Source organism: Oncorhynchus mykiss, chromosome 21, assembly GCF_013265735.2.
Source record: "Oncorhynchus mykiss isolate Arlee chromosome 21, USDA_OmykA_1.1, whole genome shotgun sequence".
NCBI lineage: Eukaryota > Metazoa > Chordata > Actinopteri > Salmoniformes > Salmonidae > Oncorhynchus > Oncorhynchus mykiss.
In genome coordinates, this window is record NC_048585.1 from 54923420 (window position 1) to 54987217 (window position 63798).

The 63798-nt window shown below is 43.5% G+C and overlaps 6 protein-coding genes across 10 annotated transcripts in view; 3 read left to right on the forward strand and 3 right to left on the reverse strand.

Moving 5' to 3' along the window:
- Nucleotides 1-2074, reverse strand: part of sorcs2 (sortilin-related VPS10 domain containing receptor 2) — a 407416-nt gene extending 405342 nt beyond the window's left edge. For all 3 annotated transcript variants that reach the window (XM_036958238.1, XM_036958237.1, XM_036958236.1), the window contains exon 1: nucleotides 1632-2074. In XM_036958238.1, the coding sequence (XP_036814133.1) occupies nucleotides 1632-1982 (351 nt within the window). In that variant the 5' untranslated portion in view covers nucleotides 1983-2074. The remainder of the gene's footprint in view (nucleotides 1-1631) is intronic.
- Nucleotides 2075-32127: 30053 nt separating this feature from the next.
- LOC110500744 (GrpE-like 1, mitochondrial) lies at nucleotides 32128-36583 on the forward strand. Its single transcript, XM_021578271.2, has 4 exons — nucleotides 32128-32274; nucleotides 33320-33464; nucleotides 34746-34827; nucleotides 35688-36583. Exons 1-4 carry the CDS (start codon nucleotides 32207-32209, stop codon nucleotides 36038-36040), a joined length of 648 nt encoding a protein of 215 aa, XP_021433946.2. The 5' UTR covers nucleotides 32128-32206; the 3' UTR covers nucleotides 36041-36583.
- A 1823-nt stretch (nucleotides 36584-38406) lies between these two features.
- LOC110500893 (transcriptional adapter 2-beta) lies at nucleotides 38407-42738 on the reverse strand. Of its 2 annotated transcripts, XM_036958239.1 has the most exons (3): nucleotides 42403-42738; nucleotides 40706-41880; nucleotides 38407-40667 (listed from the first exon to the last, which is right to left on the reverse strand). In XM_036958239.1, exons 1-2 carry the CDS (start codon nucleotides 42670-42672, stop codon nucleotides 40717-40719), a joined length of 1434 nt encoding a protein of 477 aa, XP_036814134.1. In that variant the 5' UTR covers nucleotides 42673-42738; the 3' UTR covers nucleotides 38407-40667; nucleotides 40706-40716. The 2 variants fall into 2 exon arrangements, with proteins under 2 accessions (XP_036814134.1, XP_021434087.2); XM_021578412.2 differs by having other exon boundaries at nucleotides 38407-41880.
- Nucleotides 42739-42814: 76 nt separating this feature from the next.
- ccdc96 (coiled-coil domain containing 96) lies at nucleotides 42815-44649 on the forward strand. Its single transcript, XM_021578264.2, has one exon. It carries the CDS (start codon nucleotides 43015-43017, stop codon nucleotides 44539-44541), a length of 1527 nt encoding a protein of 508 aa, XP_021433939.2. The 5' UTR covers nucleotides 42815-43014; the 3' UTR covers nucleotides 44542-44649.
- Nucleotides 44650-44704: 55 nt separating this feature from the next.
- On the reverse strand, nucleotides 44705-53199 carry LOC110500742. 2 transcript variants are annotated; one of them, XM_036958241.1, is made up of 8 exons: nucleotides 52775-53199; nucleotides 49247-49420; nucleotides 48702-48761; nucleotides 47855-48002; nucleotides 47638-47709; nucleotides 47129-47344; nucleotides 46487-46600; nucleotides 44705-46032 (listed from the first exon to the last, which is right to left on the reverse strand). In XM_036958241.1, exons 1-8 carry the CDS (start codon nucleotides 52842-52844, stop codon nucleotides 45807-45809), a joined length of 1080 nt encoding a protein of 359 aa, XP_036814136.1. In that variant the 5' UTR covers nucleotides 52845-53199; the 3' UTR covers nucleotides 44705-45806. The 2 variants fall into 2 exon arrangements, with proteins under 2 accessions (XP_036814136.1, XP_036814137.1); XM_036958242.1 differs by lacking the exon at nucleotides 46487-46600.
- A 6173-nt stretch (nucleotides 53200-59372) lies between these two features.
- LOC110500741 (pepsin A) lies at nucleotides 59373-63576 on the forward strand. The gene is made up of 9 exons (XM_021578265.2): nucleotides 59373-59504; nucleotides 59644-59785; nucleotides 60647-60764; nucleotides 61134-61252; nucleotides 61582-61778; nucleotides 61900-62016; nucleotides 62287-62431; nucleotides 62764-62862; nucleotides 63100-63576. Exons 1-9 carry the CDS (start codon nucleotides 59446-59448, stop codon nucleotides 63235-63237), a joined length of 1134 nt encoding a protein of 377 aa, XP_021433940.1. The 5' UTR covers nucleotides 59373-59445; the 3' UTR covers nucleotides 63238-63576.
- The last annotated feature ends 222 nt before the right edge of the window (nucleotides 63577-63798 follow it).

Sequence of the window (63798 nt, forward strand, 5' to 3'; positions counted from 1 at the left end):
GTTAGTATTCCGGCAATGTTGGAGGCCGGAGGGGAGGAGCAGGAGAAGACATGACAGAGGCTATATACAGGGGTCTGGATGTCTACCAATAAATGTGCAACATTAGGGGTTAAAGGTCAACTGCTTGTTTACAAATGATTAAAAGTTCAAAGTCAAATAGTGTAATACCATTGCTTCTGACCAGATATACCACAGACATGATGCATCTTGGGTCCTTGGTATATATTTATTGACAATCGTCTATATCCTTTGTCTGGGCACAGCCACCTCTGAAGGCCCTGTAAACTGGGGGAGGGGGGGGGGGCAGAGATTCTTAAATTTTCATGCCTATCAATCTGTGCTGGAATCGTAAATGTCCGACCTAGTGAAATTAAATGGCAGCATTTGTCTTATTTTATTAGGCTGTGCAATATAGGGGGAGACCTCAATACGTCGACCTTACCAAAGTAAGGCAATGCCAAGTGAATTGAGGATAACTCAAACATGGCGTCCCAGGCTGTCAGTGTTTGGCTGACTGACAGATGATTCACACTTGTCTCAGTATTGAATTAGTCTGTCTGTCAGAAGTTCTTCATGAATAGAAAATGGGCCCTTATAATACAAAACATATATATATTTTTTTGTGATTTCATTCCAATTCTATGCCAAGTCTAAATGTTATTTCAACATTATAGGTTGAGCATTGGCATAGTATTTGTTACTGTCTGTGGCTGCTATATAGACAGTATGTAACCTGGTTGAGCTAGTCATCTAGTTCATGACATGTTAGATAGAGAGCAGTCTGGATGATGTTTCTCATATGAAAGAGGATGCAGGCAGGCCAGTAGCAGTGGGAAACGTTTCCTTCTAACTGTACGTGTTCTGTCGTGACAATAGCACATATTCAACTGATGTCCTTGATAGACACTGCACGGTCCCGGACAGCTGACAATATTCTACCCAATCACAAAGCCCTCACTCGATCTATTTTTTCCCCCTCTCTCTTGCTGTTTACATTGCGCTGCTAATTACAATTAATTACATGTCAATTAAACTAGGTCATAAACCTCGAATTATGTGCAATTAATTATTTGGACAAATAAATACGCTTTAAACTGAAACATTCAAGGTGGATATTAATACACATTATTTAAACACTTTAGTATCATCATATGACAATGTCAACACCAACCAAGTGGCACTGAGTGGGACAGAAAAAAAACAGCTTGCCTCCACGGTGCGCACCTCCAAACAGACTGACATCATCATAACCAGCTAAACTAAAGATAGGTGGGTGGGTTGGATGCACTTCTCCGCAACCAGCCATGTCCTCTCTCATCAGTCAGGGCTTGACACACAATAATAAATGTAGCTGTTGTAAACACAGACCATGGGCATAAATATGTTTGTTAGAAGCGCACTTGAAGACATATTGATGCGTTTCAGAGTAGCCAAACAACAAAACGGGATTCAATGGCATGAGCAATGAAAGCCACGAAGGAAAAATAATTTACGCATGTGTAGCTATTACCTGGACAATAACTTATGTCAATTGTGATGGGCTGTTATGGTGACTGGCGGGTTGTGTAGGCTACAAGCGGGGAACCCACTACATCACAACGGAGTGTTACCGGGACGGGACGGGTACTTACGCTGCTGTTCTCCCCCGTCCAGTGAACCATCGCCTGGTTGTGAGTGGCATCCCCTTTGAGCACGAACGAGCTGCTGAGCAGGGACACTTTCTCTTGGGATAGAGCTCTCCTGAAGCGCCGGGATTCCATGTCCATATCATTATCACCCAAGTCCTGTCCGAACATTCCGTCTCTCCTGTCTATGCCTATACCGCTGTCAAGCATACGATGCGCGTCGCTCCGGCTGTCACATCGCACGGGTCCCATCAGTGACATCCAAGCCGAGGCGATAAACACAGCCCGGCACAGGTGCGCTGAAACTGTTCCTTTCGGACGCAGAGGTACCATGTTTCGCGCCATTATAGCGCTCATATCGTGGATACTGACAGAGAGACTGCGATTCGAGTGGAAGATAGATAGCACTACTGTAAGCGGAGAGAGAGGGAGGGAGGCTCGGAGGGATGGAGTGGAACTGGAGCGAGGCCATACAATGGAAACAACGTGGTCGTGTCTGTGTGTCTGTCAACTGGAAGACGCGCGGTGCAAATAGCATGTGCGCCATCTGGTGACACATACCCTACATTGCTGTTTCTGAAAGCCTTAATCGTTGAAGACTTAACCCCTTCCCACGAACTGATTTCTAAACTTTTTATTTCACCTTTATTTAACCAGGTAGGCTAGTTGAGAACAAGTTCTCATTTACAACTGCGACCTGGCCAAGATAAAGGAAAGCAGTGCGACACAAACAACAACACAGTTACACAAGGAATAAACAACAGTCAATAACATAATATAAAATAAATAAAGTCTATATACAGTGTGCGCAAATTGCGTGAGGAGGTAAGGCAATAAATAGCCATAATAGCGAAGTAATTAAAATTTAGCAAATTAACACTGGAGTGATAGATGTGCAGATGATGATTTGCAAGTAGAGATACTGGTGTGCAAAAGAGCAGAAAAGTCATTTAAAACAATATGGGGATGTGGTAGGTAGATTGGATGGGTTATTTACAGATGGGCTATGTACAGCTGCAGCGATTGGTTAGCTCCTCAGATAGCTGATGTTTAAAGTTAGCGAGGGAAATATAAGTCTCCAGCTTCAGCAATTTTTGCAATTCGTTCCAGTCATTGGCAGCAGAAAACTGGAAGGAAAGGCAGCCAAAGGAGGTGTTGGCTTTGGGGATGACCAGTGAGATATACCTGCTGGAGCACGTGCTACCGGTGGGTGTTATCGTGACCAGTGAGCTGAGATAAGGCGGAGCTTTACCTAGCATAGACTTATAGATGACCAGGAGCCAGTGGGTCTGGCGACGAATATGTAGCTATGGTCAGCCGACTAGAGCATACAGGTCGCAGTGGTGGGTGGTATATGGGGCTTTGGTGACAAAACGGATGGCACTGTGATAGACTGCATCCAGTTTGCTGAGTAGAGTGTTGGAGGCTAATTTGTAAATTACATCGCCAAAGTCAAGGATCGGTAGGATAGTCAGTTTTACGAGGGTATGTTTGGCGGCGTGAATGAAGGAGGCTTTGTTGCGAAATAGGAAGCCGATTCTAGATTTTATTTTGGATTGGAGATGTTTAATATGAATCTGGAAGGAGAGTTTACAGTCTAGCCAGACACCTAGGTATGTGTAGTTGTCCACATATTCTAATTCAGAACCGTCCAGAGTAGTGATACTAGTCGTGCGGGCAGTGAACGGTTGAAAAGCATGCATTTAGTTTTAATAGCATTTAAGAGCAGTTGGAGGCCATGGAAGTGTAACCGATGTGAAACGGCTAGCTAGTTAACAGGGTGCGCGCTAATAGCGTTTCAATCGGTGACGTCCCTGCTCTGAGACCTGAAGTAGTTGTTCCCCTTGCTCTGCAAGGGCCTTGGCTTTTGTGGCGCGATGGGTAACAATGCTTCGTGGGTGTTGATGTGTGCAGAGGGTCCCTAGTTCGAGCCCAGTCAGGGGCGAGGAGAGGGAAGGAAGCCATACTGTTACAGAAGGAGTGTAGTATGGCATGTTTGGAGGTTTGTTAATACAGGATATAACATCCTGTCGGAGATGTTGCTGACAGTGGCTTTTTTTCCCAAGACTCCATTTGATGTCAGCTGTGTAGTAGGCCTATGTACGCCATTTTAAGGACCACACACTGCTGTCAGGTCATATTTGCTCTTATCCAATAGGGTTATCCAAATGGGTGCAACATTTCAGAACCTCCAGATAGAAATTGCTATTGTGTGTAGAACATGACTCTCCCTGCGATGTAGAATAGCCCATACCGACTCTCTACATGACATTTCTATCTGCAAGGTTCCTGAACGATGCACCTGACCCCCAAAAGAGAGGAAGAGGCGAAGCAAAATGTTTCACTCTCACCAATTATCTGTCCAAAATAAATCCAATGTGTTTCTATGAGCTTAGCTTGTCACCTGGCTTCCCGCCTTTGGGACGATGACTTCTACTGTTATGGTGGAGACATGAGCATCTCGTCATTATATACAGATCTCCACCCCCACTGATTAAGCCCCCAGTGTTGACTGTGGACAGCTGTCCAAGAGGTCAAAGTTCAGGGTTTAATTCCACTCTACTTGCCATCCTTCCACATAGATCTAATTAGACCCTTGGTTTTAACCAGGCCAGGAATCTCCACTGTTGTTACTTGATGTCCTATTTTATTTCCTTCAACATTTTGATCATTTAGCAGACGCTCTTATCCAGAGCAATTAGGGTTAAGTCATTTGCTCAAGGGCACATCAACAGATTTTTCACCTAGTCGGCTCTGGGATTTTGAACCAGCGACTTTTCGGTTACTGGCCCAACGCTCTTAACCGCTAGGCTACCTGTCACACAACAAATCCACATTTAATGAATTGCTTCTATCAGTATCTCTTGAGTGTTTTAATTTCTTACCATCAGACAAGCGACCAGTAGTGAATCACAAATCTCTGTGGTTGACAAATTTTGCCCCTCAGTCTGTGACACTAATGACATTGGCTGTCAATCACTGAGTTACTCAATATGTAGGTTAGACCGTCCATTCACAAACCCACCCATAACAACACTGTAGAGTCCCTGTACATGTATACAGGAAAACAACTGTTAGGTGTAGTAGGAGTCTCTGGGCCCTAGTCGAAAGAACTGCATTATGTAGGGAATTGGGTGCCATTTCGGACGCAATCTCTGAGTCTCAGGGTAGGTTAACTATCTGTGTAGAAAAAGTCATCTCTGTAAAATATGGTTCACTGCCAGGCAGCCCTGGTCCTCCATTTTGTCTTTTGGCTAGTTTGTTTTTGTTGGTTTACAATAAATGGGGAACCACAGGCTGTTTACTGTTCATGGATTTGTTGTTTCAGTTGTCCAGAGAATGAGGAGGAGCTGCAGTTTGAATATTTGATGGAGTAGGACCTACAGGAGGAGAGGAGAGGAGAGGAGAGGAGAGGAGAGGAGAGGAGAGGAGAGGAGAGGAGAGGTCCTCCTATTCATTCTCTGTATTATTGGGGTTTCTCTATTTTTGTCTCTTCCTGCCTAGTCCTTTACCTCCACATCTACCCCCTCTCCTCCTTTACCTCCACATCTACCCCCTCTCCCCCCTCTAGTCCTTTACCTCCACATCTACCCCTCTCCCCCTCCCCCTCACTCTAGTCCTTTACCTCCACATCTAACCCCTCTCCCCCCTCCCCCTCTAGTCCTTTACCTTCACATCTACCCCCTCTCCTCCTTTACCTCCACATTTCCCCCCTCTCCCCCTCCCCCTCTAGTCCTTTACCTCCACATCTACCCCTCTCCCCCTCCCCCTCACTCCAGTCCTTTACCTCCACATTTACCCCCTCTCCCCTAGTCCTTTACCTCCACATCTACCCTCCCCTCCCTCCCCCCTCCCTCTACGCTTTTACCTCCCCCTCTCCCCCTCTCTCCTAGTCATTTATCTCCACAACCCCACTTCCCTCTCTCCCCTAGACCTTTACCTCCCTCCTCTCCCCTAGTCCTTTACCTCCACATCAACCACCTCCTCCCCTCCCTCTAGGCCTTTACCTCCCCCTCTTCCCCACTCCCCTAGTCCTTTACCTCCAAATCTACCCCTGCCCCCTCCCTCTAATCCTTTATCTCCCCCTCTCGCCTAGTCCTTTACCTCCACATCTACCCTCTCTCCCCCGATCCCCCCTCTAGTCCTTTACCTCCCCCTCCCTCTAGTCCTTTATCTCCCCCTCTCCCCTAGTCTTTTACCTTCACATCTACCCCAGATCCCCCCCTCTAGTCCCTTACCTCTCCCTCTCCCCCTCTCCCCCCTCTCCCCTAGTCCTTTACCTCCCCCTCTCCCCTAGGCCTTTACCTCCCTCTCTCCCCTAGTCATTTACTTCCCCCTGTCCCCCCTCTCCCCTAGTCCTTTACCTCCCCCTGTCCCCCCTCTCCTCTAGTCCTTTACCTCCCCTGTCCCCCCTCTCCCCTAGTCATTTACCTCCCCCCTCTCCCCTAGTCCTTTACCTCCCCCTCTCCCCCCTCTCCCCTAGTCCTTTACCTCCCCCTCCTCTAGTCCTTTACCTCCCCCTCTCCCCTAGTCCTTTACCTCTCCCCTAGTCCTTTACCTCCCCCTCTCCCCCAGTCCTTTACCTCCCCCTCTCCCCCAGTCCTTTACCTCCCCTTCTCCCCCAGTCTTTTACCCCCCCCTCCCCCAGTCCTTTACCTCCCCCTCTCCTCCAGTCCTTTACCTCCCCCTTCTCCCCTAGTCCTTTATCTCTCCCCCCTCTCCTCTAGTCCTTTACCTCCCCCTCTCCCTCTAGTCCTTTACCTCCCCCCTCTCCCTCTAGTGCTTTACCTCCCCCTCTCCCCCCTCTCCCCTAGTCCTTTATCTCCCCTCTCCCTCTAGTCCTCCCCCTCTCCCCTAGTCCTTTACCTCCCCCTCCCTCTAGTCCTTTATCTCCCCCTCTCCCCTAGTCTTTTACCTTCACATCTACCCCCGATCCCCCCCTCTAGTCCTTTACCTCTCCCTCTCCCCCCTCTCCCCTAGTCCTTTACCTCCCCCTCTCCCCTAGGCCTTTACCACCCCCTCTCACCTAGTCATTTACCTCCCCCTCTCCCCTAGTCCTTTACCTCCCCGTCCCCCCTCTCCCCTAGTCCTTTACCTCCCCCTGTCCCCCCTCTCCTCTAATCCTTTACCTCCCCCTGTCCCCCCTCTCCTCTAGTCCTTTACCTCCCCCTCTCCCTCTAGTCCTTTACCTCCCCCTCTCCCCCCTCTCCCCTAGTCCTTTACCTCCCCTCTCCCCTAGTCCTTTACCTCCCCCTCTCCCCCAGTCCTTTACCTCCCCCTCTCCCCCAGTCCTTTACCTCCCCCTGTCCCCCCTCTCCTCTAGTCCTTTACCTCCCCCCTCTCCCTCTAGTCCTTTACCTCCCCCTCTCCCCCCTCTCCCCTAGTCCTTTACCTCCCCTCTCCCCTAGTTCTTTACCTCCCCCTCTCCCCCCTCTCCACTAGTCCTTTACCTCCCCTCTCCCCTAGTCCTTTACCTCCCCCTCTCCCCCAGTCCTTTACCTCCCCTTCTCCCCCAGTTCTTTACCCCCCCTCCCCCAGTCCTTTACCTCCCCCTCTCCCCCAGTCATTTACCTCCCCCCTCTCCCCTAGTAATTTACCTCCCCCTTCCCCTAGTCCTTTACCTCCCCCCTCTCCCGCAGTCATTTACCTCCCCCCTCTCCCCTAGTCCTTTACCTCCACCCTCTCCCCCAGTTATTTACCTCCCCCTCGCCCCCAGTCCTTTACCTCCCCCTCGCCCCCAGTCCTTTACCTCCCCCCTCTCCCCCAGTCCTTTACCTCCCCCCTCTCCCCCAGTCCTTTACCTCCCCCTTCCCCCAGACCTTTACCTCCCCTCTCTCCCCTAGTCATTTACCTCCCTCTCTCCCCCTTGTACCTCTCTGTTTGGTTAACTCATGAAAAGAACAGACAACACACACATGGCATTGGGCATTGGGAGCAGAGTGGGAGAATACAGATGATGGTATATACAGTGCCTTGCGAAAGTATTCGGCCCCCTTGAACTTTGCGACCTTTTGCCACATTTCAGGCTTCAAACATAAAGATATAAAACTGTATTTTTTTGTGAAGAATCAACAACAAGTGGGACACAATCATGAAGTGGAACGATATTTATTGGATATTTCAAACTTTTTTAACAAATCAAAAACTGAAAAATTGGGCGTGCAAAATTATTCAGCCCCCATAAGTTAATACTTTGTAGCGCCACCTTTTGCTGCGATTACAGCTGTAAGTCGCTTTGGGTATGTCTCTATCAGTTTTGCACATCGAGAGACTGACATTTTTTCCCATTCCTCCTTGCAAAACAGCTCGAGCTCAGTGAGGTTGGATGGAGAGCATTTGTGAACAGCAGTTTTCAGTTCTTTCCACAGATTCTCGATTGGATTCAGATCTGGACTTTGACTTGGCCATTCTAACACCTGGATATGTTTATTTTTGAGCCATTCCATTGTAGATTTTGCTTTATGTTTTGTTGTCATTGTCTTGTTGGAAGACAAATCTCCGTCCCAGTCTCAGGTCTTTTGCAGACTCCATCAGGTTTTCTTCCAGAATGGTCCTGTATTTGGCTCCATCCATCTTCCCATCAATTTTAACCATCTTCCCTGTCCCTGCTGAAGAAAAGCAGGCCCAAACCATGATGCTGCCACCACCATGTTTGACAGTGGGGATGGTGTGTTCAGCTGTGTTGCTTTTACGCCAAACATAACGTTTTGCATTGTTGCCAAAAAGTTCAATTTTGGTTTCATCTGACCAGAGCACCTTCTTCCACATGTTTGGTGTGTCTCCCAGGTGGCTTGTGGCAAACTTTAAACAACACTTTTTATGGATATCTTTAAGAAATGGCTTTCTTCTTGCCACTCTTCCATAAAGGCCAGATTTGTGCAATATACGACTGATTGTTGTCCTATGGACAGAGTCTCCCACCTCAGCTGTAGATCTCTGCAGTTCATCCAGAGTGATCATGGGCCTCTTGGCTGCATCTCTGATCAGTCTTCTCCTTGTATGAGCTGAAAGTTTAGAGGGACGGCCAATTCTTGGTAGATTTGCAGTGGTCTGATACTCCTTCCATTTCAATATTATCGCTTGCACAGTGCTCCTTGGGATGTTTAAAGCTTGGGAAATCTTTTTGTATCCAAATCCGGCTTTAAACTTCTTCACAACAGTATCTCGGACCTGCCTGGTGTGTTCCTTGTTCTTCATGATGCTCTCTGCGCTTTTAACGGACCTCTGAGACTATCACAGTGCAGGTGCATTTATACGGAGACTTGATTACACACAGGTGGATTGTATTTATCATCATTAGTCATTTAGGTCAACATTGGATCATTCAGAGATCCTCACTGAACTTCTGGAGAGAGTTTGCTGCACTGAAAGTAAAGGGGCTGAATAATTTTGCACGCCCAATTTTTCAGTTTTTGATTTGTTAAAAAAGTTCGAAATATCCAATAAATGTCGTTCCACTTCATGATTGTGTCCCACTTGTTGTTGATTCTTCACAAAAAAATACAGTTTTATATCTTTATGTTTGAAGCCTGAAATGTGGCAAAAGGTCGCAAAGTTCAAGGGGGCCGAATACTTTCGCAAGGCACTGTATATATACACACACACATAGTGTGTGGGTGTGTGTGTATTCAGTACCAGACAAAAGTTTGGACACACCTACTCATTCAAGGGTTTTTCATTATTAAAAAATAAAAAATAAAATACATTGTAGAATAATAGTTAATATAGTAACCAAAAAAGTGTTAAACAAATTCTTTGAGATTCTTCAAAGTAGACACCCTTTGCCTTGATGACAACTTTGCACACTCTTCACATTCTCTCAACCAGCTTCATGAGGTAGTCACCTGGAATGCATTTCAATTAACAGTGCTGTGCCACTACAGATTCTGGATTCGAGTCCAGGCTCTGTTGCAGCCGGCTGCGACCGGGATACCCATGGGGTGGCGCACAATTGGCCCAGCGTTTCCGCTTTAGGGAAGGGTTTGGACACCTTGTCCCATCTCGCACTAACAATTCCTGTGGCAGGCGCGGTCGTCAGGTGCACGGTATTTCCTCCGACACATTGGTGCGGCTGGCTTATATGTATTTCTTTCCTTCTTAAATCAGTTTCAGCCAATCAGTTGTGTTGTGACAAGTGTACAGAAAATAGCCCTATTTGGTAAAAGACCAAGTCCATGTTATGGCAAGAACAAATCAAATCAAATTTTATTTGTCACATACACATGGTTAGCAGATGTTAATGCGAGTGTAGCGAAATGTAATAATAACCAGTAATAACCAACAAGTAATCTAGCTAACAATTCCAAAACTACTACGTTATAGACACAAGTGTAAGGGGATAAAGAATATGTACATAAAGATATATGGCTTACTTACTGGCTTACTGGGGCTCTCTCATGCCGTCCCTGGAGGGGGTGCGTCACCTGAGTGGGTTGATTCACTGATGTGGTCATCCTGTCTGGGTTGCCCCCCCCCCCCTCCCCTTGGGTTGTGCCGTGGCGGAGGTCTTTGTGGGCTATACTCAGCCTTGTCTCAGGATGGTAAGTTGGTGGTTGAAGATATCCCTGTAGTGGTGTGGGGGCTGTGCTTTGGCAAAGTGGGTGGGGTTGTATCCTTCCTCTTTGGCCCTGTCCGGAGGTGTCCTCGGATGGGGCCACAGTGTCTCCTGACCCCTCCTGTCTCAGCCTCCAGTATTTATGCTGCAGTAGTTTATGTGTCGGGGGGCTATGGTCAGTTTGTTATATCTGGAGTACTTCTCCTGTCCTATTCGGTGTCCTGTGTGAATCTAAGTGTGCATTCTCTAATTCTCTCCTTCTCTCTTTCTTTCTCTCTCTCGGAGGACCTGAGCCCTAGGACCATGCCACAGGACTACCTGACATGATGACTCCTTGCTGTCCCCAGTCCACCTGGCCGTGCTGCTGCTCCAGTTTCAACTGTTCTGCATTATCATTATTCGACCATGCTGGTCATTTATAAACATTTGAACATCTTGGCCATGTTCTGTTATAATCTCCACCCGGCACAGCCAGAAGAGGACTGGCCACCCCACATAGCCTGGTTACTCTCTAGGTTTCTTCCTAGGTTTTGGCCTTTCTAGGGAGTTTTTCCTAGCCACCGTGCTTCTACACCTGCATTGCTTGCTGTTTGGGGTTTTAGGCTGGGTTTCTGTACAGCACTTTGAGATATCAGCTGATGTACGAAGGGCTATGTAAATAATTTTGATTTGATTTGATATGAATGAGTGATGGTACAGAGCGGCATAGGCAAGATACAGTAGATGGTATTGAGTGCAGTATATACATATGAGATGAGTATGTAAACAAAGTGGCATAGTTAAAGTGGCTAGTGATACATGTATTACATAAAGATGCAGTAGATGATATAGAGTACAGTATATACATATACATATGAGATGAATAATGTAGGGTATGTAAACATTATATTAGGTAGCATTGTTTAAAGTGGCTAGTGATATATTTTACTCAAATAAGCAAAGAGAAATGACAGTCCAACATTACTTTAAGACATGAAGGTCAGTCAATACAGAACATTTCAAGAACTTGCAGTCGCAAAAACCATCAAGCGCTATGATAATTAACTGTCTCTCATGAGGACCGCCACAGGAAAGGAAGACCCAGAGTTACCTCTGCTGCAGAGGATAAGTTCATTAGAGTTGCCAGCCTCAGAAATTGGCAATTAACTGCACCTCAGATTACAGCCAAAATAAATGCTTCACAGAGTTCAACAGACACATCTCAACATCAACTGTTCAGAAGAGACTGCGTGAATCAGGCCTTCATGGTCGAATTGCTACAAAGAAACGAATACTAAAGGACACCAATATGAAGAAGAGACTTGCTTGGGCCAAGAAACACAAGCAATGGATATTAGACTGGTGGAAATCTGTCCTTTGGTCTGATGAGTCCAAATGTGAGATTTTTGGTTCCAACTGCCGTGTCTTTGTGAGACGCAGAGTAGGTGAACGGGTGATCTCAGCTTGTGTGGTTCCCACCGTGAAGCATAGAGGAGGAGGTTTGATGATGTGGGGGTGCTTTGCTGGTGACACTGTCAGGGATTTATTTAGAATTCAAGGCACACTTAACAAGCATGGCTACCACAGCATTCTGCAGCGATACGCCATCCCATCTGGTTTGTGCTTAGTGGGACTACCATTTGTTTTTCAACAGGACAATGACTCCAATCACACTTCCAGGCTGTGTAAGGGCTACACTTTTTTTGCAAACTACATGATTCCATATGTGTTATTTTATAGTTTTGACGTCTTCACTATTGTTCTATTATTCTACAGAAATAGTAAAAATAAAGAAAAAACCTTTGAATGAGTAGGTGTGTCCAAACTTTTGACTGGTACTGTATGTGATGGTGTAATGCAGGGTTTCATACAGTAGGGCCATGTAGGTGGTCTGTAGTTATCTATGTGATGGTGTAATGCAGGGTTTCATACAGTAGGGCTGTAGTTATCTATCTGATGGTGTAATGCAGGGGGTCATGTAGGTGGTCTGTAGTTATCTATGTGATGGTGTAATGCAGGGGGTCATGTAGGTGGTCTGTAGTTATCTATGTGATGGTGTAATGCAGGGGGTCATATAGTAGGTCTGTAGTTATCTATGTGATGGTGTAATGCAGGGGGTCATATAGTAGGTCTGTAGTGATCTATGTGATGGTGTAATGCAGGGGGTCATGTAAGTGGTCTGTAGTTATCTATGTGATGGTGTAATGCAGGGGGTCATGTAGGTGGTCTGTAGTTATCTATGTGATGGTGTAATGCAGGGGGTCATACAGTAGGGCTGTAGTTATCTATGTGATGGTGTAATGCAGGGGGTCATATAGTAGGACTGTAGTTATCTATGTGATGGTGTAATGCAGGGAGTCATACAGTAGGGCTGTATTTATCTATGTGATGGTGTAATGCAGGTGGTCTGTAGTTATCTATGTGATGGTGTAATGCAGGTGGTCTGTAGTTATCTATGTGATGGTGTAATGCACCATAATGCTAGCCTGGATTTCTAGCCTGAATGCTATCCTGGGTTTCTAGCCTGAATGCTAGCCTGGGTTTCTAGCCTGAATGCCAGCCTGGGTTTGTAGCCTGAATGCTAGCCCGGGTTTCTATCCTGGGTTTCTATCCTGAATGCTAGCCTGGGATTCTAGCCTGAATGCTAGCCTGGGTTTCTAGCCTGAATGCTAGCCTGGTTTCTATTCTGGGTTTCTATCCTGAATGCTAGCCTGGGATTCTAGCCTGAATGCTAGCCTGGGTTTCTATCCTGGGTTTCTAGCCTGAATGCTAGCCTGGGTTTCTAGCCTGAATGCTAGCCTGGTTTCTATCCTGGGTTTCTAGCCTGAATGCTAGCCTGGTTTCTATCCTGGGTTTCTAGCCTGAATGCTAGCCTGGTTTCTATCCTGGGTTTCTAGCCTGAATGCTAGCCTGGTTTCTATCCTGGGTTTCTAGCCTGAATGCTAGCCTGGTTTATATCCTGGGTTTCTAGCCTGAATGCTAGCCTGGGTTTCTAACCTGAATGCTAGCCTTGGTTTCTAGCCCGAATGGTAGCCTGAATGCTAGCCTGGGTTTCTAGCCTGAATGCCAGCCTGGGTTTGTAGCCTGAATGCTAGCCTGGGTTTCTAGTCTGAATGCTAGCCTGGTTTCTATCCTGTGTTTTTAGCCTGAATGCTAGCCTGGTTTCTATCCTGGGATTCTAGCCTGAATGCTAGCCTGGTTTCTATCTTGGGTTTCTAGCCTGAATGCTAGCCTGGGTTTCTAGCCTGAATGCTAGCCTGGGTTTCTATCCTGGGTTTCTAGCCTGAATGCCAGCCTGGTTTCTATCCTGGGTTCTAGCCTGAATGCCAGCCTGGTTTCTATCCTGGGTTTCTAGCCTGAATGCCAGCCTGGTTTCTAGCCTGAATGCTAGCCTGGGTTTCTAGCCTGAATGCTAGCCTGGGTTTCTAGCCTGAATGCTAGTCTGGGTTTCACTCCTGTTTGGCATTTGACCAACTCCTTTTCCATCGCCTTTGCAAACAGGTTGTCTACAACCTATCTAAGTGTTTGTCAGTTAAAGTCATGTTTTGTCATTTGCTTTGTGGGCAATGTATACTGTGTGACACTTAACTGTATAACGTTAGTTCATTGATGGCCTATAACCAAGAGTAAAACCAAGACCACCCTTTTATATTGGTGGTGAAGTCATACATGGCCAAGATCACGTCATCTTCAATCTTGGAACACCATATACTACCTCAAATCATGGCATAGTCATACAATCCCATTCACTAGGAGGACCCACACACCTTGATGGGGTGCTAATAGTGTATCAAGCCTGTTTTAATAGGATGTTCCAGTGAAGTAATGAGGTAGCCAGCGATTAGACCTGTGTAACCCCAGGAGTAATTACTTCAGTGGGCTAGTCTAAAACCAATCACCTCCTCACCCTCCCCTCCCTGAGGCTCACTGGATCTCATCTAGACTGTATCCCAGTCAGTACCGCAACCATCCATTAAGCAACACACACTCTGTGTGTGTGTGTGTGTGTGTGTGTGTGGTAGTCAGCATGTGTGTGGTAGTCAGTGTGTGTGTGGTAGTCAGCATGTGTATGTGGTAGTCAGTGTGTGTGTGTGTGTGTGTGTGTGTGTGTGTGTGTGTGTGGTAGTCAGTGTGTGTGTGTGTGTGTGTGTGTGTGGTAGTCAGTGTGTGTGTGGTAGTCAGTGTGTGTGTGGTAGTCAGCGTGTGTGTGTGTGGTAGTCAGCATGTGTGTGGTAGTCAGTGTGTGTGTGGTAGTCAGCATGTGTGTGGTAGTCAGTGTGTGTGTGGTAGCCAGTGTGTATGTGTGGTAGTCAGCATGCGTGTGGTAGTCAGTGTGTGTGTGGTAGTCAGCATGTGTGTGGTAGTCAGTGTGTGTGTGGTAGTCAGTGTGTGCGTGGTAGTCAGTGTGTGTATGTGTGGTAGTCAGCATGCGTGTGGTAGTCAGTGTGTTTGTGGTAGTCAGTGTGTGTATGTGTGGTAGTCAGCATGTGTGTGGTAGTCAGTGTGTGTGGGGTAGTCAGTGTGTGTGTATGTGGTAGTCAGTGTGTGTGTATGTGGTAGTCAGTGTGTGTGTGGTAGTCAGTGTGTGTGTGTGTGTGTGTGTGTGTGTGTGTGCGTGTGTGTGTGTGTGTGTGTTAGTCAGTGTGTGTGTGTGTGTGTGTGTGTGTGTGTGTGTGTGTGTGTGTGTGTGTGTGTTAGTCAGTGTGTGTGTGTGTGTGTGTGTGTGTGTGTGTGTGTGTGTGTGTGGTAGTCAGTGTGTGTGTATCCCCGTTAGGACTGTAACCGTCCATAAAGCGACACACATGGGGGTCGTTCTCTTCATGGCCTCCCTCCTCGGGAGACCTACTGTCACGCTCTGTCGTCTGAGATTAAACACCACCTGTCTGATAACTCACCCTGGCTCCACACACAAACAGCATAACGGGTGCAAATTAGTGAAGGACCTTGGGAAGTGCTATGCTCACCCATGAAAGAGATTCTGGAGCGACTGTTTTCATGTTCCCTGTAGGTGTACTGGCACTGACCGGGAAGAAATAGTGCCCTCTGCTTCACACAAAGCAACCATTTAACTGTAACTAACAACGTTATGATTGATCTTGCATTAACCTTCTGTGGAGCTACGAAAACCCACATGGCACAATGTGATGGATACTTCTCAACCATGCTTGATTCAGAAGGATAGGACTTCTTATTGTTTAGTCAATACACATTTACAATGTCTCATCATTGTATTTGGGGGGAAAAAAATGCTCATTGAGAGCAATGGCATGGAAGTGCTGCACCCACATGAAAAAGTACTACTAAATTACTACTACACAAAACCTACTGGTTTTACTACTTGATTGCTATTGAGATGTAGTGAAAATAAGTGATTTATGTAGTAGTTTAAGTAGTAATGAGTTATAAATTGGGACGTTTCACTAGTGGTGAACACTACATAGTTCCTATTCAAATCACTGCGTACTGTAATTCTTCCTTGAGACTACTGAGCTTTTGCTATCTACTACTTAAAACCTACATGTTCATTTCTTGAATTACTACACAATACCGACACATACATACATTACTGCTGTACATAACGATGTGCGCTGAGAGTCGGGAAGCAAGTTCAGGGAGTGGGTATTTTAAATGCAACATAATACAAAACAGGAAACACTAACAGCACACAGACATGAAACAGAAACAATGACGCCTGGGGAAAGAACCAAAGGGAGTGACATACATAGGGAACCAATCAGGGAAGTGATGGACTCCAGGTGAGTCTGATGACGCACAGGTGCGCGTAACGATGGTGACCGGTGTGCACCATAAGGAGCAGCTGGAGAGGGAGCACAAGTGGCACTGTATGCCTCCTAAATCCCTATTGAATTACTACACACTACCTACACATTACCACTGTATGCCTCCTAAATCCCTATTGAATTACTACACACTACCTACACATTATCACTGTATGCCTACTAAATAGTATCCGTAAAACACCAGTCTCAACGTCAACAGTGAAGAGGTGACTCCAGGATGCTGGCCTTCTAGGCAGAGCTGCAAAGAAAAATCCACATCTCAGACTGGCCAATAAAAATAAAAGATTAAGATGGGAAAAAGAACACAGACACTGGACAGAGTAACTGTCTAGAAGGCCAGCATCCTGGAGTCGCCTCTTCACTGTTGACATTGAGACTGGACAGAGAACTCTGCCTAGAAGGCCAGCATCCCGGAGTCGCCTCTTCACTGTTGACATTGAGACTGGACAGAGAACTCTGCCTAGAAGGCCAACATCCTGGAGTCGCCTCTTCACTGTTGACGTTGAGACGGGTGTTTTGCGGGTAATATTTAAGTAAGCTGCCAGTTGAGGACTTGTGAGGAGTCTGTTTCTCAAACTAGACACTCTAATGTACTTGTCCTCTTGCTCAGTTGTGCACCGGGGCCTCCCACTCCTCTTTCTATTCTGGTTAGAGGCCGTTTGCGCTGTTCTGTGAAGGGAGTAGTACACAACGTTGTACGAGATCTTCAGTTTCTTGGCAATTTCTCTCAATGGTGGTGTATATTTTTTGAAATGTACATTGTGGCATTTTTTACCCCGCATTTTTTCATTTTCGGATCTTTATTATCCACCTGTACACCTGTACAGTAGAATGCACATACAATTGCTGCGAACGACATTATACCAAAGAAGAAGAAGAAAAATAAGAAGAGCGCTCAGCATGTAAGACCCAAACAATGATGGGGAAGAGGAAAACAACAACAGTAACAGCAACAACAACAACAACAACAACCACAACAAGCACCGTTGAGGACCAAGGTGATGGGAGACAGATCGGTGGAGCTGTGGAGAGAACACAGCTGCCTTCTCCACGACAGAAACCAATAAGACAATGGAAAGACAAGCACCCTGGTGAGCACAGTGGATATTAGAACAGATTAGAAAGGTCATATTGTCCACGTCTGCCCAACCATCCATATTCTACACCTCCATCTCTTTGTCAAATATTTCTGGACATAATAATGTGCACACTATTTGTTAAAGCAGCAGCTTCCGTGCTTCTATTCTCAAGGGGGGGTATTTTCCACACACCTTCCCATCCATAACTCCCACTCAATCCAGCTCCCCCCTAAGGTTACCGCCCATCTCCCGTCCACTAAGGGACCCTCCCATCATCCCACCCCTAGTGGTCCGTGCCATTTCTCCACATCAAGATAGAGTAGGAACGAAGGAATGCCACGCTTCCCTAACATCTCTAATTGTGACAGATCTGTTTACGCCCAGCTACGCAAACATCTTAATCATAATCAAGGGAGAGGGGGGCTTTCATGCTTTTCTCTGGGCCCAGGGAGATTATGCGATCACACCGAGACATTTACCAGCTAATTAAGCCACAAAGTTATTCCACGCAGAAGGTTAGATGGAGGACACATGATCGAGACAAAACTTCATGGCAGAAATTCTATGAGAAGTTTTTTCAATCAATCCAATGTGTTTATTAAGCCCTTTTTACAACAGCAGATGTCACAAAGTGCTTTTACAGAAACCCTGCCTAAAATCCCTAACAGTAAGCAATGCCAAAGAGTTCAAGTACACTTCCTTGGAGGATGGGCTTGTGGTTGGGGTTGAGGGAGATAGGGAGGGAAATGTGATCCTTTGCCAATGTCTTACACTGGTTAATGCCCTGCAGTAAGCACCATGCACAAGGTGAATCCGTTCTGTGTCTGTAGGAGACTGAGAGGCCCAATAAGGGAACGAAAGCCAACAAATATGAAGGATTTAATGAGAGGGAATCCATCTTTATTCGCACCACTGAGACGGATTAACATCTAATGGTCCCGCCGCTCGGAATGCAAAGCAAAACTTGCACGGTCCCGAATGGAGACAGAGAGGGCCTCTCACAAACAATACACCCAGCTCACACACACACACACTGATGAACTCTGAAGTGATGACAGATGCAGATCCCTATTCCTCTATATGTATGACAGGGAATTCAGTCACCAAAAGGACAAGATGGATGAATGTCTGGCTGTCATGAACATTCATCCATACTGGACAGAAAGAAACTGTCCTATACATTTCTAATGTATAGAATACACTCTCTTCTCTTGGGCCTTAGACAAAATGTTTTGGGGTTTATATTCTGGATTAGAACAGAAGCCTGCCCATTACATGGCTTTCCGGGACCAGGCTATAGGCAGGTAGACTCTACTTCAATGCCCTCTATGGACCATTAATGATATAGCACGTGGGGTTGTCTGTCAATCACAGACATGTATTTTTGTAACACCAAGCAACAGTATCTATTTGATATGTATAAAGACAAGTGACAGCTCCTCTGTGATGTAACAACCTTGTTAGTCTCGTTGTATAACCTGGCCAATAGGAAACTTGGCACAAATAACCTGGCCAATCGGAAAACTTGGCATAAATAATCTGGCCAATAGGAAACTTGTCTCGTATTTTCTATTTGCATGAGAATCCGTTAAGATCTTTATGAACAGTTAACTTAACTCTCTCTCTCTCTCTCTCTGTCTCTTTCGGGCTGCTCTCTGCCTCTTTCCCATCTCTCTGTCTCTTTCCCATCTCTCTGCCTCTTTCCCATCTCTCTGTCTCTTTCGGGGCTGCTCTCTGCCTCTTTCCCATCTCTCTGTCTCTTTCGGGGCTGCTCTCTGTCTCTTTCGGGGCTGCTCTCTGCCTCTTTCCCATCTCTCTGCATGACATCAGTCCACTATTTCGGTGCTTCTCTTCTGTCACCGTTAACTGTACAGCAGTAGAAGAGAGCGGTCCCCAGCCAGGTCCCCAGGGCGCTACAGTCACAATGACTATTCATAAGGACTAGGCCCTTACCCTAGATAAAACCAGGGCGGAGGACAACAAACACTCATCTGTCTACCCACTTCAACTTTGGAGAGTAGTCTGGAAATAGATTAACGGGTACTGACGTCAGGGAGGTAGCAGAAGTGGGAAAACAGACAGATGAGCAGGGATGAGGTCACTGATTCATTTCAGGGGCTTTACAGCTCTTGGAATAACCCAGTTATGATGTGTATTACATTTCTTTCAACAACAAAAACATTTCACGTCATTTCAACCCCAAAAGAAAATCAATATGATGACGTTGAATCAAAAGTTGGAAAACTTATTGGATTTGCAAAATTGGCAACAACATTAAGGCATTTAATATTTTTCTCACCCAACATGTAACCTAAATCCAATGACATTTGTTGTTGATTTCACTTTGAATTCACATTCGTTGAAAACCACTAGTAGATCCATTGGGTACTTAAAACACCTAAAATGGCTGAGTGTTGTTTTTTTACCAACCCAATATGAATCAAAACTAGACGTTGAACTGACATCTGAGCACAGTGGGATAGCTTCCCTGGTAAAAAAACATCTTCAAAACATCATAGTCACAAAATGGTCTCCCTAAGAAATAGACTTGCACAGTAATGACAAGGTACAACCTACACATTTAGGGACAAAACAACTCATCTGTACAGGTGTTTAAGGGGTGCTTTTATACATTGTATATGTTCTCCATAAACATGGGTCCCTCAAGGAAAGGTTCCTACCCCCGTCACACAATGTAATATGTTGCATCAGTTACAATGATCTGTGCTGATCTTTCACCACATACACGAAGGAGATCATTTTGTCTTCATCTTTTATCTTTGTGATGAGGATGTGGGTGTCTGGGTGTCCCCGCTGCTGAACTCTCCCTCTCAGATCATGTTAGTGTTCAAGGAAAACACAGATACAAGAAGAGTACAGTACATTGGTGAAGACATTTTAATGAGACGAAACTAAATCTAAATCTTCTAAGGCATCTTCCTCTTTCTTTTTGGCCCCAGTACAGAGTTAAAGAGCGGCAGTTGATCCTGGATTGTATGGCACAGGCAGTCCAATTCTGATATTTTGCCACTAATTGGTCTTCTGACCAAACAGATCAGATCTTTGGTTAGTTCTGTTTCGTATCACCTTCTCAGACAATGAAAGAATCATCCAGTCATTATCTGGATCAATGCCTTGGAATGCTCCTTCAGCTCATTGCTAATAGCTTAGCAAAATACCAGATTACTGAATGTCAATTAGCATTTTCCTCCTCTAATTCTATAATTAAAGGTCCAATGCAGCCTATTTTGATCTCAGTATCAAATCATTTCTGGGTAACAATTAAGTGCCTTACTGTGATTATTTTTTTTTTACAATTTTAACTGGAAACAAACAAAAATAGCTTCTTAGCAAAGAGACATTTCTCAAGCAAGACGGTCTTGGAGTGGACGGTCTTGGAGTGGACGGTCTGGGAGTGGACGGTCTTGGAGTGGACGGTCTTGGAGTGGACGGTCTTGGAGTGGACGGTCTTGGAGTGGACGGTCTTGGAGTGGACGGTCTTGGAGTGGTCTGAGTAGGGAGATGTAAACTGAAAACTATCTGTTATTGGCAGAGAAGATTGGAAATCTCTTTCTTATTGGTCTAACTAATTTACTGATGTCACCAGGGAGGCCAAAACCCCATCGTACCAAAACAGGCTGAATTTTCAGATGGTCTCTTCAAACAACTCTCACGCTTAAACCTCATCGTGTGGAAATATATATAAAACATAGGAAAAAAATGTGAACTTTAATTGGTTGACACTGACACTAGGCCTTTAATTGGTTGACACTGACACTAGGCCTTTAATTGGTTGACACTGACACTAGGCCTTTAATTGGTTGACACTGACACTAGGCCTTTAATTGGTTGACACTGACACTAGGCCTTTAATTGGTTGACACTGACACTAGGCCTTTAATTGGTTGACACTGACACTAGGCCTTTAATTGGTTGACACTGACACTAGGCCTTTAATTGGTTGACACTGACACTAGGCCTTTAATTGGTTGACACTGACACTAGGCCTTTAATTGGTTGACACTGACACCAGGCCTTTAATTGGTTGACACTGACACTAGGCCTTTAATTGGTTGACACTGACACTAGGCCTTTAATTGGTTGACACTGACACTAGGCCTTTAATTGGTTGACACTGACACTAGGCCTTTAATTGGTTGACACTGACACTAGGCCTTTAATTGGTTGACACTGACACTAGGCCTTTAATTGGTTGACACTGACACTAGGCCTTTAATTGGTTGACACTGACACTAGGCCTTTAATTGGTTGACACTGACACTAGGCCTTTTATTGGTTGACACTGAGATTGTGTAAGACATGCTACTCTGAAGCCACAGACTGAACTGGGGTTCTAAGCTGACATATTAAATTTGGCCTTTAATACTCTAGTCTGTAGAAATGCATTGAATAGCACATTCATCAATGACAAAGAAGACAGTAAATAAATAAATCATAAGGAGTAATATTTTGAAGTGTCTGTCCTATAAGTAGGAGATATAAGAAAGCCCAGGATTTTTTCAATTTTTTTTTTACACAGAATTACTGTGACACTTATGCTGGTCGTAGAGACGCTACAGTCGTTTTCATGAGAAGATTGGTTTTCGGGATGTGTTCTGGTTCGACAAACAGCGCTGTAGCTTTGCCACTTTCCAACGCAGATGTGGAAGTGCGATATAGATTGACGCACCAGTGCATCAATGGGCTCTAGGGTCTTTTAATGAGTAATCTGTAAGGGGCTCCGCGATTCTATCTGTCCCGCTTTGTGCAAATTAATCATTTGGTGCTTCGCTTTCATTGGGAACACTTATCAAACATCTGTACAGGTGGAGCAGCGAGGAGCGAGTCGTGGTGGAGATCAATTGGCTCCTCCTCATCAGATGTGGCAGAGAGAGAGAGAGAGAGACAGAGAGAGACAGAGACAGAGAGAGACAGACAGAGACAGACAGAGAAAGACAGAGAAAGACAGAGAGAGACAGAGAGAGACAGAAACAGAGAGAGAAAGAGAGAGAGACAGAAACAGAGAGAGATAAATACAAGGGGTAGATGTAAAGACTACTGATCATGATCTGCGGCCAATTTGCTCCCTCACGTGGCACAAATCCTGTGATGTTTCTTACTTTTTCAGGTCCATTCTCTAATGAGATGTGGGATAAAAGTAATCATGCCCGTCTGATCCACCAGGGAGATTCATTCGCTCGGAACACTCACTTACACACATCAAGAATCAGCATCATTTTTATGTATATATACAAAGAAATATCAATAGAAAACAGGTCAAATGAAAGGAAGTGCAGCTAGTTTGCCGTCTTTCCAGCTTCAGTTTGAAGTGATTGTGTTTGAGTTGTTGGCTAGATCCTCTGAACAACAATGTCCTGACGAGTGAGCACATTTTCTATGCCAGGTGATATTGCACCTCATTATCTCATTGTTATAAATGTCACTAGAAAACAGCTTAAACAAATGCAAATGCAGCTACTTTGTTGTTATTCTGGCTGGCCTGTTTGACGTGACTGTAAGTTAGCTGTAGTTGGCTTGCTAGTGAAGGGATAAGAACGTTGCCAGCCGGTATGGCAAAGGAACATTTAGAACCAACAACTGTGTCGCATCCATAGATACGGAACAAAGAGGCTTAACGACTGGATCGCGTCTCTGGCAACCAAAACGATAGAACAAACGTCCAGCTGGCTTGGGTAGCAACACTAGATTTGTGTCAGGACTATATCTTGTGAAAGGATGAAAAAGTATGAAAAAATTTATCAAAATAGCCTTTTTAATTCAAATATGTAAATCATTCTTTGAATATGTTGGTAACCTGTTGTATAAAAGTAATAATGCCCTTGAAGGCGATGTTCAGAGGATAACAACACACATGCCAACGATAGTGCCAATCAGATATCCTCCAAACAGAAGCTTCGAGGGCATTATCACTTAAGTGGAAATGTCTAGAGCAACAATAGCTCAGCCGTGAAGTGGTAGGCCACACAAACTCACAGAACGGGATTGCCGAATGCTGAAGCGCGTAGCGAGTAAAAGTTGTCTGTCCTCGGTTACAACTACCGAGTCGGGAGCTTCATAAAATGGGTTTCCTTGGCCATGCCGCGCACAAGCCTAAAATCACGATGCGCAATGCCAAGCATCGGCTGGAGTGGTGTAGAGCTCGCCACCATTGGACTCTGGAACAGTGGAAGCACGTTCTCTGGAGTGATTAATCACACTTCACATCTGGCTGTCCGACAAACAAATCTGGGTTTGGCGGATGCCAAGAGAATCCCACCTGCCCCAATGCATAATGGCAACTGTAAAGTTTGGTGGAGGATGAATAATGGTCTGGGGCTGTTTTTCATGGTTCGGGCTAGGCCCTTTAATTCCAGTGAAGGAACATATTAACGCTACAGCATACAATGACATTCTATATTATTCTTTGCTTCCAACTTTGTGGCAACAGTTTGGGGAAGGCTTTTTCCTGTTTCAGCATGACAATACCCCCGTGCACAAAGCGAGGTCCATACAGAAATGGTTGGTCAAGATTGGTGTGGAAGAACTTGACTGGCCTGCACATATCCCTGACCTCATCACTATCAAACACCTTTGGGATGATTTGGAAAGCCCACTGCGAGCCAGGTCAAATCCAACGTCAGTGCTCGACCTCACTAATACTCTTTTGGCTGAATGGAAGCAAGTCCCCGCAGAAATGTTCCAACATCTAGTGGAAAGCCTTCCCAGAAGAGTGGAGGCTGTTATAGCAGCAAGGGGGGGGGGGGGGGGGGGGGGGACCAACTCCATATTAATGCCAATTACTTTGGTATGAGATGTTGGACGAGCAGGTGTCCACATACTTTTGGCTATGTAACGTGTACCCACACTATAAATTTTCTTCAGATAGACATTCAAAAAGTCATTGAAATAACATTTTATAAGCCCTCGCAATATTTTTGTGTAAATTATCAACACAAATATTCCCCTCATGTCACCAAAACATTATAATTTAGTTTGACTTAGAACATATTGAATGGACGATACAGCAGGGATGTGGTTAATTCAATTTAAAATCCCGGTCAATTCAGAAAGTAAATTTAATTCCAATTCAAAATTAATTGAAAAGCATTGAAAAAAATGTAAATTAGAACTTCAGTGGGCTTCCTGAATTGACTGTTATTGAAATGGAATTGACCCCAACCCTGCTGTACAGCTTCACCTGATTCACAAAGAGAGAGAGAGAGAGTTATAAGGACAAGGCTATGGGATTTTTCTTCAGAGGTTGTTCAATCCCCCCTCTCCTCTCCTACATTCTGTTTGACACGCCGCCCGTCTGGCATATAATGAATGAAATGAGGGCATGCACAAATACTGCAAGGGTAAAACCACATTATCCACAGTGTTTCTGAGCTGCCTTTTCCATTTGACAAGCACCAGGACGAATGGCCTATCTTGACAGCCAGACACACTCTGAAGGCCACTTGTCATAACCCTGGTTTTTGTGCTAGAATTGTGCATCAGACGGACAATACAATTTGAGCCTGCTGCTGAGAAAATTTCTCTCTCCGTGCTGCTCCTGTGAAGCATTGAGGTTTTTCAATTGAGATGAAAATTGCCTGAAGGGGGTTTCAGACTAGTTGTAAAGAATGTGTGATGGCAAGCTTCCATGGTTTGTTAAAAATGTAACGAGACGTAGAGTTGTGTGAAATGTAACCTCGGACGATTCCCTGTGAATAGAACATGGCCATCCAAATTGAAGAGGAAAGGGTGGCGACATATTCGTATGAGGAATTAAAAACAATGTTTCACACGGATATCTCATCATAGCATCAAGCCAACAAACTGACCATCCTTACGCATCGTTGTTACTCACCTGTTACAATATGGGGATAAACATTGTCCGACTTGCACCTACAAGTCGACTACTTGAACTTTACAACGACCATAACCAAGTTTCATTAACGGTTCGTATGCGAGTAAAGTCACACCGTATCAAAAAGATTCAGGACAGCTGTGATGGAAACAGGAGGTTTCGGTACAATTTTTGAAACGCCGACAGATCATTTTTTGTTCGACATGGTAGGATCTTTTTTGTGTTGGTAAAATGAATTATTCTAGAACTGGCGGCGGAAACACCGTTATGAATAAAAATGTACGGTACCAGTCAAAAGTTTGGACACAACTACTCATTCAAGGGTTTTTCTTTATTTTTACTATTTTTTTCTACAATGTAGAATAATAGTGAAGACATCAAAACTATGAAATAGTACATATGGAATCATGAAGTAACCAAAAAAGTGTTAAACAAATCAAAGTATATTTTATATTTGAGATTCTTCAAAGTAGCCACTATTTGCCTTGTTGACAACTTTGCACACTCTTGGCATTCTCTCAACCAGCTTGATGATTTAGTCACCTGGAATGCATTTCAATAAACCTCTACAGGATCGGTTTGTCCCCCACGGGACGGTTGAGCTAACGTAGGCTAATGTGATTAGTATGATGTTGAAAGTAACAAGAAAATTTCCCAGGACATAGACATATCAGATATTGCCAGAACGCTTAAATTCTTGTTACTCTAACTTGCACTGTCCAATTTACAGTAGCTATTACAGTGAAAGAATATCATGCTATTGTTTGAGGAGAGTGCACAGTTATGAACTTGAAAAGGTATCAATAAACCAATTAGGCACATTTGGGCAGTCTTTTGAACAGAAATGCAATGGTTTATTGGGTCAGTCTAAAACGTTGCACATACACTGCTTCCATCTAGTGGCCAAAATCTAAATTACGTCTGGGCTGGAATAATACATTATGGCCTTTCTCTTCTCTAATACATGATGGCCTTTCTCTCAAAGTTGATGGTACAAAAGAAATACAAAAAAACGCATTGTTTTTTCTTTGTATTATCTTTTACCAGCTCTAATGTGTTACATTCTCCTACATTCATTTCATAATTCCACAAATGTCAGAGTGTTTCCTTTCAAATGGTATAAAGAATATGCATATCCGTGCTTCTGGTCCTGAGAAACAGGCAGTTAGATTTGTGTATGTTATTTTAGGCAAAACATTTTTTAAAGGGGCAGATCATCAGGTGTGGCTTGTTAAAAGTTAATTTGTGGAATTTCTTAATACATTTGGCCAAATCAGTTGTGTTGTGACAAGGTATACAGCAGATAGCCCTATTTGGTAAAAGACAAAGTCCATATTATGGCAAGAACACCTCAAATAAGTAAAGAGAAATGACAATCCATCATTAATTTAAGACATGAAGGTCAGTCAATCAGGAACATTTCAAGAACTTTGAAAGTTTCTCCAAGCGCAGTCGCAAAAAGCATAATGCGCTGTGATAAAAATGGCTCTCATGAGGACCGCCACAGGAAAAGAAGACCCAGAGTTATCTCTGCTGCAGAAGATAAGTTCATTAGAGTTACCAGCCTCAGAAATTGCAGCCCAAATAAATGCTTCACAGAGTTCAAGTAACAGACATCTCAACATTAACTGTTCAGAAGAGACTATGTGAATCAGGCCTTCATGGTCAAATTGCTACAAAGAAGCCACTACCAAAGGACACCAATAAGAAGAAGAGACTTGCTTGGGCCAAGAAACACGAGCAATGGACATTAGACTGGTGGAAATCTGTCCTTTGGTCTGATGAGTCCAAAGTGCTGCATCAGATCACCTGACCTCAAACCATTTTAGATAGTTTGCGATGATTTGGACCGCAGAATGAAGGAAAAGCAGCCAACAAGTGCTCAGCATATGTGGGAACTCCTTCAAGACTGTTAGAAAAGCATACCAGGTGAAGCTGGTTGAGAGAATGCAAAGAGTGTGCAAAGCAGTCATCAAGGCAAAGAGCGGCTACTTTGAAGAATCTAAAATATACTTTGATTTGTTTACTTTTTTGTTTACTAGATGATTCCATGTGTTATTTCATAGTTTTGATGTCTTCACTATTATTCTACAATGTAGAACATTGTAAAACTACATTTAAAAAAAAACTAAAATAATTTTTTTTAAAACATGTGTCAACTTTTGGTACTGTATATAATATCCAAGTAAACTCGAAGTAAACTTGGAGTCACACGATGATATGGTGTGTGGTCCTCCCACTACCACTCAGGAAACCATGCTGTTTATTAGGCTACAGATAAAATAACAGGGTGGTGAAAGTGCATCTTGATGCTCGTTTCCAATAAATATCTAGGGTCTTATTCTAGTGTTTGACAAATACAAATATTCTTGCTCTTATGCTATCCATCAGTGGAGGCTCCTGAGGGGAGGATGGCTTATATACACTGAACAAAAATGTCAAAGATTTTACCGAGTTACAGTTCATATAAGGAAATCACTCAATTGAAATAAATTAAATAAATTATAAATATTATAAATAAATTAAAGGATAATAACCAAATAAATGAATTAGGCCCTAATTCCCCCTAATCTATGAATTTCATCTGACTGGGAATGCAGATATGCATCTGTTGGTCACAGATACCTTCAAAATAAAGGTAGGGGTGAGGATCAGAAAACCAGTCCGTATCTGGTGTGACCACCATTTGCCTCAAGCAGCGCGACACATCTTCTTCGCATGGACTTGATCAGGCTGTTGATTGTGGCCTGTAGAATGTTGTCCCACTACCTCTTCAATGGCTGTGCGAAGTTGCTGGATATTGGCAGGAACTGGAACATGCTGTCAAACCTGTCGATTCGGAGCATCCCAAACATGCTCAATGGGTGACATGTCTGAGTATGTAGGCCATGGAAGAATTGGGACATTTTCATCTTCCAGGAATTGTGTACAGATCCTTGCAACATGGGACCATGCATTATCATGCTGAAACATGAGGTGATGGCGGCAGATGAATGGCACGACAAAGGGCCTCAGGATCTCGTCACGGTATCTCTGTGTGTTCAAATTGCCATCGATAAAATGCAATTGTGTTCGTAGTTTATGCCTAAACATAACTCAACCGCCACCATGGGGCACTCGGTTCACAATGTTGACATCAGGAAACCGCTCGCCCACAGAATGCAATCTGCCCGGTACAGTTGAAACTCAGATTCATCCTTGAAAAGCACACTAGAAGGTGAGCATTCGCCCACTGAAGTTGGTTACGACGCCGACCTGCAGTCAGGTCAAGACCCTGATGAGGACGATGAGGTTCCCTGAGACTTTCTGACGGTTTGTGCAGAAATTCTTTGGTTAGGCAAACCCACAGTTTCATCAGCTGTCCGGGTGACTGGTCTTAGATGATCCCGCAGGTCAAGAAACCGGATGTAGATGTCCTGGGCTGGCATGGTTACATGTGGTCTTGTAAGGCCGGTTAGACGTACTGCCAAATTTTCTAAAACAACGTTTGGTGGACATTTCTGCAGTCAGTATGCCAAATGCATGCTCCTGCAAAACTTGAGACATCTATGGTATTGTGTTTTGTGACAAAACTGCACATTTTAGAGTGGCCTTTTATTGCCCCCATCACAAGGTGTACCTATGTAATGATCGTGCTGTTGAATCAGCTTTTTAATATGCCACACCTTTCAGGTGGATGGATTATCTTAGCAAAGGACAAATGCTCAATAACAGGGATGAAAAAATGTGTGCACTACGTAATCACGCAGTGATTTTATCCACAACAAGTCCGTTTGGTTTGTATTGTAATTTGAACTGCTATATTAAAATGTTAATAATTAAATCATTAAAATATATATATATATATATCCACATTTAAATAAATCCGTTTGGTGGAAACACATCACTTGTGGGAAAATTCGCATATTTTCTTAATGCAGTTATTTTTACATTTGGATGAAAATCTGTTGACAGTTGGATGGAAACCTAGCGCATGTGATCAAAGGTCAGGAAATGGAAGTTTCAACTGCAGCCAAAGATTATGGATATACTGACAAGATGCATGTATCTCCACGGTGTCTGTCTAGCTCCCGCCTATATTTTCTTTAGATTGGTGGATACATCTCTTTATTGTAATATGTTTGAATATTTGAGGAGGGTTGTTGACGTCACCGCCTGTATTCAATGGAGAGAGACGCTATGTTACTAGCCTCATATCATAAATATGCATAGTTATCTCAAGACTCCGATAAAGTTTTTTTTTTTTTTAATTGCCGATGTCACGTGTCCTACCTAGATCAGAACGCTTAAGCATTACGAAACATATATTAGATTAAATAAATCTCACTTAGAAAATAAGCCATACTTTTGTTTCTTGACCAAATTCGACACCTTCATTGATCTCCATATAAAAACACATTGCTTTGTTGGCGATAAAAATGTTTTTTTTAAACGTCACCTGCTGTAAAGGAAGATACTGTTTCAGCCGTGTTAGGCCACTCTGGTCCACTCTGCCGACTTCAATTTCCTGCAGTTGCTCTTCACCAACTGCAACTTGCACCCATCGCCTGCATTGTGGGAGGCACAATTTGCCAACCAATCATTAGTGGGGGGGTTTTACCCACGCGAACTGGACTGAAGATGTGACTGAAACAGGAAGTAACTTTGCCGCGATTCATATAGTGAATATGTACAATTGAATGTGATGGGCGGCAGGGTAGCCTAGTGCGTTGGACTAGTAACCGGAAGGTTGCAAGTTCAAATCCCTGAGCTGACAAGGTACAAATCTGTCGTTCTGCCCCTGAACAGGCAGTTAGCCCACTGTTCCTAGGCCGTCATTGAAAATAAGAATTTGTTCTTAACTGACTTGCCTAGTTAAATAAAGGTAAAATTAAATTTAAAAAAAAATGTGATGTTTAAGGCTCCGTCCCCCAATTGACAGTACAACATATACATATATAACATAACATATATAACTCGGTTATGGGTGTGTGATATGTGGGTTGGAGACATGTTTATTTCGACATTACAAAGAATAACGTTTATAAGCAATGGCAACACTACTATCTATGTTGCACTGAGCCCTGCAGTTAGAAAACCATATTAGTGTTCCACTTTCGGCTGTAGCAGATGCACGTCCTCGACTTCACTCCTCGGCTTTCGTCTGCAGTCGGTTGCTTCAGCCTCAAAGGCTCTGCGTGGTCAATCCGATATCTAAAGTGGGTGGCCATACAGCATTTACTGCGATATACGGCCTCTGCAGTTAGGGCATGTATACTTCCTGCGCTTCGCTGAGCAGAGATGTTGTGAAGGAAGTGAGTTTGTGATTGATTATACTGGACCTCCCGCCCCCACCTACCATCAAATAAAGTAACATGTTATTTGTCAAATGCGCCGAATACAACGGGTATAGTAGACCTTACCGTGAAATGCTTACTTACAAACCCTTAACCAACAGTGCAGTTCAAGAAATAGAGGTAAGAAAATATTTTCTAAATAAACTAAAGTATAAAATAACATGTGGGTATCGGTACTGAGTCAATGTGTGGGGGTACAGGTTAGTCGGGGTAATTTGTACATGTAGGTAAAGTGACTATGCATAGATAATAAACAGCAAGTAGCAGCAGTGTAAAAACAAGTGGCCATTTGATTAATTGTTCAGCAGTCTTATGGCTTGGTTGTATTTTGTATTTATTATGATCCCCATTAGTTTATACAATTTAAAAAATATTACAATACATTCACAGATTTCACAACACACTGTGTGCCCTCTGGCCCCTACTCCACCAATACCACAGATCTACAACACACTGTGTTCCCTCAGGCCCCTACTCCACCAATACCACATATCTACAACACACTGTGTCCCCTCAGGCCCCTACTCCACCACTACAACATATCTACAACACACTGTGTCCCCTCAGGCCCCTACTCCACCAATACCACATATCTACAACACACTGTGTGCCCTCAGGCCCCTACTCCACCAATACCACATATCTACAACACACTGTGTCCCCTCAGGCCCCTACTCCACCACTACCACATATCTACAGTACTACATCTATGTGTATGTGTATGTATAGTGCGTATGTTATCGTGTGTCTGTGTATGCACATGTCTGTGCATAATGTTTGTGTTGCTTCACAGTCCCCGCTGTTCCATAAGGTGTTTTTTAATTTGTTTTTTAAATCAAATTTTACTGTTTGCGTCAGTTACTTGATGTGGAATAGAGTTCCATGTAGTCATGGCTCTATGTAGTACTGTGTGTCTCCCATAGTCTGTTCTGGACTTGGGGACTGTGAAGAGACCTCTTGTGGCATGTCTTGTGGGGTATGCATGGGTGTGTGAGCTGTGTGTTAGTAGTTTAGACAGACAGCTCAGTGCATTCAACATAAAGTAGTGATGAAGTCAATCTCTCATCCACTTTCAGCCAGGAGAGATTGACATGCATATTATTAATATTAGCTCTCTGTGTACATCCAAGGGCCAGCCATGCTGCCCTGTTCTGAGCCAATTGCAATTTTCCTAAGTCCTTTTTTGTGGCACCTGACCACACGACTGAACAGTAGTGTGACAAAACTGGGGCCTGTAGGATCTGCCTTGTTGATAGTGTTGTTAAGGCAGAGCATCGCTTTATTAAAAAGGTTATACTGCTGCACATTAACATCTGCACTGTTAAGGAGCCTTTTGGACCTAGACTTGGTGATCCGGTACCACTTGCCGTGCGGTAGCAGAGAGAACAGTCTATGACTTGGATGGCTGGAGTCTTTGACAATTTTTTGGGACTTCCTCTGACACTGCCTAGTATATAGGTCCTGGATGACAATAAGCTTGGCTCCAGTGATGTACTGGGCCGTACGCACTACCCTCTGTGTAGCACCTTACGGTCGGTCAGTTGCCATACCAGGCCGTGATGCAATCGGTCTGGATGCTCTAGATGGTGCAGCTGGATAACTTTTTGAGGATCTGGGGATCTTGTCAGTCTCCTGAGGGGGCAAACGTGTTGTCGTACCCTCTTCATGACTGTATTGGTGTGTTTGAACCATGATAGTTTGTTGGTGATGTGGACAGAGATGGGTTTGGTGATGATTCAACACTTAAAAAGTTACAAAAGAGAGATAACCTTCAGTTTACAAAAGGCACAAATTCTGTCCTTGGTCACGTGCCCAGTTTTCGACCTTTATCATCACCTCAACCAAACTACATGAAGACGTCATACTCTATAACATCATTGATTGGACGCGACGACTAGGTGGATCTCTTTCTGATTGGTGATTGGCTCAACCTCCTGCCACTGGGGTACTCTGCTCCTTCAGCGTGTGTTATCAGTGAAAATGGCGAGCTGGTGTGTACGAGCTGTAAAACAGAGTTACTCTGTTGTATCATCTTCTTCAATAATAAGGTAATACATTACGAGAGTACATGTTAATACGGTTGTTCAGAGCATTGTCTGTAACGTTGTGCCATCACCCTTGGCCGGGTGCTAACGAGTTGGGTAACGTTAGCTTGCTAACTAACGACCTGTCATATAACGTTAGTTATTGTACTGCTTTCGTAATGAGAGTTCAATAGCACATTTCTGATAGCAGAATCCCATTTAATTCAATTTCTATGCGCCTTGTTCAAAGCTGTTAGCCTATCAACTAATCCAATGCGAACTAGCTAACTACAGTACCGCAGGTTTTAATGTTAAGCTATTTTGGGTGTAGTTTGGTGGCACACCATAGCAAAGGCAGTTGGCTTCGCTACTAAAATGCCACAATGTAGTTTACCTGTATCTGGGCCAAGGAGAGATTGCAGTCAGAGAGACTCTAATGTGTGTAACGTTACCGTAGATCATTACCTAGCCTCTTCGCTCCGGGAGACCTGTACACATCCCGAGTCACCGAAGGCAAATCTGAAATGCCTGATCTGTCGGTACGGGCCAAATGTGTGAACTGTGGTAAAAATAAACGTTGAAATCCACATTTTTCCGACGCACACTTTCTAGTCAGCAATATTCTGTAATTGCCACACGAGATTACCACGTGTTCCTAGATGGCAGCTCTATTTTATGGAGATTAGGCTATATGGTGTGAATTCTGTAAACTCCGGGAAAGTTTAATGTCAACGTTTCTTTTCACACATTGTATGGCCCGCACCGAAAGGTAAACCATTCTTGAGTACATATTTTCTTTAGATGACTTGGGAAAGGTTGATCTGAAATAGGTAAACCCAGAGGGCTTGTAAATATGTCTTCGGGGTTTGGGTTGTAGCCTTCAGCAACGGGATACCAGAGGCTAACCATTAACATGGTATTACCATGTTAATAAAATAAACATGTACCATATACAAATTAATTAATCATGTTTGGATACCAGTACAGTGCACTAAAATGACCAATGCATTAACAGCTAAACCTATGTTGTGTATCTAACCCATTTCTCTGTCTCTCTCTGCTCTGTTAGGGCATCCCCACGGCTCCTATGCACAGCAGCCCAGCAGAAAAGCGGCCAGGGGTTGGAGGAGGACCAGCATGCTGAGCAGAGCGCAGCAGAGAAGGGCCTTGCTGAGGAGAAGGGCCAGCTGGAGGAGCAGCTTAAAGAGGTCACGGTGAGTCTGGCTCCAGGGTGCAGTTTCCATATCAATCAATCAATCAAATGTATTTATAAAGCCCTTCTTACATCAGCTGATGTCACAAAGTGCTGTACAGAAACCCAGCCTAAAACCCAAAACAGCAAGCAATGCAGGTGTAGAAGCACTGTGGCTAGGAAAAACTCCCTAGAAAGGCCGAAACCTAGAGAGGAACCAGGCTATGAGGGCTGGCCAGTCCTCTTCTGGCTGTGCCGGGTTGAGATAATAACAGAACATGGCCAAGATGTTAAAATGTCCATAGGTACAGATCTAGGATCATCCTCCCCTCACCCAATCCTAACCTTAACCATTACTAGGAGGAAGAAAAAAAACTGACCCAAGATCAGAGTCTAGGGCAGGGTTGGGCAAACTTTTTGTCTCGAGGGCCATGTCAGGATTTTACAATTCAACGGAGAGACACATTTTTAGGGGGACTAATTGTTTGTTAAAATCAATTTTGGGGGGCTTCACAAGTGGTCTAAGGCACTGCATTGCAATGCTTGAGGCATCACTACAGACCCGGGTTCAATCCCAGGCTTTGTCACAGCTGGCAGTGACTGGGAGACCCATGAGGCGGCGCACAATTGGCCCAGCGTTGTCCGGGTTAGCAGAGGGTTTGGCAGGCCGAGATTTCCTTGTCCCATTGCGGTTAGGATTGGGTGAGGGGAGGGTGATCCTAGATCTGTACCTATGGACATTTTAACATCTTGGCCATGTTCTGTTATTATCTCAACCCGTGGCGGGCCAAGCGCATGAACGCTGACACGGCGCCAGGTGTACAGCATTTCTTCCAACACATTGGTGTGGCTGGCTTCCGGGTTAAGCGGGCATTGTGTCAACAAGCAGTGCGGCTTGGCCGGGTAATGTTTTGGCTCTTGAATTTTGAGTCCGTACGGGAGTTGCAGTGATGGGACAAGCCTGTAACTACCAGTGGGATACCATGAAATTGGGGAGAAAAAGGTCTTTATTTTTGTAAATATATATTTTTTTATAGCTCTTTGTTGTCCCCCTCCCCTTGGTCTAGGGTCAACTTTACACTAGTCCTAGGTCGCCACACCAGTCACTCACTATAAGTCTGTTCCAATATCCAAGCTAGAATACTACCTAGAATGAAACCAGTGTGTTAGGCATGGTTTCCTAGTGGTATACTAGTGTGGAATAGTATCTTGGTTAACCTCACCCTGTCTGAATCTCACTAGTCAGAAGAGCTTTGAAAACAGGATTGTCTCTTGGCCTCAGCTTTTCTGTCTGTGTCTACAGGACAAGTACAAGCGGGCCCTGGCAGACACGGAGAACCTGAGGACGAGGAGTCAAAAGATGGTGGAAGACTCAAAGTTGTATGGTAATCTAACATTTGCATATTTATTTGATTCTCACCAGTGAGACAGACATACTTATAGGTGGTTTTTAGAACCATCCTTTTGGTTCATTGATGTCAAGCAACATGCAATATAAAGTTAATCTGGAGGTACAGTGAGCTCTGAATGTATTGGGACAGTGCCATTTGTTGTTTTGGCTCTGTACTCCAGCACTTTGGATTTGAAGTGATACAATGACAGATGTTAAAGTGCAGACTCGGCTTTAATTTGAGGGTATTTTCATCCATGTCGGGGGAACCGGTTAGAAATGACAGCACTTGTTGTACATAGTCCGCCCATTTTAGGGAACAAATTTACTTATGTGTATTAAAGTAGCAAAAAATGTAGTATTTGGTCCCATATTCCTAGCACACAATGATTACATCAAACTTGTGACTCTACAAATTTGTTGGATGCATTTGCAGTTTGTTTTTGTTTGGCCACAAAATAATCTGAAACAATCGAAATTAATGGTAAATAATGTATTGTAACTTTGGAGTCACTTTTTTATTGTAAATGAGAATAGAACGTTTCTAAACACCTCTACATTAACGATGCTGCCATGATTATGGATAATCTTGAACTATGTACAAATATTGCTGTCATTTCTAAACGGGTTCATCCGATATGGATAAAAATACCCTGAAATTGAAATCTGACAGTGTGTGCTTTAACCTCCGTCATTGTGTCATTTCAAATCCAAAGGTCTTGAGGACAGAGCCGAAACAACAACAAATGTGTCACTCTCCCAATACTTTTGGAACTGCATATTCAATGATGTTGTTCATTCTATGTTTTCTAAAAGAATACTAACTCATATCTCCTTTATTTTCGCACATTTCAGGAATCCAAAGGTTCTGCAAAGACCTGCTGGAGGTGGCGGACATCCTGGAGAAGGCGACGGAGAGCGTGCCCAGTGAGGAGGTGTCCTCTCAGAAGAACCCCCACCTGAAGAACCTGTACGACGGCCTGGTGATGACAGATAAACAGATGCAGAAGGTGTTCGCCAAGCACGGCCTGGTCAAGCTTAATCCAGACGGAGGGCAGAAGTTCGACCCCTATGAGCACGAGGCTCTGTTTCACGCCCCTGTGGAGGGTAAGGAGCCTGGCACGGTCGCCATAGTAACCAAGGTGGGCTACAAACTCCACGGGCGCACCCTCCGGCCGGCATTGGTGGGCGTGGCCAAAGCCCCTTGATTTAAAAAAATGTTCAGTATGACCGTGATGTCATTGTTTTTGCCTGGGTGACAGATCACCTTGGCTACTGCAGGCTGGTCAAAGCGCTCCACCCAACCCAACTCCCCAACCACCTAACGTTGCCTCAAAGAGGCGGGAATCCAACTTGAACTAATATTATTACCATGGACGACATCACAGCCTGTTTTGACTTTGCATTCCGATTCTCCACCCTTCTCCCGAAGTGTGCACTTGCTCACTCCCTGTCATGAATTAAAAAGCATTGGATTGGCTGGAGGGAGTTTACGGCATTGTTAAATCCATGACAGGAAGTGTGCAAGTGCATACTTTGCGGGAAAGGATGTCGAATTGGGACACCGCCCATGTATCTGCCAGGCGCAATTATGTTTGAGCAGAAGCAACACTTGTGATGGCACGTATAGCACAGAACCAGTTTGACAAGTCATTTCTGTCCTATTTCAGTCATCAGGATCAGATTCCTGTCCAGTCATTGTAATTGTTATGGATGGGAGAATGTAATGTACCTCATGATTATATACCAAACTGCTGTCATTGTTTTCATTGGACAAACATAGTACTTTCAATTCATTTAATTGGAATATATTTTTCCCTGTAAGTAATGCGGTCTTTGGCACAATTTAGCCCTGTTTGTATAGCTTCCAGTGACAGCTTAACATGTTGTCCAGGCCTCTCCAACCCTCTTCCTGGAGAGCTGCTGTCCTGTAGGTTTTTGCGCCAACCTCTGTTGTAACTAACCTGACTCACCTCATCAACCAGCTAATTGTTATAATCAGGTGCGCTAGATTAAGGTTGGAGTGAAAACCTACAGGTTGGTAGCTCTCCAGGAACATGGTTGGAGTTAACCTACAGGTTGGTAGTTCTCCAGGAACATGGTTGGAGTTAACCTACAGAATGGTAGCTCTCCAGGAACATGGTTGGAGTTAACCTACAGGTTGGTAGCTCTCCAGGAACATGGTTGGAGTTAACCTACAGAATGGTAGCTCCAGGAACAGGGTTGGAGTGAACTTACAGGTCGGTAGCTCTCCAGGAACAGGGTTGGAGTGAAAACCTACAGGTCGGTAGCTCTCCAGGAACAGGGTTGGAGTGAAAACCTACAGGTCGGTAGCTCTCCAGGAACAGGGTTGGAGTGAAAACCTACAGGTCGGTAGCTCTTCAGGAACAGGGTTGGAGTGAAAACCTACAGCTCTCCAGGAACAGGGTTGGAGTGAAAACCTACAGCTCTCCAGGAACAGGGTTGGAGTGAAAACCTACAGCTCTCCAGGAACAGGGTTGGAGTGAAAACCTACAGCTCTCCAGGAACAGGGTTGGAGTGAAAACCTACAGCTTTCCAGGAACAGGATTGGAGTGAAAACCTACAGCTCTCCAGGAACAGGGTTGGAGTGAAAACCTACAGCTCTCCAGGAACAGGGTTGGAGTGAAAACCTACAGCTCTCCAGGAACAGGGTTGGAGTGAAAACCTACAGCTCTCCAGGAACAGGGTTGGAGTGAAAACCTACAGCTCTCCAGGAACAGGTTTGGAGAGCCCTGATGTAGTAGTCTGTTTCATTTTCAGAAATAGTCTGGACAGTTTTAAGTGAATGGAGGTGAAATATGCAATATTACACAAAACATTAATGTTGTATGTATGTAAAAATACTTCAGAGGCAACCACAGACGTAGTGTTCAGCTGCTGGACTACAGTAGGAGCCGGCAGAGAGTATGGTTGTCAAAATGGAAATACGCTCTAGCGAAATCTACAGATTCACCGGAGATACGCAATCATGCTGTTGAGGCTCTAATGTAATCATTCCAGACTTCATGACAGCAGAACACTATCTCGCCGCTATGGCAGATGTCGCCCTAGTGGTGTGGGACATTGACAGTATAATGACGTTAATTAGTCTTAACTACTTAGACTGGATAGTCTGTGTGCCTGTAGCAGCTTCGGAGTCTCCAACAACAGGGGAAGTGGAAAGCGAGCCTGTGACATGTTAACAACCTAGACGGTACAGTATGTTAACCAGGAGACACTATAACTCCTCCTCCACATTTACTGGATTGGTTGAACAGTGCAGAAGAGAAACTCCCCCCAACAGTTTGTTTTTCTTCTCGTCTAGATCCTCTACATACTGGTCTTGTTTCATGCGTTTCTGTTACGAATGCAATGTTGGATTTAGTGTGCCTGTGGACAGTTCAGTGCCACAGCAGCGTCTAATATACAGATTCACTTGGACTTGCATGCCCATTGTTTTTAATTGGCCCATTTCCCTGTATGTAGGATCATGAAGTGTAGGACACTGTCGGCAAATATTACCACATACTGAACTCACCAAATGTTGTGAAAATAAAACCAAGGAAGCCATACAGTATAAAGGATTTTCATTTTTAATACAGAACATACTAACACCCTTGAACAGTTGTTTTAGCCTTAAACCAGATAAGGAGATATGTCGTCTTTGATTGTGAACTACGCCAGTTGTTGGGACAAAAATAAAAAATCTTCAAGTAGATGATGGGAGAACCAAGGGGCCTTGTCAGTGTCCGGATACTCAGAGGCTTATGGGGAAGAAAAATATTTCCTCTGTGGTATGGTAAATGTACTATGATGGAATACTAATATTAAGGCCTATACGAATGCAGTCACACACAACATTATTTCACAGTGTCTAATGTAATACTGTTTCTATACAACCAATCCCCATCTCTACTGAAGTTCACCTCCGTTTTAAAACAGGCTAACTGGACATCGTAGGGAGAAGGTGCCACGGGACATTTTAAAGCACCCGTGCTTGGAACAAACACATTTCACATAATGGAAAACCAGGTCCAACTGTGGCAGTCGTCCTTTTTTCTCTTCAACCAGAATATTTCTGCCCTTTGATAGTTTTCTTGCAAGGCCATATGTGAACACTAACCCAGTGGTTCCAAACATCAACAACAAAAGCTATTTTCCCCATTCGGTTTCACAACCCCTACTTTGAGAACCACTCCACTAGCCTTAATTGAACAATGTGACTGTAAAACAATGAACCAGGAAGATAGATGGAGCAAATGTAGCAGGTATATCACTTCTTTTTTGTTGTTTTAAACGATGACTTAACTCCCTTTGAATAGATGGAACAGTAGCAAACTAAACAGCGAGCAACGAGTCACAATACAATAATCATGCAGCGCGTATTCATGAAGAGGCTAAAACCAGCCTGGCAGGACGACACACCGTTAACCCCACAACGCCCCTCCAAACAAGGGGCAGGCAAACTTAACCGGGGGTGAGAAAAATAGATATGCAACGTTTTTGATTTGTGCTTTAGGATCGCATGTCATTGGTTAATGGCGATTTTTAAAGCTTTTTATTTTCTTTAGAAGTCGAGTAGAGTGAATCGCCTACTAGAATCAGAAAACGTGCAACGTGTGGAACAGAACAGTATGGAGGCTTATCTACTCCCCTCACAGTGCCACATTCTGAGCCTGACAACACCACAAAGCTACAGCGTCATAATGGGGATTACCGCAGTGCTTTATGAAAGCGTTAGCTGCCAAATACTGACCCCTCTATGCTTAGCAGGCCATCTTTTCATGGTAAGAATGATGATGATGATAACCCCTGCTTTCCAACACAGTGCGGCTGTATTGCTGTTTGAATAGGCACTAACCTGTGCTCTCCAAGACAACATCCTAACCTAAAAGGAAGCTAGCCTGGTCCCAGAACTGTTTGTATCGTCTTGCCAATGACCATAGGAGTTGGCAAGATGGCACCAACTGATCTGGGACCATACTAACAGGAAGCTGGAGACAAACTACACAACTATTTATACTTTTGAGAACCGCTTTGAAAAACAGTGTTGTCTGGTTTACCCAGTAGTATTAGGTGATCCTTCACTGCAATAAAGAGAATGTATCATCTACCCATACATTATCATTCATATGGATGCAAATACAAAAATATATATTTGTTCCACGTTCTCCAGTAAATGGTATCCAAACTTTTTTTGAAGAAAGAGGAAATCTTTTGCAATGTACATATTCACAAACAGTCCGGTGGTCGACGACTTGGGTCAGAACTTGACAAAAGGTGGTAAAATTCAGCTTGGTCCAATCTGGAGCTCACGACACATCTCACATTGTTTATAACAAGACACAGAGACGCAACAATCCAACAGAGAACAAGAGTCATTGTCCCTCTGCAATCCTTAGTCCCCACAAACTCCATACACATTGTTAGGACCTGTCCCAGTCCCCACAAACTCCATACACATTGTTAGGACGTGTCCCAGACCCTACAAACCCAATGGATTGTTAGAACGTGTCCCAGTCCCTACAAACCCAATGGATTGTTAGGACGTGTCCCAGTCCCTACAAACCCAATGGATTGTTAGGACGTGTCCCAGTCCCTACAAACCCAATGGATTGTTAGGACGTGTCCCAGTCCCTACAAACCCAATGGATTGTTAGGACGTGTCCCAGTCCCTACAAACCCAATGGATTGTTAGGACGTGTCCCAGTCCCTACAAACCCAATGGATTGTTAGGACGTGTCCCAGTCCCTACAAACCCAATGGATTGTTAGGACGTGTCCCAGTCCCTACAAACCCAATGGATTGTTAGGACGTGTCCCAGTCCCTACAAACCCAATGGATTGTTAGGACGTGTCCCAGTCCCTACAAACCCAATGGATTGTTAGGATGCATCCCGGGATATCCAGCCGCTCTCTGTGAGGAAGCTGAGGATGCGTTTCTTGAGCACCTTGTCTAGGTAGCTGGGCAGCCGGCTCTTGGAGGGAATGCCCTGGCTCTTCTGCAGGTGGTCCTTGATGATGATTGTCTTGACTGTCAGGTAGCGCGTGGGGCTGAGGTTAAGTGAATTGCACAGCACCTTCTCCCGGTCTGACAGCAGCTCGAAGCCCGCCAGGTTCTCTATGGCCGGGAACTCTCCATCCTTGCCCTCCTCTTTGATGACTCCGCCACCTCCTGTCCCTCCGCCAAGCCCTCCTCCTGTGCCGAGCCCTCCGCCCCGGCCCGTTTTCGAGGTAGCTACGCTCTTGTTCTCCTTGCGTTTCTCCCGTTTGTGCCTCGCCGCCTCGTACTCGGCCGCCTCGTCCAGTCGCGCGATGCCGTTGCGGCGGTAGCGCTGCAGCTCCCGTACTTTGGCGCGCAGCACGCGCTCCTTGTGCATGTTGTGGAACAAGTCCTCAAACTCCCGCTGAGCCATGAACTGGCACATCCCCCGTAACTTGATCCGCTGCTCCTTCTCCTCCTTGGGGATCTTACGCTTCGGCACTGTCGGAACGGCTGGAGCTCCCGGCGTCACCGCGGGAGTGGTTGGCGTCGGAAGGCTCCCCACCGCTCCGACGGCGACGCCACCACCACCACCTACAACTCCCAGCGTGCTTTGCTTCTCCTTCTTGTCGCGGCCTAGGAAGACGGGCACCAGGTTGTAGTCGCGGGCCACATTTTTGCGGCGCTGGCGCTCACGAAGCTTGCGCACGTACATGTCCACGTGCGCGCGCTTCATCTCGATCTCCACGTCTTCATCGTCGTAGTTGACCGACAGGCCACTGATGAGCTTCTCCGCCTCCTGGTCGTACTCCATCTCATAGTCGTCGCGGAGCGGCATGTAGCCCAGCTGTTGCTGCTCGCCCAGGGTCACGTCCAGGGGAGGCAGGGGGGTGGTGAGGCTGGGGGACAGGGGGCCGCCGCTGGGGCAGGTGTGATCCGTCACCCGGTTGGGGATGCTGTCGGGGACGCAGGCCTTTCCCAGGTTGCCATGGATGTACATGCCGACATAGTGGTCCATGACATCCTGGGGGGTCCGAGACGCCCCTACATGAGTGGCCATGTCCTCCTGAAAGACCAGCACACACACACAGGACAGTGTTACTGAGAGGGGGATTACATCCCTGCAAGCATTTAGGCTACACAGACACACACATAATGCATGCATTGCTATACGTTCACTATTAGCATAGACGTGTGTTGAATTCCATTGATAGGAGATCAACAGATCCATTGAAACAGACTTGTCTACATTATACCAAACGTTTCCTGTATGTTCATAATGCATTGCACATTTGCAACATCGTGGATTGTAATGTGCGTTAGCATGGAAAAGTTGCATTCATCAGGACTTAGCTAGCTAGCTGTATACAGGACTAAAGTACAGTTCAAGTATTGCAGAGTTGATCGATATGGCCAACTCTCGACAGAACCTGGCTGTCAGTCTGAAGTTGTCAAATGTATACGGGTCTATATTGCGTTATTTTTCAAGAGAGCAACTTTACTCATTCACATTTAGTCTAGATATTTTTATACGCGTGCTTGTATTCTATAGCTATCTGAAAAGTAGCTAGGCTATAAAGTGAAATACCCAGTTTCCAAAGCCATATTGCTCGATCGCGTCGAGGAGCGACTGCTCTTCCCTGCTAGTCCATCCTCCCTCCGCTTCGGGACCCCAGAGGGTGAAGCGCCCGCCGTCGACTTGCTGATAACCGTGCCATCGCCGGTGATTACCGATTTCTGCACCCGCGGAGAAGCACTCCGGACAAAGTTCGATATCTGGACAGTCAGTACAGCGAAGCCGCAGATTCGTAACGTCTGCAAGGCAGTTTACGCAGTACTTCTTTCCTAGGTCGGCCATGTTGCTGGCTTCTGCTTGTTGTTGGAAGCAGCAGTGCCGCGGAGGGAGGGCCTGCGTGCTGGAGTGTCTCTGGTCAGACTACTGCGTCTCATTAATATTAATGAACTTGGCGCAAAAGCCTGTGATTGGCTTACATGCCCAGTTTCCAGGACAACTCAAAACACAAATGGTTTCATTAAAGAACAGTTGCTTATGTGTGAAGTTCTCGTTTAGGATTTCTTGACCTCGTTTTATCCTAGAAAACATATATTTGAATGTTGCCTTACAACCGGGGACTTAATTGACACGTGATTTTCTAGCTTGTTTTTAGCCAGAAATACTTAAACTTAAATTCCCGTTCTCATGGATGGGAATGCAGAGCAGAAAGAGAATGACCCTGGGTCCAATCCCAACATTGAAAACACAGAGCTGAAGAACGATGAGCAACTCCAGCATACACCAGCTGAAGAGCCCTCAGAAGAGGGCAAATCCACTAATGCTGATTACTGTAAGAATAAAGCTGACATGGCTGCAGATGAGGCCGAGGAGGTGGTAGCAGTGGAGCAGAGTGGGCAAGAGTCTGAAAAAGCTTTAGGGGAACAGGCAACAGAGGGTATCTCAGCTGAGACAGAGGGAGGGAACCCAGCCGCTTCTGAGCCAGGAGAGGGCGCTGGAGATGAGTCACCCACAGGACCCAACCTACCAACGAGTGAGACATTCGAAGAGGGAGAGGTCCCGGAGATGAAGCCTCTAATAGGGGAGCCTCTCTCCCGCGAGGGGAGCCTCACACTCGAAGATGTCGACAACAACAATGATGATGAAGACGGACTGCCAAAACTAGACCCAGGGACTCCCGAAGGGGAGAGTTCCGTGCAGGTTGAGGAAAAGGGTCCCTCTCTAACCAAAGAGACGGGCCCCAGCATCGACTACAAAGAGTACATGAACTTCCTTTATGAGTTGCAGGCGGAGAAGGACAAACTGAGCCAGGTCAACGGTCAGCTCCAGATCAAGCTGGTGGAGTACTTCCGCAAGAAGACAGGTGATGACGCACGTCCTGAGAAGGAGAAAGCCGTGTCAGACCAGGAGCAGCGCTACCAGAAGTACATGGCCATCATGGAGGACCTGAAGTGGCAGCACCGGCTGGACTCGGAGGCAGCCCAGCAGCAGGCAGAGGAGCTGAGGCAGCAGAGCCAGGAGAAGCTGGGCCAGCTGGAGACCGAGTGGAGCGCTTTCATGGCACTGAAGCGCGACGTGGCCGTGACGGCCCTGAGCCGGCGCCTTGGGAAACAGGCGGCGGCGGTCGAGGTAGAGCAGATCCAGGCGGCCGAGCAGCGGCGCCAGAAAGAGCTGGTCACCGTGCGCCTGGAGAATATCAAGCTGAAGAACAAGACGCGCAAGTTTGAGGCCACACTGCGTGCCAAGGAGATGCTCGCTGAGGGCCTGCACCTCATCGACTTCGAGCAGCTGAAGATAGAGAACCAGACGTATAATGAGAAGATAGAGGAGCGCAACGAGGAGCTCCTTAAACTGCGCAAGAAGATCACCAGCACAGTCCAGGTACTAACCCATGTGAAGGAGAAGCTCCAGTTCGTGCAGATGGAGAACCAGGCCAAGCGGGCCCAGTTGGCTGAGGTGGAGGTGGTGGTGGCCAGGAAGAGGGATGTGCTGACCAGGACCAAGCAGGCCAGGGATGGCCTCCGTATGGACAACCTGAAGCTGCGCCAGCGCTGCGGACTGCTGGGCAACGAGATCCTGCTGAGGGACTTTGAGGAGAAGGTTGACGCCTCAGACGACCTGGAGGAGAGGCTGGAGGGGCTGAAGAGGAGGCACGCAGAGCTCATACTGAAGTGTGCCGGGGTCAAGAAGAAACTGGAGTACACCAAACCCTAACCCAAACCCTAACCCAAACCCTAACCCTAACCCAAACCCTAATCCTAACCCAGACCCTAATCCTAACCCAGACCCTAATCCTAACCCAGACCCTAATCCTAACCCAGACCCTAATCCTAACCCAAACCCTAATCCTAACCCAGACCCTAATCCTAACCCAGACCCTAATCCTAACCCAGACCCTAATCCTAACCCAAACCCTAATCCTAACCCAGACCCTAATCCTAACCCAGACCCTAAGCCTAACCCAGACCCTAAGCCTATCTCAAACCCTAAGCCAAACTGAAGTGTGGAAATCGAGGAGCGGAGGCGAGGAGAGGAAACGTGGAAACAATATGCTTGTAGGAAATGAGACTCCTTCTCCACTCACGCGTCATCAGGCAAATGACATGTACAGCGGTAGAATGAAACGTGTAAAGTGATAAGGCTAGATGTGCAAGACATGTTATAGATTAAAAGAAAAGTAGCGTGTTGTTTTGAAATGTGTGCATGTAAGCAACAGCTGATTCAGTGGCAGATTTCAAAACTCCTCTGCAGAGCATACACAGAGGATGCACTTCAGTATCCAACGGAGAGGAGTTTAGAGGCAGGTAGGAGAGTCTTTGCGAAGTCTGGTGACATGATAAGTGAGGGTAGTAACCAAGAGGATGGAACTCGGAGGCAGGGTTGGAGGCGGGGACTACTTGGGGCAACTTCACGTCTGGTTGGCGGGGGGGTTACTCCTCGGTTCACCTACTAACAAATTGACACTCTCCTCGACCACTTATTGGTTTCCGGGTCACGGAGGAAAGAAGGACTGAGGAGTCAAGGAGAGGACAGACTTTTCCAATTGAGAATCTCCCAAGGTCTATATGATCAGTCAGAAATCACCAACTGGTCATAGAAGGAAACCATGTGTATTATAATAAGTAGTCTGTTGTTTTATTTGCTGACGTGTTTTAGTTGTTTTGCATTGACAACCCCTGATAATATAATAACAGTTGTCATGAAGGAAATTGTCATACTCAAGGTTGGTGAGCGGTTTATTTGCAACTAGTTTAAGTTGTCATTAAAATGTGAAATTCAAATTACATTAGCAAATTTCCCTTTTCTCTCAGTGGTTTAGTTGTCCAGATAGCAGAAATCAGATGCCAAAAAAACATTTCAATTTCCTGTAAAATCAAGTACAGGCCAGGGTGGAAAGAATTAGTCACTTATCAAACATCTTTATCAAAAAAGAAGTGTCACACTGCTGACACATTTAGCACTTTGATAATCAGCAACATCTACTTACTAACAACTGTTGGGCCAAAGCAATACTGTGCTGAGCACACATCTTTCATGAAATATAACTTTATTATCAGCCTAGCGTCATTCAGGAGGATGTGTTGAAATGAGGTTAACTCCTTCAAGGGGAGTCTGGTTGTACTTTTAATTTCCTCCAGGATTTTGCGTACCCAGGGTGCAGTGACATCCAAGCAAACCTCTTGACCTGACGTCTTCAGAGTTGCACTGTGCATAGGACAACAGGGGAGAGTCATAAGAAACAGCTATGTTAATTCAAACATTCACAACAGGAAGTCGATGTTTTACCGTAAGAAGAAAATGTACATTTGGGCATAGATTAGGTTTAGGAACAAGGGTTATGGTTTGGGATAGATTTCAGATGTTAAAGTTAGGGAAAGGCATGAAAGTTATTTATTTTCTGCCGGTCTCTCTCTCTCTCTCTCTCTCTCTCTCTCTCTCTCTCTCTCTCTCTCTCTCTGTCTCTGTCTCTGTCTCTGTCTCTGTGTCTGTCTGTCTGTCTGTCTGTCTGTCTGTCTGTCTGTCTGTGTGTGTGTGTGTGTGTGTGTGTGTGTGTGTCTGGTTGTAAAGCAAAACTGTAGAAAAAAGTACTGTGAAACAAAGAGTGCGGTGAGTAAATTATGTCCAATAATACAGTATAAAGTACAACAGTGAAGCTTACATAATCTCCACAACGTTGCAGCTTGAAGAGGGTGCGTTAAACTGTATTTTAGAGATGAGCCTTCCTGTCCTTCTGGCCTCCTTTTTGATGCACACGCATCTCTGCAGACCAGGCCTGCATGAGACAGAAACAGAGGAATACACTTGATCAAAGTCACTACTGATATACACTGAGTGAACAATACATTCAAAACACCTGCTCTTTCCATGACAGTCTGACCAGGTGAGTCCAGGTGAAAGCTGTGATCCATTGTTGATGTCACTTGTTAAATCCATTTCATTCAGTGTAGATGAAGGGGAGGAGACACGTTTAAAATGGATTTTTAAGCCTTGAGACAACAGAGACATGAATTGTGTATGTGTGCCATTTAGAGGTTGAATGGGCAAGACAAAAGATTACAGGGTATGGTATGGTAGTAGGTGCCAAGAACTGCAATGCTGCTGGATTTTTCACACATACTTCTTCCAGTATGAAAACAAGGATAAACATTCAGACATTGAGTTTAGTCCATGTTGTTGATAGGTAGGTACACCAAGGCTGGAGGTAAAATAGCTATACTACTACCCACAACCCACCACAGTAAGACATAGAAACATAGTGATTGACCACTGTAAACTGAGAATAACAACTGTAGTTAGTTACCCCTGTTGTCCAAAGTGTCCTTTGGACCCACTGGGTCCCGGGGGTGCTGGGTATGCTTGTTCCTGTTCTCTAACTCCAAAGTAAAAGTCCAAAGAAAAGTCCCTTGGTGGTGTCATGCTCATGTGTTCCTCTGTCTGTGTGGTTGGGGACGAGGATACTGCAGAGGTGTTTGGGCTGGGGGTTGTGGTCCCTTCCCAGTCTGGGTCAGTTGAAGGCCTGGGGAATGCGGAAAATATCGAAATATTACGGTTTGTTACATGCTCAGTTAAAATAACCACAAGGACACAGAGGAATAGGATGTCAGATCTTTACCACAATATGCAAGCGATGTAAAAAAAAAAAAAAAACTGGAAACGAGTAAGAAAGAACAGTCCCCACTGATATGAGTAAGGATGCACAGCTAAGTGATTTTATCAGATGAAGAAAACAATGCACAAACAAGCTTCAATTGAGAAACTAAAAATGTAACTAAGACCTCATATTGTATTATATTTTACCCACAAACTCACCCAAACAGTGGTGCAAGGTATCTTGTGAGAGAGGTATTCACACAAACCTTCCTACCATCTGCCAGTGTCTCACTAGGAGAGAATAGCAGCAGTGGTTAATGGCTGATAGATACTGACCATTCAATTGGCCTTTGACCATTAACACATTGTCATAACCCTTTCACCCCACACACACGCACGCACGCACGCACGCACACACACACACACACACACTCACATGATCTCTGAGTTACACACGTCCGTTGCAGAGAACCTGAAGTCTATGCTCCTGACAAGAGACCGGTCAGTTGTGTGTTCCTGCCACGTCTTGCAGCGACACCCTTCCCTCTCTATCGGCCCCAGTTCCCCATGGCCTGGTGGGATGCCTTAACAGTGACAAAGTCAATCGGTCATTGATAAACTGATAAACCGTTATTTGTATTGCAACTACAGCTTTACAACTACATTCTGAAAAGAACAGGTACTATCTAGGACAGGTGCTATCTAGAACAGGTGCTATCTAGAACAGGTACTATCTAGGACAGGTGCTATCTAGAACAGGTGCTATCTAGAACAGGTACTATCTAGGACAGGTGCTATCTAGAACAGGTGCTATCTAGAACAGGTACTATCTAGGACAGGTGCTATCTAGAACAGGTGCTATCTAGAACAGGTGCTATCTAGAACAGGTACTATCTAGAACAGGTGCTATCTAGAACAGGTGCTATCTAGAACAGGTGCTATCTAGAACAGGTAGAACAGGTGCTATCTAGAACAGGTGCTATCTAGAACAGGTGCTATCTAGAACAGGTGCTATCTAGTACAGGTGCTATCTAGAATCTAAAAGGGTTATTCGGCTGTCCCTATAGGAGAACCACTTTGAATAACCTTTTTGTTGGTTCCAGGTAGAACCCTTTTGGGTTCCATATAGGACCCTTTCCACAGAGGGTTCTACATGGAACCCAAAAGGGTTCTCCTATGGGGCCAGCCGAAGAACCCTTTTGGATCCCTTTTTTCTAAGAATGAAAACATTCAGCTTGTTGAACTGATTAAAATAGGCCTTTAGAATGAAATATGTAGCATACCCATGAAGTTTGCCACAAGTGATGAAGAATTGACAGCCATTTGAAGAGTGGAGTTTATATCTGGTAAAAGATATTGAAGTAGGATGTGATGGACTTCTCTAACCTGTATTAGCTTGTGATTTATGGATGAAGATGACTTGTGATGTCTTAAAGCTAGGGAGTGACCTTGTCTTGCAGCGACACCCTTCCCTCTCTACCGGCCCCAGTTCACCACTGTCTGGTGGGATGCCTTGAATAAGTACATCAGTTATTGATATTGTTGACTCACAACTGTATCACAATTCAGCACGATGAACTGATTAACATAGGCCTATAGTCTAAAATAGATTACCCATGACCTCAGCTGCAAGTGATGAGGAATTGACAGGCATTTCTGACTCTGAGGGAAGAGTTGAGTTTGCAAGATACATGACTCAAATATGTTATTGAAAGTAGGATGTGATGGATTGAACGTGTATAACCTCTAATCTATACTTTTGGTATGAGGTCTTGTGCTCTAAGGATGAAGATATCTTGTTATACGTTTCAAAGCTCGAGTGACCCACCTTCCTTGTCATCCAACGGCGAAGACATTGCCAGTTGTGTGCTCTCAGCTGCCTCCTTGTTGGTAACCGTTTGTCTGGGCTCTGGTTCAGCGGTTGTACAGTGCGAATCATCAGAGATTTTCAGACAAAACTCTTCGAATCTCACGGCCTCCACATCTGTATCTGGGCTCTCCACTGTGGTAAGGGCAGTGTGACAAGAACATCATGTACCAACAGCACAGCAAATACACACAACATATTCATATGCAGATGAATGAGAGAATATATTTAAAGCATGTGTCCTCAACAAAGTCAGTATAACAGAAAAATGTGAAGTATTATTGCATAAATTCAACGACACACTATAGTATCATTTAACGTCGTTAGCAATGTGATGAATGAAGTTGATATTAACAACACAATCAAAAAACAAAGCAGTATATCAACATTTTATCTAATGAATTGTAACATTTACTCAGCTCCGAAACAGCTGACATATTTCTATAAACATAGTAAACCTACTAAACATAGATGGTAAACTTACTAAACATAGATGGTAAACCTACTAAACATAGATGGTAAACTTACTACACATAGATGGTGAACTTACTAAACATAGATGGTAAACCTACTAAACATAGATGGTAAACTTACTACACATAGATGGTAAACTTACTAAACATAGATGGTAAACCTACTAAACATAGATGGTGAACCTACTAAACATAGATGGTAAACTTACTAAACATAGATGGTAAACTTACTAAACATAGATGGTAAACTTACTAAACATAGATGGTAAACTTACTAAACATAGATGGTAAACTTACTAAACATAGATGGTAAACCTACTAAACATAGATGGTAAACTTACTAAACATAGATGGTAAACCTACTAAACATAGATGGTAAACTTACTAAACATAGATGGTAAACTTACTAAACATAGATGGTAAACTTACTAAACATAGATGGTAAACTTACTAAACATAGATGGTAAACCTACTAAACATAGATGGTAAACTTACTAAACATAGATGGTAAACTTACTAAACATAGATGGTGAACTTACTAAACATAGATGGTAAACTTACTAAACATAGATGGTGAACTTACTAAACATAGATGGTAAACTTACTAAACATAGATGGTAAACCTACTAAACATAGATGGTAAACTTACTAAACATAGATGGTAAACCTACTAAACATAGATGGTAAACTTACTAAACATAGATGGTAAACTTACTAAACATAGATGGTAAACCTACTAAACATAGATGGTAAACTTACTAAACATAGATGGTAAACTTACTAAACATAGATGGTAAACTTACTAAACATAGATGGTAAACTTACTAAACATAGATGGTAAACTTACTAAACATAGATGGTAAACTTACTAAACATAGATGGTAAACCTACTAAACATAGATGGTAAACTTACTAAACATAGATGGTAAACTTACTACACATAGATGGTAAACCTACTAAACATAGATGGTAAACCTACTAAACATAGATGGTAAACTTACTAAACATAGATGGTAAACTTACTAAACATAGATGTTAAACTTACTAAACATAGATGGTAAACTTACTAAACATAGATGGTAAACCTACTAAACATAGATGGTAAACTTACTAAACATAGATGGTAAACTTACTAAACATAGATGGTAAACTTACTAAACATAGATGGTAAACTTACTAAACATAGATGGTAAACTTACTAAACATAGATGGTAAACTTACTAAACATAGATGGTAAACTTACTAAACATAGATGGTAAACTTACTAAACATAGATGGTAAACCTACTAAACATAGATGGTAAACCTACTAAACATAGATGGTAAACTTACTAAACATAGATGGTAAACTTACTAAACATAGATGGTAAACTTACTAAACATAGATGGTAAACTTACTAAACATAGATGGTAAACTTACTAAACATAGATGGTAAACTTACTAAACATAGATGGTAAACTTACTAAACATAGATGGTAAACTTACTAAACATAGATGGTAAACCTACTAAACATAGATGGTAAACTTACTAAACATAGATGGTAAACTTACTAAACATAGATGGTAAACTTACTAAACATAGATGGTAAACTTACTAAACATAGATGGTAAACTTACTAAACATAGATGGTAAACTTACTAAACATAGATGGTAAACTTACTAAACATAGATGGTAAACTTACTAAACATAGATGGTAAACCTACTAAACATAGATGGTAAACTTACTAAACATAGATGGTAAACTTACTAAACATAGATGGTAAGCTTACTAAACATAGATGGTAAACTTACTAAACATAGATGGTAAACTTACTAAACATAGATGGTAAACTTACTAAACATAGATGGTAAACTTACTAAACATAGATGGTAAACTTACTAAACATAGATGGTAAACCTACTAAACATAGATGGTAAACTTACTAAACATAGATGGTAAACTTACTACACATAGATGGTAAACCTACTAAACATAGATGGTAAACCTACTAAACATAGATGGTAAACCTACTAAACATAGATGGTAAACTTACTAAACATAGATGGTAAACTTACTAAACATAGATGGTAAACTTACTAAACATAGATGGTAAACCTACTAAACATAGATGGTAAACTTACTAAACATAGATGGTAAACTTACTAAACATAGATGGTAAACTTACTAAACATAGATGGTAAACTTACTAAACATAGATGGTAAACTTACTAAACATAGATGGTAAACTTACTAAACATAGATGGTAAACTTACTAAACATAGATGGTAAACCTACTAAACATAGATGGTAAACCTACTAAACATAGATGGTAAACTTACTAAACATAGATGGTAAACTTACTAAACATAGATGGTAAACTTACTAAACATAGATGGTAAACTTACTAAACATAGATGGTAAACTTACTAAACATAGATGGTAAACTTACTAAACATAGATGGTAAACCTACTAAACATAGATGGTAAACCTACTAAACATAGATGGTAAACCTACTAAACATAGATGGTAAACCTACTAAACATAGATGGTAAACCTACTAAACATAGATGGTAAACTTACTAAACATAGATGGTAAACTTACTAAACATAGATGGTAAACTTACTAAACATAGATGGTAAACCTACTAAACATAGATGGTAAACTTACTAAACATAGATGGTAAACCTACTAAACATAGATGGAGAACTTACTAAACATAGATGGTGAACTTACTACACATAGATGGTAAACTTACTAAACATAGATGGTAAACTTACTAAACATAGATGGTAAACTTACTACACATAGATGGTAAACTTACTAAACATAGATGGTAAACTTACTAAACATAGATGGTAAACTTACTACACATAGATGGTAAACTTACTAAACATAGATGGTAAACTTACTAAACATAGATGGTAAACCTACTAAACATAGATGGTAAACCTACTAAACATAGATGGTAAACCTACTAAACATAGATGGTAAACTTACTAAACATAGATGGTAAACCTACATGGTAAACTTACTCTGAGCTGCTGGAGGATGGAACAGTAGAATCACAAGTAGAACCCCGGTGACCACGAGACAACCCATCATCCACAGTCTCTCTGACTACAGCTTCATGGATAACTGTTGCAGGTCTGGATCCTTATAGTGAGTGATCTTCTCCTGAGAGACAGATGGTAAGTAGTTGTGTCTGAAGATGTGTGTGGTGTTTAATGGGCAGATCAACTCATACACCCACTAAAGTGAAGTGAGTCAGAGGTCTATAGTAGTGTTTATCTAAACCTGACACCCCCTAATGTTTCAATGATGATCCTGCAACTGTGTGTCGTACTAGGTACTCGTTCCAGCCAAGCATGAGTAGTGTGTATTAAACCTGTTGGACACACTGGGGCGCTCCAAGACCGGAGATGGCCACACTTGCACATACTGTCTGAATGTCAGAGGAGAGGAGTATGGGTAATCAAACATCACACAAATATAAAATAAAATAAATGCGTTCTCTGTTTTTAATTCAGTTGACCCAAACAGATATAAAGCTGCTCTGGGCTCCCGAGTGATGCAGCAGTCTAAGCCACTGTATCTCAGTGCTAGAGGTGTCACTACAGACCCATGTTCGATTCAAGCCTTGATCACAACCGGCCGTGATTGGGAGTCCCATAGGGCAGTGCACAATTGGCCCATTGTCGTTCGGGTTTGGCCGGGGGTTGGCCGTCATTGTAAATAAGAATTTGTTCTAAACTGACGTTCCTGGTGAAATAAAGGGCTACTACAGAATTGTAGACAACAGATGGTGCTATTTGAAAGATATTGCTAAAAGTGCAACCTGTAGTTTCATTTCTGCTTTGAGTGTCTCAGACTGTGGAGGAGGTAGGGTCTAAACCAGGGTAAGACACTGCTTAGTTCATATGGAGCTTGGATCACTTTGATTGTTTGTGCAAAAAGTTATGAGCACAAAGTTACACATTGCACCTTTAATAACGAACATTTACAAACAGTCTGTTTTCATTTTCTGTCATCTTTTACCCGATAAAACGTTGATGGCCCACAGGCTGCTGGAAGCAAAATGTTAACTTGTTTGTTGTCTACAATTCAACATTTGATGTCTAATATTATACTGAACAAAAAAATATAAAAGCAACAGTTTAAAGATTTAGCTGAGTTGCAGTTCATATAAGGGCAGGGGCTCAGCCATGAGGGGGCCTGAGAGGGCATAGGCCCAGCCAATCAGAAAAAAAAATTCCCCCACAAAAGGGTTTTATTACAGACAGAAATACTCCTCAGCTCCAGCTCCTCGATTGGCCTTTTGTTGCCCACAACACAAGGTGCACCTGTGTAATTATTATGCCGTTAAAACAGCTTCTTGATATGCCACACCTGTCAAGTGGATGGATTATCTTGACTTTAAAGGATCTTTGATTTCAGCTCATGAAACATGGGACCAAGACATTACTTTGTTGTGATTGTAAACTCAGCAAAAAAAGAAATGTCCTCTCACTGCCAACTGCGTTTATTTTCAGCAAAAAAAAACATGTGTAAATATTTGTATGAACTTAAACAAGATTCAACAACTGAGACATAAACTGAACAAGTTCCACAGACATGTGACTAACAGAAATGGAATAACGTGTCCCTAAACAAAGGGGGGTTCAAAATCAAAAGTAACAGTCAGTAGCTGGTGTGGCCACCAGCTGCATTAAGTACTACAGTGCATCTCCTCCTCATGGACTGCACCAGATTTGCCCGTTCCTGCTGTGAGATGTTGCCCCACTCTTCCACCAAGGCACCCGCAAGTTCCCAGACATTTCTGAGGGGAATGACCTTAACCCTCACCCTCTGATCCAACAGATCCCAGACGTGCTCAATGGGATTGAGAACCGGGCTCTTTGCTGGCCATGGCAGAACACTGACAAATCTGCCTTGCAACAGCCCTACACGCCCCCAATCTAGCCTCTCTCAGCCTATTGCGGACAGTCTGAGCACTGATGGAGGGATTTTGCGTTCCTGGTGTAACTCGGGCAGTTGTTGTTGACGTCGTGTACCTGTCCCGCAGGTGTGATATTCGGATGTACCGATCCTGTGCAGGTGTTGTTACATGTGGTCTGCCACTGCAAGGGCGATCAGTCCATCCTGTCTCCCTGTAGTGCTGTCTTAGGCGTCTCACAGTGCAGACATTGCAAATTGATTGCCCTGGCCTATCTGCAGTCCTCATGCCTCCTTGCAGCATGCCTAAGACACGTTCACGCAGATGAGCAGGGATCCTGGGCATTTTTCTTTTGATGTTATTCAGAGTCAGTAGAAAGGCCTCTTTAGTGTTCTGAAGATTTCATAACTGTGACACTAACAGCTTACAGAAGGTAGGCAATTAGGGTCACAGTTATGAAACCCTAATTGCCTACCGTCTGTAAGCTGTTAGTGTCTCAATGACCGTTCCACAGGTGCATGTTCATTAATTGTTTATGGTTCATTGAACAAGCATTGAACAAGCATGGGAAACAGTGTTCAAACCCTTTACAATGAAGATCTGTGAAGTTATTTGGATTTATTTATTATTTGGATACAGTAGCTATTACAGTGAAATATCACCATTCTATTGTTTGAGGAGGGTGCACAGTTTTTATCATGAAAAGTTATTAATAAACAAATGAGGCAGTATTTCTATCTATTTATTTTACTAGGCAAGTCAGTTAAGAACAAATTCTTATTTTCAATGACGGCCTAGGAACGACAGATTTTTACCTTGTCAGCTGGGGGATTTGATCTTGCAACCATTCGAGTACTAGTCCAACGCTCTAACCACTAGGCTACCTGCCACCCCAATTGTTCTGAACAAAAATGCAATGGTTCATTGGATCAGTCTAAAACTTTGCTCATACACTGCTGCTATGTAGTGGCCAAAATCTAAATTGCACCTGGACTGAATAATATATTATGGCCTTTCTCTTTCATTTCAAAGATGATGGTACACAAAAATACAAAGAAAACAGTTTTTTTCAATGTAATATCTTTTACCAGATATATTCATTCCTACTGCATTTCCACAAACTTCAAAGTGTTTGGTTTCAAATGGTACCAAGAATATGCATATCCTTGCTACAGGCAGTTAATTAAATCTATGTCATTCTAGGCAAAAATTGAAAATGACGGCCTACCAAAAGGCAAAAAGCCTCCTGCGGGGACCGGGGCCTAAGATTTTGTTTTTTAAATAAATTCAATATAAATATAGGACAAAACACACATCACAACAAGCGAGACAACACACCATGACATAAAGAGAGACACAAGACAACAACAAAGCATGGCAGGAACACATGACAATACAGCATGGTAGCAACACAACATAACAACAACATGGTAGCAACACAACATGGTAGCAGCACAGCACCTATTTTTCCTGTAGTCCGCAATCATCTCCTTTGTCTTGATCATGAAGCTGGTTAGGAGAATGCCAAGAGTGTGCAAAGCTGTCTTCAAGGCAAAGTGTGGCTACTTAGAGGAAACTCAAATATAAAATATTTTTTCATTTGTTTAACACTGATTCCATATGTGTTATTTCATAGTTTTGATGTCTTTATTATAATTCTACAATGTAGAAAATTGTTAAAATATAGAAAAACCCTGGAATGAGTAGGTGTGTCCAAACTTTTGACTGGTACTGTATGTTGTGGGTATAGAAACACAATTGTGAACAATCTGATTGTAAAAAAAAGTCATGACTGACTGAGAAAATAGTTCATAGCTGCCTTCTGATGTTTATTAATCAGTCAGTTAGAAACCATCTTAGTGAGCCTTGTACTGTTCCTTATACGTTCATCATCATCATCATCAACAACAACAACATCATCAACATCACCATCAACATTATCATCATCATCAACATCAACTTCATCATCATCATCACCATCAACATCACCATCAACATTATCATCATCATCATCAACATCATCATCATCAACAAGAACATCATCATCAACATCACCATCAACATTATCATCATCATCATCAACATCAACTTCATCATCATCATCACCATCAACATCACCATCAACATCACCATCAACATTATCATCATCATCATCAACATTATCATCATCAACAAGAACATCATCATCAACATCAACTTCATCATCATCATCACCATCAACATCACCATCAACATTATCATCATCATCATCATCATTATCATTATCATTATCATCATCATCATCACCATCATCATCATCATCATCATCATCAACATTACCATCATCATCATCAACATTATCATCATCAACAAGAACATCATCATCAACATCAACTTCATCATCATCATCACCATCAACATCACCATCAACATTATCATCATCATCATCATCAACATCATCATCAACATCACCATCAACATCACCATCAACATCACCATCAACATTATCATCATCATCAACATCATCATCATCATCATCATCATCATCATCAACAACATCATCATCATCATCAACAATAGCGGAGAGACAGATATTGGCACTCAAATAATGCAACTCAAACCCTATCTGTCTCCTGCAGTAAGGAAGAAGACACTCAATCATGAAACTCAAAACCTGTCAGCTGTGTGCAACATTCAAGAGGACATTGTGACAGATTGTGCTATACAGTGTACCAATATACTTCAGAATGATTTCATTACATAGCGCTGTAAACTCTATCATTCAGAAATAACATATCTACTGATGTTTTCTCATTCAGGTAAAAGATACTCCCAGTTATACTAAGGTTTATCTGTATTGTGGAAGGTGCCAAACCGAAGCAGTAGATCTCCTTTCAAGAGTTTGAATTGTGTCCTGAATTGTGTCCTGAATTGTGTCCTGAATTGTGTCCTGCAGGTCATCTTTATGTTAGAAAAATAACTGGTTAATAACTGGTTAAAAGACTCTACACCTTCAGTCATTCCGTTTAATGTACTGATAAACAGCGCCTGATTACACACCATTTGTTCATTAATAATGTAGATAAACTTGTGTTGGATTTGTATTTAACCTTTTTCTTCACATGTTGCTGTGTTGTTGATGAATGCTGATATCAAATAACTTTGGCAACGGCACGCTAGTCTACTTTCCAAATGGAAACATGGGACATTTTGATAAGATTGTGAAAAGGTACAGCAAAGGATAATGCAATGCCATTCATTGAGTACTAGGGGAGAGTGGGGTATGTTGAGCCATTTTTTTTTTACATTCAGCATTACTCAGTCCCAGATAGGTGCAGTGAAATATGTTGTTTAGAGGGTCACTCTGTGCGCCTGGAGCAAATTAGGGTTAACAGCAGATTTTTCTCCTTGTCGGCTTTTATGCTATTGGCCAATGCTCTAACCGTTAATTATTCTAACTAACAAAGATATCTACATATGTTTCAGGATGTTGTGTATCCATGGGAATAATCAGAATTCATGTAAACATTCCCTTTTTGAAAACATAGCTTGTCCCAAAAAAAGTGGTCTCTTGGCCCAACTTGGCCCAGGTATGAATGGAGCATGTGGACAGGGTGAACACAGGAATACATTTCTAACACTTCGTACTTAAATAAAACCCCACTTTTAACATCAGGCCCTGGTGTAACCTCATATCCCAGCGATAATGCTTTGCAATACGCCTGGGAAGAAAACACTGGCCCTAGAGGGGGATCGAACCCAACTGAGGAAGACATTTTCCCTCATTTGAACTTCACTAAGCACACACGTGTTTATAAAGAGCCACATTTTTTTCCCGTACAAAGAAAGGAGAAGAAACGTCTCTGATTATGCCTACTCTGTCAGTACGCGCTCAGACATGCTTTGTTTTCTCTAACAGAGATTGAGTTATATTACTAGCCTAAATTATGACTATTACTTATCACATTAGGAGCGGTAGCCTATTTGAAATAAGTCTGAAAATGCGATGATAAATGCATGTAATCCTTTACTATAAAGATGTAATGTTATGGTTAAATTGCTTCTACCAACTTTGAAACTCACACTCCGCATATGGATGTCCACATTTGAAGTCGGCCATGTTGTGACTTGATAGCCTGTATTATGCATCTATTTATTAGGTAGGTGTTCCTAATGTTTTGAATATGCCGTTCCACAGACCTTTAAACCTGATATTGGTCATTCATTTTTATTAGTAATTGTTTGTTGCTGTTCTCCAAATAGTATTTTAGAGTTTTTAAATTGTGTAGAAATGCAGTACATGAGCTTCAACTTCCCAAAACTGTGTCCTTACCCCACTTTGCCATACCCTGGGTTTATCTGAACTGACGCCACAGTGGCACAGACTAGCATCCAGCTAGATTTTGTTTCCAAAGATTAGATAATGACAGACTGTTCAATTAACACTGTTCCAAAGTATATCTACTTTTGCTTCATGGGCATTTTGTATTTCTAACCACATCGCACTTTTCTTATCTGAAGTTGTGTTATCGTCTGTGTTTCAAATGGCACTTTATCCCCTATACAGTGCACTACTTTTGACAAGAGGCATATGGGCCTTATTCAAAAGTAGTGCACTATATTGGGGATAGCATGCCATTTTGGGACACACAGATTGCTTGACATTGTATGCTGAAGGAGGGCATGACATGGTCGATTGGCTGTGGATTGGGTCCAGGGTGACTGTATATAAGGCCTGGGTTCTCCTACTCTAACTTCACTCACTGTGTCCAAGAAGAACCAGAAGCAACCATGATGAAGTGGGCTGTCCTCCTGTGTGCCCTAGTGGCCCTCTCCGAGTGTAATACCAAGTCAGTCATGGTCTTTTCTTCATTTTTCTGTCTTTTTTTCCTTCATATTCTGCTTATTGTTGTCAGCACCATTTCACCAGGTCAAATTCCTGGTACATGTAATTGGCGAATAATGGTGATTGCGATTGTGTGTTTTCAGAATCTCTCTGATCAAGGGGAAGACTGCCAGAGAGACCCTAATGGAGAAGGGTATATGGGAGGAGACCAGGCTGAAGTTCCCCTACAACCCTATGGCCAAGTTCTACCAGACCGGTGATGAGGCTATGACCAACGATGCTGATGTAAGACACAGACAGAAGCAGTATGGTGATATACTGCATTAGCCTGGTGACTGATCCCAGATCTGTTTTTTTCTATATTGCCAATGAACATGGGAGTTGTCTACAGTGCATTCGGAAAGTATTCAGACCCCTTGACTTCTTCTACATTTTGTTACAACCTTATTCTTAAATGGATTATATATTTTTTATCATTATGGGGTATTGTGATGTCATTATGGGGTATTGTGATGTCATTATGGGGTATTGTGTGTAGATTGACGAGGGACAAAAAAACAATTTGATCCATTTTAGAATAAGACTAACTTAACAAAATGTGGAAAAAGTTAACGGGTCTGAATACTTTCCTAATGCACACAACGCAAACAGACCTGGGACCAGGCTAGTCTATTGGCTATATGATTATTGTTTCAAAAATGTCATTACATGTTGGATATTGTGACTGCATAGTTTGAACCCATTGGCTCTACTGTTTGTGTTCATGTCTTGCTTAAATTAAATGTACACTGGCCTGATCAAATGAATTACGAGCTTAGAGCATATAGCCATGCTTCTTGACATGTAACTAGCTACATAGTTAGACAAATGCCTGTTTCCTCATAGTACTGTTCACCTGTGTGACCCTGACATCCAGTACATTTTTATTTATTATTATTCAACTAGGCAAGTCAGTTAAGAACAAATTCTTATTTTCAATGACGGCCTAGGAACAGTGGGTTAACTGCCTGTTCAGGGGCAGAACGACAGATTTTGTACCTTGTCAGCTCAGGGATTTGAACTTGCAACCTTTCGGTTACTAGTCCAACACTCTAACCACTAGGCTACCCTGCCGCCCCCCATGTCTGTTTCCCCGCCTCCTTGCAGTTGTCCTACTACGGCGTGATTTCCATCGGAACCCCTCCCCAGTCCTTCAACGTCATCTTTGACACCGGCTCCTCCAACCTGTGGGTTCCCTCGGTCTACTGCTCCAGCCAGGCCTGCCGTGAGTATACCGTAGGGGTATGAAGGATACTGGTGGAATTGGAGAATAGCTATATTTCCAATTGTTTCTGAGTAGTCTCTTGTGACAGAGTTGCAAAAAAAAAAAGCAGTTTCATATTGAGTACCTAGTCAGAGAATGAGAGACTTTGTTGTGGGTTGAGATGAGAGGATGAGGTGAGCACCTTAAGGTTTACAGCATAACGGGAAACTCTCAACACAATAAAAACATAGAATAGGATGAATGTATTTTCATATTGTCTCATTTAGAGCGTGGATTGTAGAGAGTAGCTCAATACCAATGAATAAATGAATGTTACATTTTTGCAATGGCACGGTATGTACTTAATGAACACGCTCATGTTTTGAATAGAGAACCATGCCGAGTTCAACCCTTCTCAGTCCAGCACCTTCACGTGGGCCAACAAGCCCGTTTCTATTCAGTACGGAACTGGCAGCATGACTGGGCAGCTGGCATACGACACTGTTTCGGTATGGAAATGTAGCTAGCGACACATTATTATAATACATACAATTACATACTGTACATTACATACAATACAACCCCCAAATAATCTTCCACTCAGCACCTTCCATCCCCTAGCAGTCCCATTTTATAACATCACATGCTAAAAAAAAATACACAGGTATATTAGTAACTGACTCCAGTAGAGTCAGCAAAGATTTATAATTACTGTTTTAGGTACACTCAATATGGCCGCCGGTCCACACATCACCAATCAATTGAATGGGAAAACCTGTTCAAGTAGTTCTATTTCTATGGTGCCCTGTGACTGATGCCTGCTGTTCTGTTTTTCCAGGTGGGAGGTATCTCTGTGACTCAGCAGATCTTTGGTGCCAGTCAGACCGAGGCTCCCTTCATGGCCAACATGGTTGCCGACGGTATCCTGGGCCTGGCTTTCCCCAACCTGGCGGCCTCTGGGGCCACACCAGTCTTTGACAACATGATGAGTCAGGGCCTCGTTTCCCAGAACCTCTTCTCTGTCTACCTGAGCGGGTAACATAGTAACTGCACTGTACAAATATACCTGGATGGGAGGTGGCCTTTTCTCTTAGTTGTGATATTAATATATAAGAATGTAAGAACAACCTTGTTGACCTTTCTCCTCCTCCAATAGAAACTCAGCAGAGGGTAGTGTGGTGTCTTTCGGAAACATTGAGTCTAACTACTACACTGGACAGATCACCTGGATCCCCCTGTCCTCTGAGACCTACTGGCAGATCAACATGGACAGGTAGGTACATTAGTCCACACAGAGCCTATATCCTGGTCCATATCCATACCAATATTCATGTATCATCCTTTCATGCAATCACCCACAATTCATTGGAGCAGTACATCAAATGAACATAATTACTTCAAGTCTGGAACCTATGACTTAATCTTGCTGTGCACTTAGCAAGTTGAAGTTTATTTGCTAACGACGAAAACCCAACAGCAATAAATATGCATACAACCAAAGAGAGGAAGAACAGTTAAACTCAACTAGTATTTGTCTTTCCAGCGTTACCATCAACGGTAACACAGTGGCTTGCAGTGGTGGGTGTCAGGCTATCATAGATACCGGCACCTCCCTGATCGTTGGGCCAACCACTGACATCAGCAACATGAACAGCTGGGTCGGAGCCACCACTGACCAGTATGGAGACGTGAGTCACACACACACACACACACACACACACGCACACACACACACACACACACACACACACACACAGGTACAGAGATGTCCAACTATAAGGCTTTTCACACTACTGAGCAGAACCAAGCCGAGCCAAACCAAGCTGCCCGGCCGTGTTAGTTGTTGGAAAGACCGTGCTAAAAATAATAAGTGGGAAGAGCAAATGTCTGAAACAGCATATTGTGGTTGGGACGGCATTGTAGTGTGAAAAGGGTATAAACCTTTTCTCTTGTTGTTGTTTTTTCCCCTCTGATTAACCACAGAATAATCTATGCCATGATGTTATTGTTCCTCTCCTAGGCCTCCGTGAACTGCAACAACATCCCCAACATGCCCGAGGTGACCTTCACCCTCAACGGAAACGCCTTCACCATCTCTGCCTCCGCCTACACCTCCCAGGTAGTCTACTGAAACACATGTTGTTACATACAACTTATCTGACCTATCTGATCTTTAATGCTGATGCAAGCTCCTTCTTCAGAGCACCTGTACATCTGAGACTTTACCTTTCTTTTAGATCCTAGGAGCAAAGGGCCACATATGCCTGACTTTCTCTCTCTCTCCATCTGTCTTTCTCTCTCTCTCTATCTCTGTCTTTCTCTCTCTCTATCTCTCTATTTCTCTCTCTCTCTGTAGAACTCCAACGGCTGCATGACTGGTTTTGGTAACGGTGGAACTCAGCAGCTCTGGATCCTTGGAGATGTCTTCATCAGGCAGTACTACGCCATCTTTGACAGGCAGAACAACTATGTCGGTCTGGCCCAGGCCGCGTAAGATATCCACCGAGAGATCCACTAGATCTACAGAGATCCTAAAAGATTCTTAATGGCTAGATTTCATCTGTATCGTGAAAGTACAGTGGGATTGAAATGTTAAAGTAATTTCTGATTGAGCCGACAGACGCAGCATTTACGGTGAATGCAGTCTCTGCAAACAGCGGGAACATTGCCTTTAAATTTAAATTGTGCTATAGCACAGATCTTCCATTGAATCTAGGAATAAATCTTCCAGTTATGTTATATAGGTGATTATATCACTTGGTTGGGGAAATTTTGTCAACGTACACAGCTGCCAATGAATAAAATAAAAATGTTGCCTTGCAAATAAACTGTGTTTGGTTGTCAACAGCTCTTTCTCCCTGAAGTGAAACTATCCTCTTGTGGAACCTCTTAATGTAAGAAAAAAGATAGGAACAGAATAGAATACTATAGAATATTGACCTGATTATGGTGCAGGCAGGTAGGCCGAGAGTCATACTGAACATGGTGGAGGCAGGTAGGCAGGTAGGCCCAGAGTCATAGACCTGAACATGCTGGAGGCAGGTAGGCCCAGAGT

Coding starts and splice junctions, on each gene's coding strand:
- LOC110500741 (XM_021578265.2), top strand. CDS start 59,446: ATGATGAAGTGGGCTGTCCTCCTGTGTGCCCTAGTGGCCCTCTCCGAG. Junction 60,765..61,133: donor CTGCTCCAGCCAGGCCTGCC/GTGAGTATACCG, acceptor TGTTTTGAATAG/AGAACCATGCCGAGTTCAAC. Junction 61,253..61,581: donor TGGCATACGACACTGTTTCG/GTATGGAAATGT, acceptor CTGTTTTTCCAG/GTGGGAGGTATCTCTGTGAC.
- LOC110500744 (XM_021578271.2), top strand. CDS start 32,207: ATGGCGAGCTGGTGTGTACGAGCTGTAAAACAGAGTTACTCTGTTGTA. Junction 32,275..33,319: donor TCATCTTCTTCAATAATAAG/GTAATACATTAC, acceptor CTGCTCTGTTAG/GGCATCCCCACGGCTCCTAT. Junction 34,828..35,687: donor GGAAGACTCAAAGTTGTATG/GTAATCTAACAT, acceptor CGCACATTTCAG/GAATCCAAAGGTTCTGCAAA.
- LOC110500893 (XM_036958239.1), bottom strand. CDS start 42,672: ATGGCCGACCTAGGAAAGAAGTACTGCGTAAACTGCCTTGCAGACGTT. Junction 41,881..42,402: donor AATATGGCTTTGGAAACTGG/GTATTTCACTTT, acceptor CTGGTCTTTCAG/GAGGACATGGCCACTCATGT.
- LOC110500742 (XM_036958241.1), bottom strand. CDS start 52,844: ATGATGGGTTGTCTCGTGGTCACCGGGGTTCTACTTGTGATTCTACTG. Junction 47,710..47,854: donor GTGTGTAACTCAGAGATCAT/GTGAGTGTGTGT, acceptor ATTCTCTCCTAG/TGAGACACTGGCAGATGGTA. Junction 47,345..47,637: donor TACCTTGCACCACTGTTTGG/GTGAGTTTGTGG, acceptor CGCATTCCCCAG/GCCTTCAACTGACCCAGACT.
- ccdc96 (XM_021578264.2), top strand. CDS start 43,015: ATGGATGGGAATGCAGAGCAGAAAGAGAATGACCCTGGGTCCAATCCC.